We start from the raw sequence: 70,619 nt of genomic DNA, 5'->3' as shown, positions 1-70,619 counted from the left end.
GCACTGGCAATGAAGGGAGCCGACGGTGACTAGTTCATCCAAAGCCAGACATCTCAACTCTACATGCCAAAATAAGAGCAAAGGAATCCCACTCTGGGTATTGTCATTTCCCCCTAATTGAAGGGCTTAAAACTTTCAAAGCAGAAGGACAATGACAGCTGAATTTGTGGTGGGCCTTTTCATGCCAACATTCAGAGACCGCTTCTTCCCTGCCAGCTCACTCAGTTTAATTCATGGGAATGTCCAGAAACAGGAACCCCTGGAGCACAGCAAAAAAATGAGCCAGGCTCTGACATTTGTGTGAGAAACCAGTTCTTAATTATTTGACTAATACAAGCATTGTGCAGCAACCATATGCATTGAGGGGTTTGTGGAGGTTTCTTTGTCCCCCATGTACAAACCTCCACAAGGGTCTAGGGTTTCTGCAGAGTTTTGGGTACAAGAGCACAATACCAAACTGCAACTCTTCTAAGGGTGTTTGAGGAATTTATAATGAAACTGGCCTTGAATGTAATTGCAGTCAGGAAGGACCAGAGAGCCAGGAAAGGTGGGCTAATGCTGATCAAGTTGGAGATGTATCGTGGGCATGAGGCAAACCCTCCCATGTTCTGGAAAGGGCAGCAGCATGCTGGAAGCAGGACTGATGGGAAGACCACAGGAATGGGGGTTTCTGCACAGAAAGGACAAAATTACCCTGGGAGGAGACTGCAAAGAAGCTCTCTGAGCCATGAAAATGGAGACAAAATTACTCACAAGCGCCTGGATGTTGGATACCTGGGGAGATGTGGGCTCTCCCTTCACTAGGAGATAGGTCAAATATGGCTAGAAATTAGGGTTTTATCGTTTCAGTTCCCCACCCCCAGAAGTATTGCTAGTTGAGGGCTCTGAGGTAGAGCAGAGCCAGGAGGGAAGGAAATGTCTTGGACTGTACCCAGGAGCTGCACTAAGACCCCACGGGGCTACAGCAGGGCCAGGAGGAGAGCGCTGGGGAAGGAAGTCTTACGGCAAGGTCGGACAGCAGCTGTCTCCAGGAATGAATCCAGGAGCAGCATCCTCCTGGGATGGGCCAGGAGGATCTTGTGTTGACTGACTGCCCTTCCTGAGTTTGGGAGGAAATTAATCTCCCACCGTGGGCTCCAGTTTATTTTTACATTGCAAGTTAGCCCGAAGGGAAAAAAAGAAAATCATTAAAAAAATTCTATTCCCTAAAAGGAATCGCAAATTTCACAGCGACCTAAGGAGATTAGTCAAATCCCTGTGACCGTCAGCAGTTTCACTTAGGTCAAAGCCTGGCATAACTCAATCTCTGTGAGAAGGGAGGAGTGGTGTGGACTGCCCAGCTCTGCAGGCTGGCCAGCCTCTCCAAGAGGGCCCTTTTGCAATATCTGGAGGGAAATATCCCTTTTGCAGTCCCACAGCAAACAGTCAGATTGACCCGGAGTGCAGACTGCAAAAGGGAGCGTTATCTCTTGCAGATACCGCAGTGAGACCTTCCAAGCTGGGAAGCAGGAGGAGGACCAATTTCCCAGGCTGGGAGACATCAAAGGCTGTGTGAAACCTTCCGAAAATGCTCACCCTGAATTTCTCATGCATGGGTGGGCATATGGGATAACTCTCCATAGGGTCAGGGAAATGCAGAAAGTGGAGCAGCCGGGTTCTGATTCGCCTCTTGCTCTGGGGGAGAAAATGAAGAGAATTTAGCTCAAAACCTAAAAATAAATACGCCACCCATAGGTTTGGCTTTGTGCAAAAATTGGCCTGAGTTAGGTAACCTAAGGCATTTTTTGGATGAAGTCATTTCCATCCCCTGGCAAACATGTCTGTGTTAATGGGCTCACAGAAGCATCAGCCTTTCAAGCTGTGCCTCAGACCTCATCATGGGGATCAGTAATGTGGTGGTGCTGCTGTGGTGCTGCTGCTGCAATGCACTCAGTGAGCAGAGAGGTGTTGGGGAAAGAAATTGAATCTAGAAGTGTTCAAGGCCAGGTTGGATGGGGCTTTAAGTAACCTGGTCTAGTGGAAGGTGTCCCTACCCCTGGCAGAGGGGTTAGAATGAGAGGATCTTTAAGGACCCTTCCAGCTCAAATTATTCTATGATTCTATGATTACTCTAAGAAGAAATAGGGCTTTCAGCTCATACTCCACAGCTTTAAAAAAAATCTGCTTCCTTTTCAGGGAGAGGAAGGGGCCTTTTGATAGAAAGCCAACAGAAAGTCTCCTGCTCTGTTGTGCAAATACACAATTTGTTTTACATGGTATCATGAAGCCAAAAAGGATAGGAAGTTCCAGTGTCCTCCCTCCACTGCAGAGAGGCAGGAGGCTTTTGCAACTGTTTCTCTCTCCCTGATGAAGTTGTCGATGCAGTTCGTAGAAGAAATAACATCTTTTGCAATTCTTAGCTCTCTTCACAGTGACACTTGCTCTCTCTTTGTGGCTTCTCTGTCATTTGAACCCTTCCAATAGTACCAGATCTGAAGTTTTCAATATTACAAGTCAGGAACTGGGAAATCCTTACATTGATTTAGAAACTAAAAGATTAAAAACAAAACAGCAAGATACACCCCAGCTGCAGGGACTTTTGAGTTGCTTCTGGTCTTTTTAAAGACTTTTAAAAGAGCTTTTAAAATCAAGAGTGGGACAGTCCCGTTGCGATTTTTCCGAGTACCATCACACCTGCTCTTCTATCTGCTCTTTCTTTTCTGGTGTTGAGTTCTCCTCAGGGCAGAAAGCATCTTTCTGTTCTGTGAATGTGCAGCATTTTGCACAAGGTGGTTTTCAGGCAGGATGCATCTTCTGGGCATGGGAAAAATGAAGATGAATTGTTACAATCAGCTGTTTTACCTACAAAATACATAATCCCAGAGTAAACATTTGAGAAGTGAAGACAGCAGCTGGGATAAGGAAGACAGACAGCATCATTGTCCATCACAACTGCCAGCATTCTCACTCTTCAGTATTTGCTCCTGACCCAGTGAGAGCTTTCCTGTGGGGGCAAAGGAATAATAAAGACCAGAAAATAATAGACTCATAGAAGGGTTTGCGTCAGAAGGGACCTTCAAGATCATCTTGTTCCAACTCCCTGCCATGGGCAGGGACACCTTCCAGCAGACCAGATTGTTCAGGGTCCCATCCAACCTGGCCTTGAACACTTCCAGGGATGGGGCAACCACATCACCATCATCATCATCATCATCATCATCATTAAAAATATTGTTCATCGTCGACACATCAGAATATCCTCTGCTATTCCTCTGACATCAGGGTGACCAAAAGCATGAGTTTGCATTAAGTGGGTTCAGATTAGTCAGAGGTTATGTGGCCCTTTGCTCCTGATGATTTCACCAATGTGACATTTGTTCTCATGCCTTTCTCGAGCCTCCACTTCCCTCAAAAAACCTGGAAATGCAGTTTCCCTAACTGGAAACACACATTTCATAGTAACATTTTCCAGACCACTTTGCAGAGGTAAAGTGAGACGAATTTTTTCAGCACAGCTTTAGTAGAAGCTCACTACTCTTACCTGGCCCTTCCTGTCTGTATCCTGACATATTCCTTTGGTAATCCCCAAGTCCTCTTGGCTTCGTCTTTTTGTGGTGTTTGTTTCTTTGCCCTTCTTAAATAAACTATTGGCAGTTCCTATGGTAACACGCCTCATTCTTTCTCTCTCCTTCCTAAAAGTCTCTTCCCATTTAACAGGCTTTTAAAAAGGCTCTATTTATACTTTCTTTTGTTATCCTGCCCCTGCTCCCTTGCAGTCAGACAAGGGCAGGCACGGAGCAGTGCATGCACTACCCTGTGTTACTAATAATGGCCATCCATAAACACGAGAGCAAGCCGTGGGGATCAAAGCTGTGACCTTCATCGGGAGATGCTCTGCTTCCTCGAGCAAAAAGAAAGGAAACGTGAGACACGGCTGGCTCGGGAAGGAAGCACTGTTTGCAGGCGCCATCCCCACCCTCCCACTCTCCAGCAATGCGCTGAAGGGCTGCAAGCCCCCCGAACCAGCCAGCATGTGAAAAACAGCCTCGCTGCCTCTGCAGGCAGTTTCCACCTCCCCTCTTGCCTCAGTGTCAGACATTCATCTACATTACCGGTAATTGGATAAAGAGAAAAATATGAGCTGTGCTTCTTTTTGCTTCCTATTCCGTGAAAAGAAAAGCTCCCCTCCTCTCTGTGCTTTTTCGTTTTAAATCTCGGGGCCATTACCAAGCGTCAAGGTTTATTTCCTTATGGTTCATTATATCATTTAAATGCAGATTACAATCTATCTTAAACCTTAGCTGAAGCAGTAGGTGGATTTTTACGATGACAATTCATTGTTTCTCAGGCATTTCTCCTAATGAAAAACAAAGGGTCTGAAGCAGTACAAGTACAATTTGGTTCCTTTCTCCATTGAGAGGTTTCACTTGCACAGAAAGGCTGGTGCCAGAAACCACACGTTTTTTGGTCATCTTTAGGGTGTTCCAAGAAACATATTGTCAATAGATCTCAATTTTTCAGTAGGAAAAGCCAGTAGAAGTTTTTTCCTCCACATAAAGACAGCTTTCAGGGCTTCTTTATTGATGAAGAATGACCCCCAACAGTTGTAAATCCTTTTTTTTTTCTTGCTGGCCAGCACAAGAAACTGTGATGTCCTCAAAGTGCCACTGCAGAAAGGGTTAAGGTATCTCAAACTACAGCCTCAATAAGCAGCTCGAAAAAGTGTCCTGTCCCCAGGGTAGGATCAGTGTATGAGAATTTGCTCAGATCATTTAATGTTTGTAACTTGGTTTCCTGCCGGAAAGCTTCAGTGGGCGGAGTTTCTGCTGAACCAGACAGAACTAGAGCTATTTCCTTCTCCAGATCGCTTGTGCATGTCCAGTCAAGCTCAACTGAATTAATATCCACCAGCTTGTTTCCCCCACACACCCCTTCCCATTCACCTTTTGCAGTGAAAATATGGGAAGTGAGTGATAATCTTGCTGCCACGGCCTCAGGAGATGGGATGATCCCACAACCTTGGGCAAGTCCCGTTCTTTCTCTGCACGTCTGGTCCACTTCTTGTTAAATTCTGAAGAAAGGATGCTCTAATGACCTGGCTCCTGCCCCACTGATTTCCTACATGACCTTGGGAAAGTCACTTAACATTTGCCGGCCTCCACCTTCCACGAAATTGAGAGGAAATCATCAGAAGGCTCTGCTCACTCTGCTGCCACCACCAGTATTAAGCCACGGCCCATGAGGATTGAAAGTAGAATTCTTTCCAGTTTAAGCTTAAAGACAAGTTGCTATTGTCTCCTGAAAAGTGCAGATCTGTGCTGGATCACCTGAAGCACTTCTGCAAGGAAAAAACAGCCCTGTTACCCCCCACCACGCTCCCAACTGCAAATTGATTCCGCTGCCTCGGCCATCCCAGGAACCATGAGTTTCTTTCACATTCATCACTGAATGCAACCAAATCTCCTGGGAAAGGCCAGATCCTGCTCCAGGTGCTTGGTTTTTTACCAAAGTTTTAGGTTTCATCAAAGTAGTGTGAGCTAAACCCCATCAATACTTTCATCAATACTGAGAACATCTACACAGTGGTGAATGCAGGACCAGACAAGTGGGATCCTACAGATCTCATAGGAGAACAAATGGCTGGGGCCAGAGATCTACCCCATGTACAGCCTCGGGACTCTACTGGTTTGAATGGTGTCAGGTCAATTTATTTGAGGTTCAGCTGGTAATCCAGACACTTCGTTATTGAGATGTAGGTAGGCAAGCCCCCTTCCCTCAGTCAGTTTTCAGCAGCACCATTCAAAAATACTCCTCAGGGTAAACAGCAAAGTCACCCCAAACAAAAGACATGCACTGTGGGGTTTTTTTCTCTCACAGGACCAAAGAGGAAATTCCTCTGAGGCACAAAGAAATTTCTGAGTGCTGTGTTTCTCACCCTTTTCCAACTGCTGTCTCCACACCAGCCTGTGAGTCCCACTGCTGGATGCCTGGGGCAACACCCTCTCCCCTGACCCAGATAGTATCATGTCCTTAGGATGTGTCTACACTCCCAGGTGGAGCTGGTTACAGAATAGTCCTTTCCTTAGGCCTGGCTAAGTCTGGAGGCCTGGGCGTGAGATAAAAGCAGGCACTGTTCCTTATCATACAAGCAAGATTATGCAAGAATGTCCTGTAATGAGGAAAACGAAGGTGCTTTGAATAGGTATGTGGGGTTGGCTGCAGGTAACTTCTGGCAGGAGCAGGGCTCTTGCAGCATGGACCAGCCCTGGTTTCCAGTGCCACATGAAGTGGGGCAACCAGCTGCCCCACACCCACCTCCCTAAATCAAATGATCAATTCACCTTCTTTCACAAAAAAAACCACAAAATTTGAGGACAACATCAATGAAGGAACCATCACCAGGACCTCAAACTCAAAATCTTTATCTGCTACTGTTACTTCATGCATTGTGTAGGGTTTCATTTTCTTAATTGCAATCATCCTGCAGGCCACCTTCAGGCACACTGGGGACCACCAGTAGTGCAGGGACAGTATGTGAAGAAGCCCTGCCCTGGGAGACCCATCCTGCCTTCCCTGATGTGGTTAAAATGCCATTCCAGATTGTGGTGCCTGCAAGGATTTAATGACGTTCTCAGCCCAGAGGAGAGCCCTGGACTATGCCCTGTGCCTGAGAAAGCAGGACTGAACTTCAGCTGTGTAGAAGGGCAGCTGTAAAAAACCAGGATATCTGCAGTGGTGGTAGAGTTTCCTTCACAGCCTCCCCCATCTCTTTTACATGCAAGTACAACCTCAGAGTCTCTGGACCGAGCTCTTTCTGTTCTGAAGCCTTTGCTGGCTATTAATACCTGGGGAATCTGTGAAGTAGGCAAACAAGGTTTTGATGAGTGTGGGAAAAAGAAAGGCGTTACCACATATGAGTGAACTTCAGTTTCGCTCATGTGCTGAATTAGTCAGTGCCTTCAAGTGAATTCCAAATGCTGGTCCAGCTATTAAATTACTCTTCTTGAAGAGCTAAGTGCTCCATTTTTAGCCTCCACTGGAGGAAAAGCTAAATTTAAAAAAATAATATTTGAATCAGAACTATTGCAAAGGCTTCGGATTTGGGTGTTTTTGCGGTGTTGTTTTGGGGTGTTTCTTTCATGTTTTTAAACTTTTTTATCTCTCCCAGAAAGAAAAGGTATCCACTAGTCAACACACAGCAGTTTCTGGAACTTCTGCAAGGTGGAGAAATCCGGGTCACTTGTCATGCCCATGAATGTGATGTCTGAGTCAGGAAACCTCATTGAGATGTTGCAGCCCCAGAGGAATGTGAGGCAACAATTGCTTCACCAAAAGGAGCAGAAGTACCTGGTGTAGAGGGTCAAGACATAAGCTCCAGTGGCTAAGAAATTCAGTGGAGGATTTGCTCAATTTAAACAAGGATGGGAATGAGACAATCAGCGCTGGAACATCAACAGTGACATCTCAAGAATTCATGTTTCACTTCCTACCCTGGAGGAGTGGTTCCTCCTGCAACCTTTCCAACCCAGAATTATCACTTTTCTCCTGCTTCCTCCTCTGACACGTCTCACTGGCTGTGAGAAGTGCCGTCTGGAGGTGGCAAAAAGCAGAGCCATTTTTTCCATCAGTTCTCTCTTAATGCTGTCCTGGCTTGAAGGAAGTTGAGTTTGGCTGAAATGGAAATGACAGAAGGGGCAGGAAAAAAAAGATTATAGAAATTTAGACAAAGCAGGTGTATGGATTGCATTTCCATCCTTTCTGCAAACACAGAGGCTGCGTGGGCTAGATCCAGGAAAGTGTCCCAGCTGTAATACAAGCACTTTGACAAGCACACATTAAAATATAGCCAGGCTTTCCACTAACACTAAGGCAAACACAGCCCGCTGGGATTAGCATCTGTGCAGAGGTTACAATCCTTCCACATTGCTTTTCAGTGTATTAGGCTGAAAAACATGCTCAAGGATGCTCACGTGCACAGGAGATTGTTGATACTTGTGCTGAAAATCCATTCAAATTCAGAAATTACAGCTAACATGAAGCCTACTTGATCCTCTTAAGGCTGTGACCTGATTGTGGAAACATTTCTCTTTACTTCTTTTTCTGAAATACAGAGAAGCAAGGCAGGGGCTTGACTGAAGATGGATTCAGGCTTGCCAGGAGACCTGAAGGTGCTCCTCAGTTGCATTGCCCATCAATTTTTAATGACTCCATTTCCCCTCCAGCTCACAATGGACAAAAGCTCCCCTACTCAGGATATTCTCTGATTCTGTGGTGCCCAAGAGCAGCAGCCAAACTGGTATGAATTTACACCCCCGGCCAAGAAGCGACGCTCCCAGGCACAGCAACCCTTGAGCCTCACCCATGCAAGAGGGATCAAGCTGGGTTTGACAGCACTTCTGAGGGAATGTGCTGGAGCCTCATGCTGTTGGCCCTCTTTCTTCTGCCAGAGCTGTCAAGCTGAGGTTGTGCTCGAGCGCTACGATTTGCCATGTGACATTTCAGATGGGAAGCAAAAGAACGGCTTTGCCAACCACCGCTCTCAGGTTCTCCGCTAAATAAAAACCAGATTACTGACATTTGCTGTGTCTGAGAGAAAGGCGGGTCTGTCTTTTTTACAAACCATAAAGGATGCAGAAAAACAAACATATTCCCTCAGAGACAAGCGCAGTTCCCCACCATGCCTGGGAATCCCCATGGAAGGGAAAGGGGTCATGCTCTTCTAACAACAAAAGATTTGACCAAAAATACCCAACCAAATGCAGCAACTGCGACATTTTTCTTTGGATTTGTTTGTTTGTTTGTTTCAGTTCTCAGGTTTTTTGGCTTTTAAAGAAAGCAGTCACAGGCAGACTTCTCCCTGGGTCCCACCATCACCAGTGTTAGCAGGAGGACTTTTGCCTTCCAAAGCTTTCCCTGGGCTTTGCCAGACTGATTTTAGCACCACCGAAAGTCACACTCTGAGTTTTCATTAAAAAAACGTTGATGTGAAAAACAGATAATTTTCTCACTTCAAAAAAGTAGCAGGGAGTCAGACAGCAGAACCTAAATGTCAATAGCAAGGGAAGTCACAGGTTTTTTTCTGTTCTCAGCAGACTTCCTTGCAAGGTGTGAATTTGCTAATGCCTAACCAAGGTTAAGCTTATGCTCTGTGTTGAGAGGGGAAGGGGAAGGAGAGAATGAAAATCCCTTTCATCCAGCTGTGGGTTTCAAACCTGGAGACACCAAATGTCTTGAATATCCTTTGAAATCAATCAACAGATTCCAAAGTTTTATCCAAGGATCCATTTCATAAATTTACGCATATGCTACTGTAGTTGTATAAGATTCATTGCATTAAGAAACTTTGGTAAATTTAACTTATTTCCTTTACTCTTTTCAAACAGTCATATGCCAAATCAGCCCTTCCCAAGCCCTGCTGGAGGACTTGCCATAGGTCCTGCCAGGCTGGGATGTGTTGTGTAACAGCCTGAAGCTGTGTGAGGGAAGGTTTAGGTTGGATATTAGGTTCATCACCCAGAGGGTGGTTGGGCACTGGAACAGGCTTCCCAGGGCAGTGGTCACAGCACTAGGCGTGACAGAGTTCAAGAAGTATTTGGACAACACTCTCAGGTGTGATTTTCTGAGTTGTCCTCTGCAGGACCAGGAGCTGGACTCAATGATCCTTGTGGGTCACTTCCAACTCAGGATATTCTATGATCTATGCTTCCAGGTCATCCCTTAACCAGAGAGGAGGACTGCATACTTTGAACAATGTTCTCAGAAACATAAAGCACTGTCAGACCATTCTGGTTTAGAGGACACCAGTTTAGTGCCTTTCAGGGAAAAGATTAAAAATATCCTTAAAAGGCAACAACATCTTAGGATCTCCTGATATTCATAGAAATGACACGTATTTGTGTCTCCTGAGGAATCACCTCATCCCTCTGCACCTGTGACCCCAAGCCCCCTATTATTCTTTTCATTTTTTGAAGCTCTTGTCTGCCTCTGCGGTGACTTCTGCTAAGAGAGTCCTCGACAAGTTAGAAATAAATGAAAACTTGCAATGGCGTCAGGTGCTCTACTCCTGTTCCTTTCAATTTATGGTGGTTCTTTACACCACAGGTCTAGACATGGGTTGTAGACACAAAGGTTGACAACCTGAGGCGAGGCCCTTGGCTATGAAGTGACAGCAGCTCCTGAATTGTGCCAGCTTGAGTCCGCAACACACTGGGTGACCCCGTGCCTCACGCGTACCCAGAACCACTAATGGCAGATGTTAAATATATCCTGTATAGCCTCAGGAATGGGCAGCCTCCTTCCTTCATCCAGCCTGACTGTCAGGGGACCACGGGCATCTCCCCCCCAGAGGACAGGAGACACTGCTGCACTGAGCCCAAGCCTGTGCTGTCTTCCCTTGACTCTGCCCCCAGGCTCCTCTTTGTCTTCCTCAGCTTCCTCTTTGTCATCTTTGTTTTCTCCTTCTTCTTCCCCTTCTTCTTCTTTCTCCCTCTTCCTTCTTCCTCTTCTTTCTCCTCTTCCTCTTCACCTTTGTCATCTTTATCTTTTTTCTTCCTCCTCTTCTTCTTCCTCCTCTTCCTTATTTCTTCTCTTCCTCCTCCTCTTTGTCCTTGTCATCACCATTTTCTTTCTTCCTCCTCTTCTTGCTCCTCCTCTTCCTCCTCATCATCTTAATTTCCTTTTTCTAAGAATGATAGAATCACAGAATATTTTGGGTTGGAAGCGACCTTAAAGGTCATCCAGTTTCAGCCCCCTGCCATGTGGGACACCTTCCACTATCCCAGGATGCTCCAGCCCCATCCAACCTGGCCTTGGACACTTCCCAGGGATGGAGCAACCACAGCTTCTCTGGGCAACCTGTGCCAGTGCCTCACCACCCTCACAGGGAAGAGATTTTTCCTAATATCCCATCTAAACCTGCCCTCTACAGTTTGAAGCCATTACCCCTTCCCCTGTCACTCCAGCCCTTTGTCCAAAATCCCCCTCCAGCTCTCTTGGAGACCCTTTAAGCAGCGTCTAAGGACCCTTTAAGGAAGGGGCTCTAAGTTCTCTGCGGAGATTTCTCTTCTGCAGGCTGAACAACCCCAGGTCTCCCAACCTGTCTCCACAGCAGATGTGCTCCACCCCTTCTTGCTCCATTTCTTTATCTTTTTCCTTTTCCCCCCGACCCTCACACTTCCCTTACCCCCTTGGCCCCGCCCACTCGCTCCGGGTCCCGCCCCTTGGCCGGCCCCGCCCACACAGCCCCGAGACCCCGCCCCCCGCCGATTGCGCCCTTCCCATTGGCTCCTGCTGGCGCCACGTGACGCGGCGGCGGCGCGCGCGGGGGCGGGGCCGGGTGCGCGGGCGCGCTCGGGGCGGCGGCGGCGGCTGCATGTGCGGGCGGGGGGCGGCGAGCGGGGCCGGGCGGGCGGCGAGCGGAGCCGGGCGCGGGGCGAGCGCAGCCCAGAGGAGCCGAGCGGAGCCGGCGGGCAGGTTAGTGCGCGGGCGCGGAGGCGGGCGGGTAAGGGGAAGCGGCGGCGGCGGCTGCACGTGTGTCCGCCCGCGCAACAATGCGGGCGGGAGGGGTCCGTGCGCCGCCGGCTGCGGGGCTACCGCGGCATGCGGAGGAGGCTGCGCGGTGCGATGTCCCCCCGGAGTGGGGTGATGGCTCCGCTGCAGCCATCCTGGGGTTGGGGGGGGGGGGGGCACCAGCGTGCGTGCCCCCCCCCAGCCCCCAGCGGGGCTACAGCACCGTCAGATTGAACCCAGAATTAAGGGAGGGGAGCTGCAGCCCCGTTGCGAGGGGTTCACGCACGCTGCTTCCTCCCCGCCACAGCCCCGCTGGGAGCCCACGCGCGATGCCGCAGTCCCCCACACCATGGTGCGGACGCGGAGCATCCCGGCAGACCCCATCCCGCCGCGCTCCGTGGGTGGGATGCAGCGTGGGCACTGTCAGGGCTCTGCGGGGCCTCTCCACCCCCGTCCGGGGCCGGACGCAGCGATCGGTGTCACAAGGGGCCCAAGGGGGGAAGCGCCGTGTTCCAGGCTGTCCGGTCTCGCCATCCCCATGGATGTTTCCCTCTTCGTGAGGAAACGGCGTCAAACGAATCGGGCTGCCCTGCATCGGTAGCTGCGGCAGGGATGGCCGCTCCTAGGTCGTGTTTGGAATAGGCTGCCCAGGGAGGTGGTGGAATCACCGTCCCTGAAAGCGTTCAGAAAACGTGTGGATATGGCACTTGGTGACATGGTTTAGTGGTGAACATGGTGGTGGTGGTGCACTGATGGTTGCACTTTGTGATCTTGGAGGTCTTTTCCAACCCGAATGATTCAGTGATTCTGTATTTGAGCACGTCTCGTTAGCCTAACAAGCCTTTCCTGGCCTGGCCATGGCGTGGGGGCTTGGGAATGCCAGTAGTTCCCATTCCCTGGGCAGGCAGGTCACAGAGCAGGAGGACACCCCATGCCATGCCTTTCTCTGCTGTAGGTATGGTGGATTGTTGCATGCAACTGGAATTACTAATCCAAGCAATTAGCTGGAATCTGTCAAGTTTGTGCTGCTGCCAGTTTCTCCAGTTCATTTGGTTACAGCTTCATCTTTCTGCTTGAAGGAGCTGAAACGTAAACGGGGCAACCGAGTGTCTGGGGCTGCTGGGTTGGGTTTATGTGCATCCTTATGGCCAAAGGAGGATCAGCAAGAAAACTGAGCCTTAATGAAGTGGTGTGTTTATTGGCAGCAGTGGAAAAAGCATAATGTGGATAAATGGGGCTGGTGGCTTTTCCGTATACGAAATGTCATGAATCTCCGTACCAGGTTGTGAGCTGGATTTAAATTCCACTGTTATAATGATCACTGATTTTTTTATCACATCGTTGCTAATAGCTAGTGTATGTTGAAAATGCTGCAGGTGGATTTAAAGCTGTGGGTTTGTGGACCTATACATGCAGGGACTTAACAGGTGCTGGCTGGCAGGGGCTGATGTAGCACAGTCTCTGACACAGCCACTTTTTGGGAATGTCAGATGCCACCAAATTTGACAGCTGGGCAAGTGAAGAGACTTTTAACCTTTGGTAAGTGCTCCAACCTGAAATTTCTTCCTCTTGAGAATATTAAAACATTAACTTTGGTTAACTTGTGTCAGTGTCTGCCATGAGCCATCGCCCTGTTGGCTCTGCCTAGAGAGAGGGCTGCTTGCAGAAGCAAAAAGCTTTTGTTACAACTATTTTATTTTCATATGTGCCTTGATAGCTCAAAAATCACTCGTCGGCTTCCAGTCAAGGCGATCCTGGATGAGAAGCATCCACTGGGATTGGCCTGTTAAGTTCATTTCTTTGATTTGACAGCAGAAGTGCCCAGAGAAACATCAAAAACCCCAAGATTTAGGCATGTTTCCAGCTCCATCATCCCCTGCAAGTCATGGAAATCAGTGGCTTGAAATCCATCAGCACTTGATGTTAAAACAGCAAACAGTAAACATCGTCTCCTATCAATAACTTTAATTATGGTTTGGGTTTTGTCTTAAATAGACACACGTTGTCATAGGGAATCAAAGTTTAGCATCCAGACATGCTCAGCGGGGTGGTAGCGTCTTTAGACAGGGTGTAACATGCTTTTATAGCGTAAATTAAAATAAAAAAGGGGTTTAGCAGCGTAGCATGCTGTTGTGTAAGAAAACTGCCAACTTTTGGGCTGAGACCGCATGGTTTCTGGGCATCGTGTGCTGCAGCGTGTTGGCGGGTGGTGTTCCCGGGCAGCTTTGGACGGGGAGAGCAAGTTCTACCGCTCTGCAGCTGAACCCTGATGGGGTTTTTCAACCATAAAATTAAGTGCAGAGGAGGCTTTGTGTGTGCCATGGATAGCCAAACCGAAAGCAAAAATAAACACCCGCGAAAGCTGGATTTTTTTTGGTCATCGACAGAAAAGGAAAGTGCCGGTCTAGGGCGGGTGTGAAGTCCCGTGTTCATTACGCTCCTAATCTGGAAAATACAGACTGTGGCACATGGCAGCAGCGTGTGTGGCTAATTTTACATCTTGTCCTTTTCCCTTCTGATTTAACCCAAAATTAAGTAAGGGAAGTAGCACCCATTGGCCTATTAAATGTTCATTTTTGCCAAGTTACGCCACTTTGCGAACACGAGACACGACCGGATTCCTGTGGCGAGGAGCCCTTAAAATTTCAACAGCTCTACCTATAAATATAGTCACCGTGAAAGGCAATCCGGCTTTAAAAGAAAAAAAAAGCAACCATGCTCTTTTTTTAGTCCCACTGTATCTGCCTGACTTCAGTGCCATGCGATGCATCTCCAGCCGGGTGGTGAAGCTGAGGCGATGTGGAACATTCAGTCTCCTAATTCCTCTTGCTAATATATATGAAGAATGGGTGCAAGCAGAGAAAAAAATTCGGTTTAGTTGCCCTGAAGATTTTTGGGGATGGGATGGTGGGGCTGGGTCTCTGCAGCCACATCATGGCCTTTTGCAGAGGGTGATTGCTTGGTCCTGGTGAGTTCCCAGGAGCTGCTGCACTGTGGGGCAGTGCAGGATGGAGCCTGAGGCATCCCTTGGACACAAAGCAATGTCCCAAATGAAAATTAAAGGGAAAAAAAAGGAAAGAAAGAAAGAAAGAAAGAAAGAAGCTGGCTGCCACCTCACCCCCGAGGTGTCTGGGCTCACCCACTGCTCTCTGATGCAATCACATCAGCCCAGGGAGCTCAGGGGCTGTTCTTGGACATGCCCAGGGTTGCCCAGGGACAGGCTGGCCTCGGGATTGGGTACAGCATATTCTGGGCATTCCTCCAGGCCAGTGGGACCCCCCACCAGCCCCAGATGATGCAGTGGGGTGATGGCCGCTGGCACATCCTGATGGAGAAGACAGCGCTGCCTGCAGGGCTGGGATTTAGGTGGAGAAGCTCCAGGGGAGGGTGGTTTTGCAGCTTAGTGATGCTTTTCAGCGTGCCCTGCACTCGCATGGCAAAAATCCACCTTTGTAGCCAGAGCAGCTGGGTCACCTTGCCTCACCAAAACCTGCTGGGTATGGTTGGGATGGGGCACGGGCTGGGAAGTGTGTGGGAGTGGGGCGGGAGAGCTCTGCGCGGGGAATTGCTGCGTGTGCACTTGGGCGAAGTGCTGAGCCTGGGCTGCGCGGGAGCTGCAGACAGAGCCCACACGTGACCGTCTGAATTTCAGATGATTGCTGGACCACTTTGCCAACAGCCTCTCACAGCTCATCAGCTGCAATATAACTTCTTTTCCCCCCACCCCGTTTTTTTTTTTTTATTTCCTTTCCCCTTCCCCACCCTGCCTTATTTCCAAGCTGAAGCAGAAGGGATGAGTATGGACACCGAGGGTGGCTGCAGCTGCACAGGGTTTGTATCCAAATGGTTTCCTGGAAGGCAAGTTTTTTTGTTGTTTTTCAATCTTAAAAATATTTTTACAGCAAGTGTCTCGTATCGGGGCTGTTTGGATGTCAGGTTTGGTTTCCCATGACATGGAGTGATTAGAAGAGGGAGGGAAAGGAGGGGCTGGGTTCTGCTTTACGTGCAGATCTCTCTGCAGCAGTATCATCGCCTATTGATGGTAAATGTGTTCCCTCTCATCTCTGCGATAGTTCTCGGAGATTTCCTCTTTTACGTCACTGCAGTTAATAAGATGTTTAACTTGGGAGCTGGGGGCGATGTGCTGTGTTATCGTGTTGCAAGGAGCAGGGGGGATGACGAGTTCCCGCACAGACTTGTGCTGGGAAGATCGTATCAATGCTGGGGAGAACAGCTGGGTTTGGAGTCAAACCACTGCCTTTCACCCTTAATGAACCTGACCTAGCTGCATCTCATTTTTTTTATCGTGACAATAATTATTTTCCTTCTAATACTGAGAGAGGCAACTCAGTCCTTTCTATCTGCTGCATTGCTGGAGTCAAGTGTGCACCTTGATTTTATTAAGCAAATTGTGTCTGCCTGGCTGGACTTTGGCTTTTTTTCCTCTTTTTTGGGGACCCCTGAAGCATTTAATGAGAGCACCTGATGGCTTTTTGTGGTGACACTGCAGGTGCAGTAACTGCAGAGCCTGAGCCCTCTCCAGGAAAGTCTTTGACTGTGTGTTTTGTGTGTCACTGGTTGATTATTGAGTTAAGAAAGTGTTGCTGTTGTACATGCCTTGACCAGGAATAAGCCTCCCTCCTGCCACAGTTTGCGAGGCCAGCTCGTTGAGAGCAGGCGAGTTGGTCAATAAATGCTCTGAGCAGCACCCTAGGGAGTTCTGAACCAAAATGGGAACACTTGTGTCCTTCAGCTCCTCCTTCCTTGCCAAGTTGTTTTCTTCCCCCAGCTCCTTCTCCAACTTGCCACTCAAACACTCTTCATTCTGCAGTGTTTTTCCACAAATGTTTTTCAAGCATGACAGCAGGGAGAAGAAAGCCACGAGTGCTGCAGGGGGCTGATGCCTATCAGGCCAGCCCTTACCTGTGGCTTTGGGGGCCCCTTCGCTTTGGTGACTTGGTGGCTGCAGGTGGGTTCGCATTTGGCGACTCTTGGGCTTGGAGCTCCTCTGTCTGCCACCAGACCCATCCCAGCCACCTGCACCTATTCCAGGTCTCCCAGCTCATCCCCAGGGCTTGAGTCAGGTGGGGTGGCCAGGGTGTCCCTATGTAGGTGTGGAGGGGGAAGGGCTCCATAACCCTCTCAGGGAAATGGGGACATGGAGGGCTTGCAGGAGAAACAACCACAGCTCTGTGGTGGCATTTTCCAACCTTCCATCAGGACCTGTCACTCGCTGTCCTGATGACATTTAGCTGATGACTTGCTGTCACTGGTTTTGCTCAATAACTCTTCTTTTAAAGACCAAAATGCTCCTTAAAAAACAACGTGCCACCAGCACGTGGGGATGTTGGTTTTTGGGAGGCTCACAGCTTCCCAGTTGTGCTTTTGCTCTGGGGAGGAAGCAACATGGTTGGGTGCAATTTTCAGCCCTCATGGGAACAGGGTCTTAAAAAATAACCCTACCACATCTCAGCTCACGCCCTCACTGCTGGATGTGGGAGTTAATTTTTCTCACTCCTGCCATGTACAGCAGCCCTTCTCTGTGCTTTTGCTGCGAGGTGGGACAAGGGGAGTTTTGGGTGCAACTCCAGGCAGTGCTGGCTCGGCACGTGTCCCCAAGCGTCCCAGCTGGGCAGCTGCCCGGGGCCCCCTTCATGCAAACGGGGTCAGCAGCTGGGAAATAGCAGAGCAAAGTGCCTCCCTGGTAATTCCCAGCTGCCGTTAAAGCGGCTTTAAAATAAATTCCCTCAAAGAGCAATTCCAAGTATTTGAGGGTTTGAACTTTTCCGGGGAAGGGTTTGGGAGCTGCCGGCTACCGCGCTGCACCCTGGCACGCCAAGGAAAGGCGCCAGGGCAATTGCTCTGATTATCCCAACGTCTAAGAAACACTTTTTTATTGTCTGTGTGATGTTTATTTATTAGCTGCTTGTGCAACACAACAGTTGGAGATGGGGCACTGCTGGAAGCAAAGTTGTGTTAAACTGGGAGGATGGCTGGCTGGGCAGTGACCTGGGCTGGAGGCAATGCCCAGGCTCAGTGACCCTCACCGTGCCGTCCTACCTGGCCACCAATGCTTACCCAGAGGTGCAGCCCAGCCGGGTGCCTCTCGCCGCACATTCCACGGCCAGCTCTGCTTGGTAACGTGGGCACAACAGGAAACAAACTTTGCAGCAAACTTTACTCCCCCAGAGCCCGTGAAGCTTGCTTAAAAAAAAACAACTTTGGAGCAATGTGGTCTTTCTTTTTCTCATGCTCATGAAAATTCTCATACCAAACCAGTAACCTCCACTGCCCCCGGTTCATTATTTTTTAAGGTGGCGTTAGGGGCATTTAAGGGAAGGCTTGTCCCAGCCTCTGTGTCCCCTCCTCTCCTACATCCCGTCATGGCAAATTACAGCTTCATCCATGCTTGTGTGACAGGCACTAAAAGGGGGAGGTTTGGTCAATAAACAGCAAAGTTGGTCTCATCCCTGAAAGGCTCTGAATGTCCCTGTGCTGGTGCTCCCCAGGGTGATGCATTGCTGCATTCCGGCTGGTGCAACTTTTTGGTCACGGGAATGTCCCCATGAGGCTGAGTACCCTGAGCTGGGGACAGCCAAACTTTTGCCTGCAGAGACAGTGCTGGGCTCTTGCCCAAGTCCCCTCTCCAGGGCCCTGGCACAAGTGCAAATGCAGCCAGGCTGAAGGCTGGTGGTTAAACCCATGATCCAGGTCACTCCTTACCCCTTTCAGTGCCCCAGACAATAAGGATGCTGATAGCGAGACTACATCCAGTTGGGGATATTGCACCTCTCTGAACAGTTCAGTGGGTTTGGGGATGAACTGAGCAATGTGGGCTAAAACCACCCTAAAAAAACCGTTGCAGCAGGTGGTTCTTCCCCACACACCCTTCATTGCCGTGGCTAAGCTGCTCCCAGCTCAAACTGATTTTGTTCATGGGCTGACCTTTACTCTGGCAGCTTCTTACTGAACTTTCTATCATATATGTAATTTTTAAATCTTTTTTTTTCTGTGTGGACATGACAGAGCTGTCTCCTGAGATGGCAGAAAACACATCTTTCCTCTTAAAGATGGGTAGGGAAACCTGCACGTGGCACAGGGAGTTGTGCTGTGGATGGGACAACACTGGGTGCAGTCCCAGCCCAAAGTTGCATCCACTGGACCACACACTTAGCTCCCTTTTTTTTTTTTCCCTCCCAAACTAATCCCTCCAGCCCCTTAGGCTTTTTTGTTGTTGTTGTTGTTGTTGTTGCTCCTCTCTGAATTCCTTCTAATTTGCAGGCTTGCTGCCAGCATCCAACGCGCTATAAAAAGGGGACTTGTTCTTCAAGCTTCCCTCTGGTACAGAGTGTTTGCACAAATAGCAACACGCTTGACAAGTAGGTCTGATTCCCCCTGCTATTACCGAAATGCTCATAGGGTGCTCGGGGAGTAGAGCCGCTGTCTCAAGACAAGCCAAGCTGAATTTCACACAGGGCCCTGAGCCCAATTCCCAGCCGGTGTTTAAGCTCCTGTCAGCTGGAAAAATGGAGCTGTGCGTTTTTATTTTCCTCCCTGTGCATCTTCCCTGTCTCTCCGAGAGCAAGTGGATGTGTTTGCATCCTGCCATATCCCACCAGCACAGGTGAGATGTGGGCTGTGGCTGCAGACCCATGTCCTGCTGAAGGCAGCCCCAGGGCCACCACCAGTTTTTGGCTGGTCCCCCCCCTCCCCGTCATTACAAGCAGCCGTGACACAAACCCCCCTTTGAGCTTCCTTCTCAAAACTAATGAGCTGTTTGACCCTGGCAAGTCCTCTGGGAAAGCTGTTGCTAGAGCCTTGCTGCTCGCACGGATACAAACTGCTCTCGTTTCCAGCTTAAATTTATTTGTGGATGACTCGTACCCATTTGGCCTTGTTCTTCTTGTACCCGCACTGGCTTTTAGCTTGGATGGCTCCTTTCCCTGCTCTGTATTTATCCTCTGGCAGGCTCTACCAAGTGCTGTAGGTCTGCCAACCTAAATGACCCCAGAGCTCCTGGTGAAACATGGCTGGAGGGGGTGTAAGGGCATCTAGGCTTCCTCATTCCTGCAGTGGAGACAGCCCCAGTGACTTGATTTGCAGCTCACCCATTGAAAAGGAAAATCCACCATGCTGCCTCTCGACATCCTCTCTGGGTATGGTCCCAGCCTGCAGAAGGACAACCCCAACCATCCTCACCACTGACAAAGGCTCTCTGATTTGAAACCATTATCTAATTTCATTTAGCACGCTTGTCTTTTGCAATGCAAAAGCCATTTTGGCAGAAGATGAGCATGTTTTTTTCCTGGTGCAGCCTTCAGTAGCACCCTTCTCTCTCCTTTCTGGTAGTGCCAGGGCTCGTGTTCCCAGCCATGCTAATCTCATGCTAATCTCAGCCCTGGTGTTGTGGAGCAGACATTTCCCATGCACAGCTGTGCCAGGCACTTTGCTCAAAGGCTGAAGTGGATTTACAATGTGGAAGTTCATCAGTGCAAAACACACACGTGGCTCCTTACCAGTGGTCGGCTTTTGGAAGTGTTGGACCATCCAGGATGGTATGGGAAGAGCTGTGAGGTGTTTGCTTTCCCCCCAGGATGCTAATTTCTCACCTTGGAGCTCATTTTCCCCATACTTTCTGCTGCCACATCTTTGCTGTGGGTTTTCTTTGCATGTTGATGCCTTTTATGTGCTTTCTTTGGGAGCTCTGTGCTTATTCCTGGTGATGCTGAGATGCTGGCTTATCCATCCTGATTTAGACCCCTGCCTTTTCCTTGGCAGGCAGAACTTGGCTGGTACCTTTGATGGAGGAAAGGATGCTCCAGGTGCCATCACTCACCAGCTCCTTATTTCCTCCAAGTTTCCCTTTAGTTAAGAACCTTTTTTTCTTTTTTTATTCTGCCTAATCTAAGCTGCACCAGCATGTGTCCATTGGAGGCAGGATTTTATATTCCCCTGCAGTGTCCTTCCATCATTCCGTGCCCTCGTTAAACCACGCGTAAATTGGCATCATCAAGGAGGAGCTGGGCTCTGCGGTTATTAGCAGGATTATTCTCATCTCCTGGTTTCCAGTGAAGCTGCTGAGCTGGTGTAACAGAATTCCAACTAATGCTCATCTCCACTGTCAGGGAGAGCGATGCTGATGGGGCACTGAGCATCAGCAGCAGATACCAGGAGGAAACCAGCAGACCCCATCGCATCTTTCCACATCAAGTGATTTTTGACCCCCAGCTCCTCTCCTCCAGGCCATGGTTGTTTAGCACATCACATTGGGCATTAACTTCCACTCCTGAAACTCTTCTGAGCATCCCGTGGGCTCCTTCACAGCTGCAGCTCCAGTGCGGGAGTGCATCCTGCACTCATTGCTGGGTTTGCTTTGTGCATCACGTCTTCTCACTGCCTAAATCAGCATCCAGAGCCTCCAGCACTCAGAGTGGGTACAGCTGGGCATTTTCTGGCTTCAGTTGATCTTCCTTGTTCCTCTCTCCCCATTTATTTGATTTCTCACTGTATTTAAAGACAGGAGAGGCTAGTGTGTGTTTTACAACCTTCTCCTGTTACTAATTTCTTAGAAACGAAGGGGAAGGAACCACAAGCAATAAAAGAGCCTGAGGTTTGAGGACTGGCTGTTTACTCGTCAAAGCTAGAAATGCAGAGACTGAAGAGGACAAGAGAAAATCCTTGGTGCAGATGTACCTCATTTAAGTTTAGGCTTGTGTAGATCAAATTTGGGATGTGTGGATTTTTACATGGAGCTGTTACTACTGCCATTACTGCAAATACCATCTTAGTTTTGCCTTCTGCACCTCATTTTTGAACCCCCAGCCTGACTTTCCTGCACCATGCCCCTCTGATGCTGGGGGAACAGTGGTGCCCATCTCAGTGGCATTGTGTCACCCCATGCAGTGGGATTGCACATGGCTGATGACACGTGGGTGGCAATAAACCAGTCCTAAGTGTGCAAACGCTGGCAAGGAGGCTGGGACTGGCCATCAGCTGCTGGGAAGAGGGGATGAGGAGCAGCAGGGTGGCTCAGATGCCGAAGCCAAAGATGCACAGAAGCCCAAAAGGGACAAAAATAGGTGTCTGGGTCATTCAAGAGGGTTTGAGGACCACTTAAGATCTTTTCCCTTGGAAGCAGCAATTACCAGATGAAAGGGAATGTCTTCAAGCAGGCGTTTTGGAGCATCTGGTTTGTATTTGGCACGTTCACTGGGGGAAGGCGGGGAAGGCTGGAAGGCTGCTGGTTGGGTTGGTGGCTGGGCGAGTCAGAGGGTGTCCTTCAGGGCATGAGTCTGGTTACTAACGAAATGCATTTTGACACCAGGATCATTCCCACATCTCTCCTCCTTTTTGGACCGCGTTGTCAATAACTCTCCAAAGCATTAACACTGGGCATGAGCTGGGTTTCTGCTCGTGGGAGGGCAAGGGGTGTCCGCACATGAAGTGGCGAGTAGGGGGAAAACACATGGTTTTCTTTTTAGGTTTTGCCCTTCCTTGCTACAGAGGAGGCATTGGCATGTAATTACCGCCAGCTTTAATCCAGCCAGACCAACTGCCTTTCTGGCAAACCCAAATACAATAGGAGCCAAAGGTTATTGCATGCCCTAAATAAAACCATTACAGCCCTGGGGCCTCACCCAAGCCCAGACCGCAAAGCATCCAGGACCAGCTCCATTCAGTTTTTCTGAGCCTGGAAGACTTGGTTTGATGGCAATGACCCATAACTCCTTTTTTTCCTTTTTTTTTTTTTTTTTTTTGTCTTACTTTCCCCCTGCAAAGCCACCTGCACACTTGCAGCCACCGTGGCACCTGCAGCACATCTGGCCAACGTTAGCAAGCCTGCCACGTCATTCGGTCTTCTCTTGCTAAAATCACTAGTGGCTTTAATTGAAAGCAGAGGTGGGTAAAGGCACGTCACACAGACACACCACAGCATGCACGGCTCAGCTCAGCACGTGGCTGTGACCAGTATCCTTTCACACTGCTGCCAGATACAGCCCAATGTCCTTCCCATCCATGGGATGGACTGAAACTTCAGGCACCACACAAGGACCCTGGGGTGGCCACGCAGGAGCCAGTGCATCCCACTCTGCTTTTCTCCCAGTTACTGGTCCAAACTGGGATTTACTCTGAAACCTGAAGGATTTAACTCTCTGTCCCTGAGCAGATATGGTCAAAAGTGATGCAAATGCATGACCTCACCCAGATCTCGAGAGGTAAATATTGCATCATGATGACCGTGCCCCATATCCTTTGCCCCAGTCTGAGACACTCTGAGTCCATCCTGATGCAGGGACAAGCCAGGCCAGGGAGGAGGTATATGGTTGGAAAGGCTTTCTCCTCGCCTCCCAGTTTAATTATCGGTGTGTCATGTTTGCAGCATGATGGACACTGGTCCTGCCTCCACACAAGGCTGCTCTACCTCCTGGCATCCCCACAGACCTGCCAGCAGGGAGAAACTGCATTTCACAACCTGTCTTTCCAGGCTCCCATAAGGTTACTGGAGGGAGAGGAATGTGCTGGAAAAGATATCCCAACTGCTGTTAAAAGGCACAGCTTTCCCTGCTCCTTTCTGGGATAGCCATTCCTTCACCGAACCAGACGTCCCTCTCCAGCTAGCAGCACCCACTGAAGCCAGTACTGTGTCCCCTCCCCATATCACCCTGGGGTGTCTTTGCCCTCGTGGCCTCCCCTTCATGTGCAAATAATTGAAATTGTGATAAAGCAGGCTCTTTTCTGAAGAAATTCTGCTTTTCCCGGTGCTCCCAGGACAGATCTCAGTCACTTTATATCTGGGCCATAAATCTCCAGGGCACACCCACCACACAAGGCAGTAATGGGCCTGCCAGATGCTGTTCTGTCTGGGTGAAGAGCTTGCCAGCCAGTGCAGCATCTGTTAATCATTTGCTAGGAGAGCCCAGGCAGTGAGGGAGTCTCAAGCTGAATCCCTTTTGGCCAATCCTTTCAAATCACTAGGCTACCTAGAGCTGAAACAACCTGTGAGCTGCAGCAGCCTGTGATCCTGGGCTGAGAGATGCATCCCACATGTCTCAGGAGGAAGGTGAGAAATCTTTCTCCTTGGTCCTTCTTCTTCTAAGAGGTGAAAAATCCTCCCCAGGCCAAGGCTAAGGCAGCCCTTTTCCTTGATCCCACTCATCTGCTTTTGCTTCAAGATGCTGTGAGCATCAGATGATGAGATGTGGTCCTGGGCAGTGAACAGCACTGGGGAAGCTTGAACTGGTTTGGTGTTGAGTCATCTCCTCCTGGGTGATGGCACATGGACAAGGCTGAAAGCAGGGATGGCTTTCTCTGATGTTTCTTCTCTGTTGAGTCTTCTTTAAATATTCCACACTCCCAGTCCACGCATTTTGCCTCCAGCAGGTAGAACACCTCCAGGTTCTCCACAGAAGATCTTGTTGCATCTGGGGGCGATGGTCGGGCTGTTGCACTCACTCTCATTTCTCTCCCAGGCTAATTACAAGCCTCTGGGACTCTCTCGGGTGGCTTTGGCAAGTGCTTTGCTTTTCTAGTGCCAGTGCCGGGGAGCCCTGGCCACAACCATCAAGTCTTTCCCCAACTATTAGAAAGCAGCTACGCTCCTTGTGTGTCTTTTCATTGCCGGAAGCTGGTAAGTGGATGGATCCTACACAAATAAACTTCTCAAGGGCAGGGAGTCAAAATATCCCTGGGCTTGTTTGGTGGGAAAAGGTTAACCAGCATGAAGTCTATGAATTGCCGCTGACCCAACTTTGTTGACAAAATACAGTGTTATTAATTGGACTTGCAGGCAAACTGCCTGGGGATGTTTAGAAGGAACTTGTCCATTGCGAGGGCCAAGATCTCCCTGGGAGAAGATCCATCTGGGCTCTTTGGAAATGCACCTAGGCCTTGGCCATGGCTCTGGTTTGGGGTTTTGTTGTTGAGGATAAGATATGTCAGGGTCTCAGTGTCCCACACTGGCCATGGGGCCACACAGATTCACCCACAGCAGAGCTGTAGCAGAGAAGGACAGGAGGAGCCTGTCAAGAAGCCTGGGACCAGGTGACTGAAACAGTCTCTTGATCTACTGGAAGGTGTCCCTGCTCATTGCAGGATTAAACATTGTCAGACTAGACAACATTTAAAGTTCCTTTCCAACCCAAACCATTCTGTGATTCTTGTGATGACTGTAATGAGACTCCTGGTTCCCTAAATTCAGGTTTCTGCTCTCAAGCTGAATCCTACACAAGGCATCATTACCTGGACAGGAGCAGCAGCTTCATGATGAAGGTGAAGTTCCGGAGTGTGACCTGTGCTGTTCCCAGTGTGCTCCTAAATCCCAGCAGCTGTTCACTGCTGCATTGACACTGATGACATTCACTGTCACCCTACCCCCAGCTCGGTGGCTTATTTTGGCTGTGGCAGGGCAGTGGTCGGTGCATGTCCCTGGGTGCCATCACAGCCTTTCAGCCGCCGTCGTGGCAGCTCCAGAGCTGGCTGCTCCTGTTGTGGCTGGTGAGTTCCTTCACAGCATCTCACGGCCATGCGTGACGAACAGCTTGCTTCCCTCGGCCTGGGAGCGAGCAGAACACTCACGCTGGCACAGGCCCAAGACAGAAGCTTTGGGAATCCTCCTCGACAGCGTGACAGCAAATGCTCCTCTCGAGCAGGGCCGGTGCTGGGAGGCTCCCAGCAGCAAAGCCTGTCCCGGTGCAGGAAGAGCTCGCCTTGGGCTGCGAGCTTTCCTGCACCTGCATGACTGAACGTGCCAGAAGGCACCTTCCAAGCGTGCCAGAGTGGTGGAAATCCAGCAGATAAACGTGCCAGTGCCTGTCCTGCCATGCTTTGAGGAGGGGAATGGCACCTAGTGGAGGTGGGCAAAGGGGCTATGCCCTTTCCTCAGTTTCCCTATAAAGCTGACAATTGCCTCCTAGGTGAGGTCGGCCACATTCAGGTGGAGCATTATACAGGTTAACTGTGCTCCTCAAGGGCTGCCTGTAGCCCACAGGAGAAGCTCCCTCTCCTGGGATGCTTAGCCTTGCCTAATTCAAGTTGGGCCATGTGAACATGACCTGGAAGAGCCAACAGGAGCATGATCCATTTGCCTGTTCCTCTTGCACAGCCTCTGGACATGGTCTTGCCCAGGCTGAAGTGGCCCCAGGGGTGAAATGGTCCATCCAGGCTGGAGTTCGGAGCAGCTTGACCGTTCCCTGAGAGCAGCCATGGCAAGCAGCCCGTGTTTCACAAGTGGGGTTTTCCCATCAGGCTCTCCAGCTGCTATAAATAACAGGAAACGTTTTCTCGTTTTCTGCTCTGGAGAAGGTCAGGAGCTGGATTCTGTGGTCTTTGGAGCTTTAATAAGGTTGGAGATTTATGCAGTGTACCCAGAACTCCCCCGAGACAGCCTGCCTGAGGCTGTTTGGCTCCTTGGATGGAGAAGTCCTGAATGCCAGCCTTTGACAAAGTTACCTTAGCCACCCTTTATGAGCTGTCAGGTCCTGCTAAATCCTTAATGTGCTCTTCATCTCCAGGCCAGATGCTAACTCTTGGATTGCTGCTGAACCAGCTCATGAGAGGTTTGAACCATCCTCTGTCAGTGGTAGGAAAAGCTTCCGCCAGGGATCCCAGGACGGATGGACATAGGGGCACCAGCCACTGGTCTCATGAGCTTTCTGGGAGCTCATCTGCATAGAATCATAGAATCTGCCCATATGAGACCCCACCTGGAGAACTGTGCCCAGGTCTGGGGTCCTCAGTACAAGAAAGACGTGGACCTGTTAGGGCAGGTCCAGAGAAGGCCACAAAAATGATCAGAGGGCTGGAGCACCTCTCCTCATTTTTGTGTTTGCAGCAGGATGGAAACCCAGCAAATCAAGTGGGAAGATCCATCCTTGGGGGTTTGCTCAGCCACCCCGATAGTCTTTCTGGGTCCTGGAGAGCCCCAAGCCCAGGTCTGTGCCGCCTGTCACCCCAGCAGCCGCGCTGGGAGGAGGCAGAGCCCTGTCTGCTGCCTCTCCCATTTCCCCAGCAGATGCAGGAATGCTTTGATGTCCACTTCCCCAGCCCCAGTGCCCAGCACCAGGATTAACCACCAGTCAGACGCCTCCATTGACTCCATATAAATCTTCTAAACTCAGACAAGCACCACTCAGAGGGGTCCCAGCATTCCCCTCTTGCAGAATGAGGGTTAAAAATAGTTTTTCCCCTTGCACCTGTCCCTCTGAAGCCAAGGCTGTGTTTTATTTTTAAAGCCCAGCTTCCTTGGTGGTTGGCTCCTCTCCTGGGGCATACAGGCCAGGGACAAATAGAAAAATTGCCCATCTCAGTGGTACAAAGAAGGTGGGCAGTGTGGAACATGCTCACATGGGTTGGAAGAAACTCTTCCTCCCTGCAATGTCTTTTTCTTATAGCCAAGACAGAAATGCAGCTGTAGGGATGATCCTTGAGAAAAATACTGAATTTTGCTCCTTTTTGCATGTTTGTGAGAATGTTTTATCTGTCTCTAAGGGGGTTTTGGGTCAAAGTTAGCATGCCCTGTGCAGATCTCTGAAGCCTGGCTCAGTCCCACTTAAATGGTTTCAGTGAGGCTGAATTATTTTTTGTTAAAGGCCATGTGTTTACATTTCATAAGCTTATTTTAAAACACATGTGTATACAAGAGCAGGCTTATTTATAAGGCAGATTGGCCTGCTGTGTCCTTACCTGACTTAAGTGTCAAGGAAGCAGCTTTTTTTAACTTTTTACAAGCACAGTTTAAAATAAAATACTGGTTTGCTGTGCGCCAGTGAATCTGCCCAGGAGAGGAGGTCAGGACAAGGTCTTGTTTTCCAACTGTAAAATGCTATTTTGCTTATTTACAGAGCTTCCTCTCACCAGCCATCATTTTAGGTTAATATGTTAATGACAGCTGTAGGTAAAAAAAAAACGACATTTATATTCCCCAGAGTCTTGGCAAGCCAAAATCCCAAAGTAGCCAGGCTTCCCAGTGAAACAGCTTTTGGGAACTTTCCTTCAGTAAAGCAGGATTTGCTGGGTGACCCATTCTACCCAGGTTCTTGGCAAGATTTCTGATTTCAAGTACCCCAGGGAAATACTTGAGAAAAGCCTTTGTGGAGGGATCTTGGCATTTTCTGCTTGCCTTGGAGGAAGGATTTTTTTCTTTATTTGTGATTTTAATCCTATGAGCTGGTAACACACCAGTCCAGCTGCAGGAAGGTGAGGAGCACTTATGGTGGTGCAGTTCAGTGTTGGAGTGTGAGGAGATGTGTGTGGATAGGGCTCTCCTCACCCTCCCCATCCTTAAAGCAGGATGAGGAGAGTGAGGAGAGCCCCAGGGAACTACCAATTTACACAAAAGCAAAGGGAAGCTTGGACTGTAGGACATAAAATTCATCTTTCACAAGGGACGAGAAGCCCCCATGTGTTCTTATGCCTGTGCTTGGAGAACTTTTCCTGCTTCTGTCAAGCTTCCACATGGGGCTGGTGGGTATGGACATGAAGACCTGGGAGGTGATGAGACGACTGTTGACATTTACACCCAGGAGAGGGCTGGAGCAAACACGGAGTGAGGGATGGTTTTCCATCCAGTGAAGCTGTAAACCAAAGCCCTGACCACTGGTGGTTATTTAAAGACTCCAGCAGTGCTTCCTGCCATGGGAAGGTGCTTGGCCCACGTTCAGCCTGGGCGACTGCTCTCTGCAAAGCCAAATAAACAGCAGCCACTTGAACTTTCCACCTTGTGTGCTCGGCCAGATGCCTCATCCTGGGCCATGACCCAGCACCATGCCTCGGATGGGCTTTGTGGATGAGCCTCCTTGGAAGATCCAGAGTGATGGCCACAGTTTGGGGTTGAGGGTGCTTTTCCTGTCTCTGAAAGACCCCAGTGAAAGAGTTTGGTGCTGTTTGGAGCTGAGAGAGGGCATCTGGGAAGGGAGATCTGTGTCTCAGGAATGAGCTGGGATGCCCTCCATGCAAGTCCATGTCTTTCAGTGACCTTGGGCAGAGCAAAGGGAGGAAATTATATCCTTTAACCCTACTACACACATGCTTTGGATGCTAAATTTCTTCAGAGGAGCACAATTCAAGTAGCCAGGACCAGGAATCTCATCTATTAATCAAGGCATGGTGTTGATGCATGACTGTGGTGACCATCTGATCTGTAGGATGTCCATGAAGGTGCCAAGGCATCAATGGTGAGATGCCCATAGTGATGCTTCACCCATTGGGGAGGTTGGAGGTGGTCCCTTCCAACCTCAGCCCTCCTGTGACTGTCCATGTGAGATGTCAGACAGTCCCCATAGGTATTTTGTTGCTTTTATTGAGCTGCAGTCAACATGATGCACGTCCTTCCCCACTTCTGACCCTTCCCCAGTGAGCTGAGATGTTTCAGCAACTCACATGAACTCTGCAGTGGATGTTCCTCACATCCAGCTCCTCAGCCTGGGAACTTTTGCAAGACTTGGCAGCAGGACCATTGCAGGAGTATTTCACACAGGACCCAAAAATATTGCTGTTGGTGCAGCATCGGCCGGCCTGGATGCAGGGTCAGGTCCCTCAGAAATCAGACTGTTGACGAACAAGCTTGAGAGCCTTCAAATGTTTCGTCTGATTTTCTTGGACTGCAGAGTTTCCTAGGGAGCCAAAAAGCTGGCTGCTCCTCTTGTTGACTCTGCAGGCCAAAAATACAGCCAGGTTCAGTGGAATAAGGCAGCTCCCAATTCTTGTACTGGTGTAGCAGGGAGAGGAAAAGCTCCGTTTGGAAAAGCTCAAATGTGTCTTTGGAGATAAAAATAAAAGTCCAAGGTGGTGCTCTCTGCCTGTGCTCAGCATCAGTGATGATTGCTCGGGCAGCCCCAGGACCAAAATCCTTGCTTGACATCCCTCTGAATTTCTAGCAAAGAAGCAAATCCAGGAGCATTTCACTTGATCAAGGTCAAAAAGTGTGTCTGCACAGGCTTTGGGGAGTGCACAGAGAAGCTGTGCCAGCACTGGGCTGGGATGAGAGCACAGAACACAGGCAGGAGGAGAGCATCACTTTAAACTGCAAATGAACCCTGAAATGACAAAAAACTTGAAGCAAGCCCACGTTTTGGGTCAGGCTGGCCGTGAATCAGCTCTAGAATATGAAAGACTAAACTTTCTGACTTCAGTTCAAGTTATGAACTTATAAACTCTCATTTATCTGGTTCAATGGACGTGAGCCAGAGACATTTTTTGAGGTTAGTGGATGGGACAGCTTCCTGAAAATGAACTCATTGAAAAAGGCGTGATTTGGAGACAAAGTTTGTCTCAAAATCTCATATTGTACAAGGCTGGGTTAATGTGATGGAGATATGTTCTGTGTATCCCAGAGCTGCTCTTGAGCATCCTCCATCCATTTAGTGCTCTCTGCTAAAATGTAGAGGCACGATAAATCACTTCCAAAAATGAAAGTTGAAAAAAACGAATCAGATTTTAAGCCCATCTGAATGATGACAAATGTGCAAAAAGTTTTTGCACAGGACAGCCATGTAACCTTACTCCATTGCCCCCAAGATACCAAGCACAGACTGGAAGTGAACTGTGGACACGTGGGGCAACCCATGGTCCAGCTTTGTGATTTCATGGCCCAACTTTGAGATGGGGGTCGGAATAGGAGTGTCTCACATGTAGGTGCATTTTTTGTCAGCGAATCTTAGTACTTTTTTTTCCAGAACAAGGCTATTTTTCCCCCTCTGCTTCCCTTTAAAATACTGATTTATTTAAAAATGGCTGTGTATTCCCTAAAACTGTCTTCGGGCATTACAAAAATCAGAATATCTGCCTGAAGCTAGGGATAAAAACGCAGCAGAGGTGTGATGCAGGCAGCTGGGCTAAAATTGGCATCTGCTAAAGTTAGGGGAGATTTCGTGGATCTGTTGGTTGTTTTATTGAAGTGGACAGGTTGAGGACCAGGGTTTTATCAATTCCCTGGCATCAGAGAGATGCACTACTGGTCCTGGATGCCGAGAATCTTCCTCATCCTTGGTGCTGTGGCTGCTGGAAGGGTGGCTGGGCTGTGCTTCTGGTGAGGAGCTGGTGATGTTGTCACCAGCTCTGGAGGCAGCAATGCCACAATGATGCTCCTGCCTGCGCTTGTGCTGGAGAAGTGGGTGAGCTCAGAGTTGATCCTTAGTGTTAACTAAAATCTCCTATTCCTACACTGTGCCAGTCTCCTGGGAGCAGATCTGGGGAGGTGTTCCTCTGTGCCTGAGTTGGGTGATGGCTCCATGGGTGCATCCATCCAGATGCAGATCACCACAGCCCTGCCAGCTTGTGAGGCTCAGACAGGAAGGCTGTGGGTCCAGCTACATGGGAGAGGTTGGCTGGCATTTCCAAACCCTGCAGAGAAGTCTCTTCTTGAGGTCCCCAGAGTCTTTCAGGTGCCACTATCTGGCGGAGCTTGAGGGAAGTCCCTCTGCTGCATTTCTAGTAAATGCCAGTTCAGGACGTGCTAATGACAGCAGAGAGGATGTGCTCCATCTGTGTGACGAATGACACTTATGGGAGATCTGGAAACAGGATGGGGATGTTTTATCGACCAGCTGATAAAAGAAAATGCCACTGAAATTCCCATGTGGGAACACACAGCAGAGTTTCACCCCATGGCTCGGCATTGAATTACAGTGCTCATTTAGCAACCCTTGGCTGCCTGTCCCAGTGCTGCCCACAGTGCCTGGCCAGTACAGCTGCCTGTTTGTAGAGAGATGAGCTGGGAACACATCAAGCTGAAAATAAACTTTTTTATTTATTTTTTAATTTTCCCAAGGCAAGATCAACTCCATGGTGCCTTTGCCGGGATGGCCATCAATGTCTCAGTGGCCTCATGCTGGTAGAACTGAGCCAAACCAGTACCTGCTGACTTTGCGCCAGAGCAGATGAACCCTGTGTCCTGTGGCTGGAGGGGACATCTTCAGTACCCCTTGTCTCTGCTCCCTCTGTTCCACTGTGGTCCAGCCCACGCCAGGCTGGTTTTGCTGTTGGTTGTCACGTGCAGTGCCAAATTTAAATTATTTGTGAAATAGCAAAGTATCCTTGGTGCTGGCTGCTGGAGTACTCTGTACACATCTATGCCTGTAGGGTTTTTTTTTAGTTGAAATAGTGTGGATTTCAGCATGGAGCCAGGTATATTAACAGGAATGCCCTCATTTTGCTTTTTGTTTGTACCGAAGGAGCTTGCAATGGGGGAATTGAGCCTTAAGCAGCACTGAGTGTTCTTCAAGGTCTCCATAGATCTTCAGTGTTGTGTTTTCTGTTTGCTGCAGCCTCTTTCGGAAGCAGCATGAAAAAGAGATGGAGAAAAACCCTCTCAGGGTACAGCCATAACCAGCAGGATAGAGAATGCCTGTCTGCCTCCCTCCCCAGGCATAAACCCTTTTATCTCCCCTGGGAGCAGAGGGGCAGGGACCATTCTGGATGGATCTCAAAGCCAGTATTTAACCCGGACAACTTGTTACTTGGTGTTGCTTTTTCATTCTCCTTCTTTGCCTTTTTCCCTGCTGAGAGGCAGAGCATGTGCATGTGCATCCCCAGAAACATTTACTATCATCAGGCAGCTTCATCATAAATGATGAATTTGTGCTCGCAGCTTCATTTACCCAGGGAAGCTCATTTGCTCGCAGCTTAATTAGAGCCTGCTCCAGCGCAGCAAGGGTGGCTGGGAAATGCCACCCACGCCGGCGTGTCAAAGTGCCTCTGAAACCATCCAGGAGCCGGGGAGCCAAGCGGAGCCGGGAAACCAAGCAGAGCTGGAGCAGCTTGCGTGTCTCCAGGTCATTAAAGCTCACCCCTGGGGCTGGGGAGGATGTGCAGAGCACGGATGAAACGCCGCATCCTGCCTGTCCCATCCCTGCTGGATCCAGCCGTAGGAGCTGAGGAAGTTTTCCTGCTTAGCAGGGTGGGGAGGCTTCACATCTCAGCCTTTATTTAATTTTCAGGTGATAAAAGCGTCGCTTCCCTGCCCAGCGCGTCAGAGCAGCCAGCACCTTCAAACGCTGCCCTTTCTCCAGGGAATTTGCATTTCCCCAAAGGCAGTGCTGGATTTATGCAAAAATCTAGATGAAAGAAAGTCAAAGGCAAAGCATGCTCATGAGTAAGCTTTCCTGGGCACTTCCTGAACAGTCAGACACTCTCCTTCCAACCTTTTGGCATTCTGGGGAGAAGTGATGCTGACTGCAGGCTCCTTCAGCCCCAAAAATACTGTTTGATTACCACTTCACCTCCATGTTGTCCCAAGGGTGGTATCAATCTGGAAAGGTGCTTTGAGAGGTTGCAGCATCCCACTGTTGGATTTGCTTTTTCCTGGGTGCACCATTCCATGGGATGTGGCATCCCCTCTTGTGGTGTTCAGGTAATGTTTCCACTCTAGACAGGATGGATTTCCTCCTCATCCTGCCATTCCCCTGAGGATGTGGTCCTTCTCCTTCAGTGATATCCAAAATCACCTGGGCACGGTCCTTTGCAGCCAGCTGGCTGTGCTGCATGACCTTCTCCTTACTTTCCCTGACAGGATGGGAAGAGCACAAAGTGTCATCATCCCACAGTGGCTCTGACATGAGCTTTTTGCTCATGCAAATCATTGCAATTTCCCTTCCTGAGATACCAGGGCGTTTGCTGGCTTTTACAAAGCCACTGCTGGAAATCCTTCCTGTGAATGACAGGAACAGGGTTGTTCATCTTCTGTATCAAAAGACAGTTCATTTAAGTTCAAGAAGCGCCAGGATCTGTATAGTTTGCCATCCTTTTTTAGCTAGTTTCGCCTCAAACAGTGGCTGGGAGCAGCCTTGGCATGCCAGAGCATCTCTGTGTGACAAGTGAGGATGTGATTTAAAATGTGCTTGTCTGGGGCTGCAGCAGCTGCTCTCTGCTTCTGGTGTGCAGCCCAGAAAGGGACAGGCTTGATGGTAATTGGGGAGCCCATTTTTGCAGTCCAAGACCACGTCCCAAGCTGCAGCATTGTAGGGCTCCAGTCCTAAGGATTTTTCAGCCCATTTTCCTAATTCTCAGAGTGTCCTGTTCCAGCAAGATTTTTTTAGTACCTTGGTTAAACTTGAATTCAGTTTGAACCCCACTTGGTGAACAGGCAAGTGGGGAGCTGGGTGGGAGCTGATGTGGAGAACCCAGGCAAAGGGTCGTGGTGACACCCGGCCACTCTGGCCTTCAGGTACTCAGGGAATCATGGAATGGTTTGGGATGGAAAGGACCTTTAAAGATTATCTAGTTTCAACCATGCTGCCATGGACAGGGACACCTTCCATTTTGCCAGGTTGCTCAAGGCCTCATCCAGCCTGGCCTTGAACACTTCCAGGGATGGGGCAGCCACAGCTTCTGGGAGCAACCTGTTCCAGTGTGTCACCACTCCCATCATAACAAATTTCCTTCTGACATTCAATATGAACCTACCCTCTTTCAATTTAAAGCTGTTGCTTTTTGTGCTACCACTACAGGCCCATGCAAAAGTTCTTTCCACCTTTTTTTTTTTTCAACCTCCCTTTAATACATTGAAAGGCTGCAATGAGGTCTCCCTGGCCACCAATTCCTGAGATGGATAAAGAGCCACAGCAACATCCTCACCTTTTTATGCCCATCTGAGCCCAGCTGCAAGGTGCATTTCCTAGGGGCTTTGAGTTTCAGAAGTTCTGTAGTTGGGAAAAGGCCTCAAGTTGCACCGGGGGAGGTTCAGGTTGGATATCAGGAAGAGTTTCTGCACTGAAGGAGCAATTCAGCATTGGAATGGGCTACTCAGGGAAGTGGTGGAACCCATCCCTAAGTGTTCAAAAATGGGTGGACATGGTACTCAGGAATGTGGTCTGGTGGGCAGGATGGTACTTGGTTGGAAGTTGGACTTGATGAGCTTGGGGATCTTTTCCAACCTGAGTGATTCTGCAATTCTATGATTCTAGTTTGCAGACCCTGAGCAATCTGAGCTCTGCACTGCCTTAATCTCCTTCCTCCAAAGTGATGCTTGATCCTCCCTTCTCCTTCCAGTTTAGTCCCCCATCTCCCATGTGGACAGGGTGCAAATCGGGCTGAGGACATGGGGCAGTGGTTTACACACCAGGCAGGCTCTGCAGAGCAAGTGGACACATTGACGTCCCTCCAGCGAGAACAGCTGTGACTTTCAGCATTTTGTGCCCTTTGATCTTTTAATTGAAAGAAAGCCACCTTTATTTGCTCTGCAAGCTCCCACGGGTGGGGGACAACTCTTGGCACAGCGCTGGGGTTTTGCGCAAGGGCAGCAGGACCAAAGGATTTTGTCCCTGTTGCTGGGGATGGCTGGGTCCAGGAGGGTAGGAGAGGGTGCAGGGAAGCAGGAGAGGATGCAGGATGAGGCCATGCTGTAGCCATGCATCCAAAACTGGCAGCTTGGAGGTACCAGCCTTTGTCCCTAGAGCTTTGTCAACATGTTGCTTTTGCAGAGCGCTTGTCCTGTGGCAGCCAGGGAGCTCTGCTGTGGCTTTTTGCTGGAGCCAAGGAGTTTTCTGGGAGAGAGTCTTAGTGAAAACCATTGCTGCAGGACCTGGGCTCAATGGAAGGAGCCAGGAGGGTGGTGTGCTGGGGGGTCATGATAACACTGCCAGACCTTGCCACATCCCACCCAGGAGCAGCCTGTTTTCCCCCCTCCCTTCACTTGCTCCATGGCTTTTAATTATCCTGGCTTGCACTCACCATGTTTCCCTGAGGATCTCTCTGTATTGTGGGTAGCCCTGAGGAGACACTTCTCACCTAAGTGCAACATCTCTGTCCCATCCTGCTGGAAAAGGGACATCTCTGGAGGGGCTATTTCAAGGGGTGGTTTCTGCTGTTAGAGTGACAGTGGCCATGGCTGGTGAGGATGAGGAGGAGACAATCCAGGGTTTTCCGTGCAGCACTGTTCCCATGGGTTGGTGGCTGCCTTCAGAAGTGCTTTGGTGTCCACCACAAAGGAGAGGGCTGGTGGTGCTGCCACCCCCCAGCAGCCTGTCATGATCTGTGTGACCCTGTCTCCATGGGGTGAAATTTGTAAACCAAACAGTGCAGAGCAAAAGCGAGATGGTTTGAGAGGACAACCCCTGACAGCACAGGGTCTAGATGGTGGAGGAAGCTCAGTGACCCACAAACACCATCTAAACCTGGGGCCATTGACTTGGAAGAGCTGTCCTTTTCCAGAATTTAGCTTCTCTGGACAATGCTGACCATAACTTGATGTCACCAGTGATCTTTCCATGGGGTACATAACAGGCAGAGCATGTTCTGTCCCCAGTTGCATCCCCAGCATGTCACAGAGCACTATTTCAACATTGTCTGCAGGTCAAAATCCACCCTTTGGGTAGATTTGAATCCCCTGGAGCCTCCTTCATCATCAGCAAACTTCCATCAAAGCCACCGCAGCCCGTCTGGGTTGGGGGTTGTGCAAGAGGCACCAGTGACGCAGACAGGGCTCTGGTGGCCTTGGGTCAGGGCTGCTGGTGGCCTGATGGAAAGGTAAGACCAGGTAATGTAGGGACAGCTTCCCATCAGAATCCCACCACTGAGCAGGGACATGGCAAATAGCAAAGTTCAGGTCCGGTGGGACACAGGCTCAGGCTCAAACTGTACCTCAAAGGGGAGGTCATGACAGCTCCTCCCTATTACAGCTGGTGGTGGGGTCCGTGGCTCTGACCCAGGAAGAGGTGACAGGTCCGGAGAGATGGTCCCGAAAGGGATCGCCTTCCCAAGGCCCAGTGTCTTCCCTCAGCTGCTGGCAGAGGAGCCCCTGCAGAGGCTGTCAGCTCTTTAGTGATTATCAGCTCGTGATTCCAGCTCAGCTCTGCAGGGCAGCCTCCAGGCCAAGCCAGACCAGAGAGAGAGGAGCAGGCCCGTGTGGCTGGTTCCGCACAGAGGTAGCTTTATTGTTGGTTCCCTCCGGCGAAGGGGAAAGCCAGGGACGAGCTCTCTCTCCCACAGAGCCAGGGCGCTTCCTTTTATAGGGATACAGGGGATCAGTAGGGGACCAATGGGTTACAGAGGGTCTGGGACAGACCAATGGGTTACAGAAAGATCTGCATAGTGTCTCTCAAAGGATTGTGGGTCCACTTTTCCTCGCCATGACCCAAGAAGTGGCTGCCTTTTCAGGGAGTCCTGCTGGGCAATTGCAAAATCTCTTGTCTCAGCAGAGATCCCTCCAGGGCAAGGGCTGGGCATATCCCACACCTCCCTGCCCTTCCCAGGAGTGTGCTGCTGTTTCTCGTGTTTCCCCAAAAAAAGCATCAATCTGCACTCCCACCCCCAAATTTTGCCACCTGCCACGAGTACTAAATTCACTCAAAATACTGTGAGAAACCACAAAAAAGCTGGGCAGATATTCAGCTGCACCAGAGTTTCAGGATGAGAGAGACACGTGGCAGTGTGTTGGGGGGACCACTGGGGTCAGTTTTCCCCCCGTGTGTGTTTTGGGGCGAGGATGCTGCTTTGGGATTCTTTTCTTTCCAAAGATACTCTTGGACAAGGCTTGAAGCCTGGGAATGCCCAGTCACACACAGAATTGCTTTTCTTTCCTGATTCTTCTGGCCAAAAGAAATCCCTGAAGTATGGGGGGAGCTGGCCCCCAGTATTTGGGATGCCTGACTTCCCTGTGCATCAGGCGCCGGAGCGTGGGGACCATCCGTCCCCAAACGACCGTGCCTTTCACCCCTCCCCAAAAAAACCCTCTAGGGCACACCCTCTGCAGATTTGGGAAGCAGCCAGCCCCAAGCCTGTTATTACTTTTCCCCGTGGAGTTGGCCTCTCTTCCTCCCTGCTCTTTTTCTTTTTTTTTCCTTCTTTCCCTTCAAATCCAAGCCAGGAAAAGCCTCTGACATCGGCACCACAGCTCCTCGTGGCTGCTGGGGGAAGGCAGTGGACGGGATATCCCAGATCATAAAACCAGGATCTTGTTGAAAGCAGGGCTACTACCACTGGCTGCCTGTGAGTTGTCCACTGGTGGGGGACAGACTGGGAGGCAGGGATGGATGGGGGACTCATCCATCCCTGTTCAGCTGGGGGGAGGTCCTTTTCCCCACAGTGCCCTTTTGTGGTTTTTATGATCTTCTGGTGGCTGACTCTCTTAAGGTACAAGAAGGAATTAGATTAAATAAAAAGCTGTCCATGGAGACCTCAAATTCGAGCTGCCTGGGGACTGCATGCAAAGGGAAAAGCAGAAATTCCAGCGAAAGGGCTGTTGAAGGGGTGCTGGAAGCATCATGTTTCCTCCAGGGCATTGCCCCACAAGCTCTGGACAGGAGACAGCCCTGACTCTGGTGGCATCACAGGAATCCCAGTGTCAGCACAGGCTCCATGTCCAGTCAGGGTTGTGAATCTGGGTGAGAGGGAAAAACAACTCCCAGAGGACCTTTATAGACACTTTGCACACTGTGCCTCAACCTCTCTTCAAAGACAAAAGGTGTAAATACAAGATAAGAAAGGGTCGATCATGTTACCAGTGCCTCCGGTGCATTCCCAGCTTGCACAGTGCTGGGAAGACTGTGCTCTTCTTTTTATCTGGCTGGCTGGCTCACTGCCTCAGCTTCCCCATTCCTCTCTCTTTCCTGGTGTCCTGAGTGCCTCCTGCTTGCAAATCTCCACGCCACCATCATGCTGGCACCTTTCCCTGCTCTCTAAATGTTACCAAACTCCTTAAGTCCGACTGGAGCTGTAAGATCAGGGGCTGTACAGCTCTCTTTGGCAAAATTTTGTGTTAGCCAGTATTTACTGCACACCAAAAACATTGTGGGGAAAGATGCATGACCTGGTTTATCTTGCAGGTGTGTTTCTGTGGGCTGCCAAGAGCCCCCCAACGTTCTCCCTCTGCACCTGTGCGTTTTTAATCCTCCTTGTCATGCTTTGCTCAGAAAACATCACGTGCAGCAGGAGAAACAACCTAAAAAATAACCCCTTCGAGGAAAAACCCATGATGCTTCCCTGGCAGATGGTGCCAGGCACTGCTCCGCTCCTGGCAGCAAATACCCCACAGCCACCACGGTACCCAGCATGGCTTTTCCAGGACATCCCATCTGCTCTGTGTATCTCTGCACCTGGAGCAGGACGTGCCCATGGCTGCTTACACCTCTCCCCACAGATGCTGGCTCCTGCTGGGTGTTTTGTTTCTGTCGCTCTCTTCCCAGACCTTTGCTGTTTCCTTCCGTGCGGATGCAACTGGAGGAAATCTCAGCATGCTGGCTGTGTCCCAGCTGCAGTCACAGGCTGGGGACAGCACTGTGGCTCTCTGTGTCCTGGGACCTGTCCTCCTTGGCAGTGATGGTGATGGTGGCAGTGGTGGTGCTGCTCGTGCTGGTGGCAGTGGTGGCAGTCATGGTGCTGCTCATGCTGGTGGAACCCAGTGGTGGCAGTGGTACTATTGCTCATAGTGGTGGCAGTGGTGACACTGGTGGCAGTGGTTGGAATGGTGGTAGTGGTGGTGGTGCTGCTGATGTTCGTGGCCGTGGTGGTGCTGGTGGCAGTGGTGACATGGTGGTGCTGACAGTGGTGCTGCTGATGCTGGTGGCGGTGGTGGTGATTGATGGCAGTGGTGCTCCTCATACTGATAGCAGTGGTGACACTGGTGGCAGTGGTGGTGCTCATGGTAATGGTCATTGTGGTGGTGGTGGTGGCAATGGTGACAGTGGTGGTGCTGCTGGTTCTGGTTGCAGTGATGGTGGTGGCAGTGGTGACACTGGTGGTACTGCTGGTACAGATCTCGTGTGCAGCTGAGCCTCACAGACCTCCCCATGGTCACTCGTGTCAGTGGCAATGGATGTATGCAAAAAATTCTGCATGGTGATGGCTGGGACTGCTCAGAAACTTGGGTTCAGTTTTCAGGGTGATGGAGGTGCTTGTTGGGAGCAGGGAGAGCAGGACTTCGTCTGCCTTAAGGGGAAAGGGCTGGTCGGTGTCTTGCTACGTGAGCTGAAAGCAGGAGAGAGGTCGAGGAAGTGTGACACAGCTGGGTGTTTTGTTGGGTTTCTCTGAAGGTGAACTTTGAACAGGAGGTGTGCTCACTCCGAGATCACTATATTTATGTATGGGTGAGATACACATTGTTTGGGTGAGTAAAAGCCTTTGTTCCGAGTCCCGCTGCTAAAGCCCTCATGGAGTGACACTTTGGCTCTGCAAAGCTTCCTTTTCCTTTGCTTGGGGAGGTGCTGTGTTTAGGAAAACCTGACTCCACCGTCTGTGTCCCGCTGGTCAGGTACCAGCAGCACAGCCGTCGGATCAGGCATCTGATCAGCAATCCAACCAGGCTCTTCCATTCACTGGTTGAAGATCTGACCTTTATTTTCCATCAAGTTGCCATGAGGAAGATCAGCCTCATCCCTCTGTTGCAGGCTCTGTCCCTGGACAGCTGGGATGAGACCAAGGCATTTGTAATGGCCTTGCCACACTGCAAAGGAATATTTCGGAGAGCTCTGTGATCCCCTCAGCTTTGGGGTATAAGACAAAGAGATGATGGCTCAGTGGTCCCCATCCCCCAGAGCAGCATCCTTCACTGCTCTCTTGCCACACTGCTGTGTGTTCATCCTGGATCCTCAGTGGGCTCTTGGCTGCAAAATTCTTGTGGAAGAAGCAGAAATTTCCACAGTCGTGGTGAAAAAATACAGCATAGAATCACTGTGGTTGGAAAAGATCTCTGAGATCATGGAGTCCAGCTGTTAACCCAGCACTGCCAGGTCCATCACTAAACCATGTGCCACATCCATGCCTCTTTTGAACACTTCCAGGGATAATGATTCCACCACTACCCTGGACAGCCTTTTCCAATGCCTGACCACCCTTTCGGTGAAGAAATTTTTCCTAATATCCAATCTAAACCTCCCCTGGCACAACATGAGGCAATTTCATCTTGTCCTGTTGCTTTGATATGTGGAAGAAGAGGCCAACCCCCACCTGGCTACTACCTCCTTTCATCAGGCTTCTCCAAGATGGGTTTGAGCCTGACAGGCCAGTGCTGCATTGCTGAGCATCCTCATCCAGGGCTTGCTCTCTGTGTCCTCACATGCTTCCTCTAGATCCCCTGGAGCGCTCAAATCAGAAGGATTTATATTCCACTTGGCAGGTTATTAATATTAGCTGAAATTCCCTTTTCCACATTGTTCTGCCATGCTTAATATGGAGATCAGCATCGCCGCCTGAAATGCAGGGGGTGATTTGTGATTGAATATCCATTAGGGATTTATGGGCTTCGGGGCTGAATTGCTGGGATGTGCAATTGCCAAAATACTTGAAACGCTTCCACTGGAGAGGAGACCTTGTGGGAAAGGAGCACTCGCTGTTCTCGTAGGCAGGCGGTTCCCACTGAGCCTCCATTACTGGCAGCGAGCACACCCAAGCCAATAAAATTTGTATGGGATCCGGAGCGCCAATGGAGCATGAGCTGTGTGTCAGATGATGACAGGGGGCAGCGCAGGCATTGGTGCTGGCAGCAGCTGCCGGTCCCACGGGGTTGCTCAGCGGGTGGGATTTAATCCAGGACACGGGTAAACATGGGCACAGTTCATATTAATGTCCCTGGCAGCCGGTTAAAATGAGGTATGAGGTTGTTTGGAGGGAGAAAAGTAATTTTTTGCTGCTGTCCCTTGTGCACCTCTGGTGCTGGTGCGTCAAATCAGATCGATCACTGGGATCAGATCAAATCATTGGGACAGATGGCATTAAACACACTGGAAGCCTGAAGAGTAAAGGCATAAAAAGTAAAAGCAAAAGATCCTCAAGTCCTTTGTTTCAGAGAGACTGGGTTTGCGAGGGGACAGTTTGGGGCAATTCCTACTTTGCATCAGCTCTTTCCTTTGAGCAGGCAGCTGTGGCTGCCCATCCCTTTGGAGGGTTTTAAGCTCTCTTTCCCTTAAAATGAAAAAGATGAAGCTTGCTGAGGGGATTGCCAGTATGTTTTCCTTGGGAATCGTTCACTCACTGGTTGCTGGTTCTTTTTGTGGTTGTGCTGGCCAGCAAGTCAGCAGCTGGACATGTAGGAGCCACACAGCCAAAATCAGCCCAAAACTACCCTCCAGAAATAGCACACTGGTTCTTACCTAGCCATGGGGAAATCATCTTGGAGAGAAGCAGATCCCACAAACAAAGTGGTGAGTGGGATCGTCACTGAAAAAGCATGGTGAACACTGTGGGGAGAGCAGGTTTCCCAGCCCATCTTGCAGGATCATTGCAAGCTTTGAGCAAAAATTCCAGCTGCTGTGGTCCAGGTGGGGAGGGTCAGCTACCCTGGGGGGTTCAGCATCATCTGTGGACCGAGCTGCTCTGAATCACATCTAAAATGCTGCAGGAGGGCAGCTCCCACCTCACTCCCATCCCTCAGCCAAGCTTCCAGACTCCATCAGCTGCTAAAATCTGATTTTCTCAATTGGGACTGGAAAGTCTTCCCCCCTGAATGTCCCACTCATCCCCTACAGCCCAGGCAGGGTTTGAACTTTGCAGGGCTCTGGGGTAGCATTACCTTGGTTTTTATAGGGGAAAAAAAGAAGTCATGAGTGATGGGACATGGTTGATGGGAAAAGTCCATGATTTTAGCAGGCAAACTGGGCACTTTCAGCAGAGCATATCCACGTCCCCTGACACCTCACCTGCCTTTTTTCCCATTGCTGTTTAACTTTTCCATTCCTGGGTACGAGTGGAGAAGCAGGAGCTGTTGAACAGGTTGTAAATTATGCTCGGGCTTGGAAGAGCCATTGTCAGCACCCAGGTGCTGTGACGAGCTGGTCAGTGCTTGGCTCATGTCCCTGCTCCCACCCTGTCTCATTGCATAAGGGTGAAACAATCCAGAGGGGAAAGTTTCTGGCTGCTGTGAGGAGAGGCAAGGGGGTGCCTGCTGGCCTGGCTCGGGTTACTTATGTGCTTATCGTCTATTTTGAGGCTCTGGCCACGAGGCACTAAGCAGCCGCTGACCTGGGGGAAGGACCAGTTTCAAAACAAGAGTCCAGTGGGGAACAACATGGGGAGGCTCTGCCTGGGTTTCCCTCAGCTCCGAGTGGGGCTGGCAGAGCTCTCACCTTCCCGCTGGGCCTATCATCAAGTGGATTCAGGCATTTCCACAGTGGGAATTGATTTTCTTTTTTAATTCTTCGCATTACCATCCTTGAAAGCAAAGATGCTGCAGGTTGAGGGGCAGGGGTCCATTACAGGGAGCGATGTGCCAGCGGCGTGGGAATGTGGATGAGCAGGCAGGGAGACACATCCATCACTAACACTGCCAAAACCACACACAGACGACCCCCTCCACGGCCCCCCCTCCCCAAGAAAGCTCATTTGCAGGCAGCTTAGTTCTCCTAAGAGCATTAGAGGTGCATTTGGTGGACATGAGCCCAGCGCCAGGAGCATGTGGCCGATTAGCAGCAGTGGCAGCTGGTTTCGGGCACAGCGTGCGCTTGGGGTGGAGATATTCAGCGTGCTTTTTGGGGACACAAAGGTGAGGTCTGGGGGATCTGGATGGGTGTCAGGGGGGTCAGCTGGTGTTGATTGGATGCTTAAATCCACCAGCAGGTGCAGATGTTGGGTGGCATATGGGAGCAAGGCCTTCCCTGCCATGTGCTTTTCCCTTCTGTGGGTGAAATGTGAGTTACTCCCTCTGGCTTTCCAGTGCCATTTCAGCTCTCCAGATGATATTTCAGTTTTAACTTTAAATACCACTTCGCTTTCTAATCTACGGTCTCCTGTGAAGATGAGGATGGTCAGGGATACTCGTAGGGGATGTAGAAAGTGATGGTGCCTTCAGGGGCACCCACACCGGGCAGGGGCTTCCTTGGGGAGGAGGGCACTCTCACCACCGCGTTTCCCTTTCCCTCCCCTGCAGTCTTGCTCTCCGCTGGGATTTATGGAGGTGCTGAGGAGCAGCTGTGAGCCCCGCAGCCCCTGGCAGCCCGCCCTGTGAAGCAGCCTCCGGCCGCCTCTCCTCGTCTCGCCCAGCACCCCGACCCTCCGACTCAACCATTCAAGGCTCCCGTGCATGGATCGCCCCAGCGAGGCACCGCTGCCGGACGCCGCCGACGCCGCCCCATAGGCTCCCGGCCCCCCGTGCCGCCCCCAAGTACTCCACATACCCCGATGGGGTAACGTGACGGGGGTCACCCTCCCGCCACCACCACCCCCCATATGCAGAGGCCTTTCTAGAGCGCCCGGGAGCGCGCGGCACCGGAGGCAGCAGCCGCTCGCCGTCGCACACACGCGGAGGACGCCAACACTACAGCAAAGGGATTTTTTTTTTTTTAATTATTATTATTATTACCATTAATATTATTTTTTTTTCCCCATCTGGCTTTTTTTTTCCCCCCGGGAAGCTTGTGGTGTGTCAAGGAAGCCGGCGCACTCCCAGGAGTTGGGATTATTTGCACAACGTCTGTATATTGAGTTCTCGATCCTGTTTTATTTTTATTTTTGAAGCACAGAGGGGTTGTTGGGTTTTTGTTTGGGTTTTTTTTTTTTTGCCCCTTCACACCACACTTTTCTTGGGTTTTTCCCCCGCCACTGTCAGCACCACCTCACCCTCCCACTGTCCCACCATGGCCCGGATGAACCGCCCTGCGCCCGTGGAGGTCTGCTACAAAAACATGAGGTTCCTCATCACCCACAACCCCACCAATGCCACGCTCAGCACCTTCTTGGAGGTAAGGAGGGAAGGCTGGAAGTGGGGAACCAGAGTCCACTTGCATCTTTTGGAGCTAAAAGCTGATGTAGATGAGAGGGCAGCACATCCCCTTTGGTACCACAGCCCCTTGTGGCATCCCGGGGCAGTGGGTCTAATCATTGCCAGCTTTTTGGGATGGAATGTTTTTCAGGACCTCAACTATGATGTTTGGGCACAGTAGAGATGGAGCAGAATGTCCCCATTCCCGTTGCATCCCCTGCCAGCTCCACTAGCACATCATGTCACGAGGCTTTGGAGCGATGCACATGGGTGCACACAACCTGCCCTGCACCTCCCAGCACCTCAATAACGACTTCTCATCCCAAATATCCCAGCATATTTCCAATGCCCAGAGCGTGTTGGGTAGTGCTGGAGAGTTTGGTGTTGCAAGAGCCAGCATTGGCAGCACCTGTGTGAGTGCCACTGCCTCAAGGTGACAGGAAGGTGCCTGTGATTTGGGGACAGTCCCCCCATACCCTGCACGCTGCACACAAGGCAGTGGGGTTACCTGTGGTTACACCAGTGGGAAGGGAGAAAAATTCCCCTTTCCTCCAGTCTCTTAGACTTTTGGCCAGGCTGCTGAGCATGTGGGGGGCTCACCACGGTCTGGTGAGCGCACATGGAGAACAAAGGAGGTGGATCATTGGCGGGGATGATCTCATGGTGCCCGGCGAGGCCGGTGCACCGGGCACGTAATCCGGGGGCAATCCTTGCACTGGGCAATGAGCCATGCTGGAAACATCCCAAGTCCCACGCCTGAGCCTGCAGCATGTTGGAGTGATGATGGGATACAGCAGCGAGGTGGAGAACGAGCCCCTGAGCCATCAGTGAGATCCTGAGCTCGGTTGGTGGGGCATGCTACGACTCCCCCCCAGCTGCTTCCCTGCATTTCTGTATCAGGAGTGTGACCCCACCAGGCACAAATAATTTCTCCTTCAGAGGACTTGCACCCATTTCAGGGATGTTTCTTTGACTGGGGTGTAAAATCCCTGCTGTAGTGGCTGTCAGGACTTAAAAATAAATGGCCCCATTGGTACTCGTGACTCTGAGGAGTCATGAAGATGCTGGTTAAAAATCCTACAAGGCCACGTGGCTTTGGTGGGATTTCATATTTCCTTGTACCTGTCAGGCTGGATGGACCATGGGTCAAGGTTTCAGAGATGGGGCACAGCACTGTTTTAGGGTCCATACTGCACCACATGGTCATAGCAGGGCTTGGATGTGTTGGGGTTAACGGGTGCATCTGTCAGGGTCTCTTCAGACCCCTCCTTCTCCTTCCCTCCCCAGGACCTGAAGAAATACGGTGCCACCACGGTCGTGCGAGTGTGTGAAGTGACCTATGACAAGACCCCCTTGGAGAAGGACGGCATCACTGTCATGGTAGGTGGGCAGCAGGATGGGCATCGGGGGGGACAGGGGGCTGCCCCAACACCACCCTTAAATATCTCATCCCTTGGGGCTGTGAAACACCCTGGTAGCCCAACACAGCATCACACTTGCCGAGGAGCAAAGTTGAAAGCCCAGCTGAGCTGAGCTGAGGCTGGTGCTTTAAAAAGAAGTGCTGCCCACGCAGCCGAAACTGTGACTCACCCGGCTGAGTCGGCAGCTGCCTTCCCTGCCTGTTGCTCAGGCTTTGAAACATCCAGGGATGAGAGCGCCTGATCCCACGTGGAGGATGCGCGTGGTTCCCATTACCCTCGGCTGTTATCTTATCCTGGGGGGTGGTGTGAGGGTTTTCTGCTCTTCCAGCAGCCAGCTGGTGCAGGTGGGGGGATGAAAGGGAGGAGGCAGCAAGCTGGGAAAGGCAGAGCAGGCAGCTGCCTGGGCTGTATCTTGGCTGATAAGTAATTGGAGATGATGTCAGGCGTGATAGCCCTGCCAGGGAGTTCAGCTCCAGCTGGGAACTGAGGCTCTGCTTATTATTTAGGGAAGGGTTTAGAAGTGCCTCATGTCTCCTGGGGTGGTCCTCTGTGTGCAGGACCTCTTTATATAGCTCTGTCTGCATAATGTGTGTCCTAGAGAGAGAGAAGGCTGTATCTTAGATCCTCAGGGATATAGGTAGATAATCCTGTGGCTCTCTAGATACTGATCCTCCAGATGCAGATGTGTCTAGATATAGATGCAATCTGTGTCTCTACAGGATATATCTTGGAAAGATAAGTCTATCCTACATATAGAATCTGTATGTTGGAGATCACACCTGCTCACTTACACACCAAATTCTGCCTTCTACCCCATTTCTAACTGGAGCCTCCAGTCTGAGTTTCTATATCTAGGATATATGTACCTCTTTACATCTCTTACATCTCTCTTATGTGGAGAGATACATATCTAGGAGAGGTTTTATATAGAGAGTTAGAGAAACTATATAAGACACTGTATAGAAACTAAATAGCTTCTATATCAAAGTTTCTATAACCTATATATAAGGTAAATCATAGATATATCTATAACCTAGTTTCCTATACATAGATGTATCTATGCCAATACAGAAATATCTTTATATAATTGTATCAAATACATCTCTATATATGAGATGTGTGTATATATATATGTATACACATATATCATGGTATATCTTTATATTTGATATATACATTTTTGGTATATTTTTTAATATGTATCTTGGTATATATATTTCACGTATAAATATATCTTGGTGCACAAGTCTTTTGAGGAGCAGCTGAGGGTGTTTAGCCTGGAGAAAAGGAGGCTTGGGGAAGATCTTATCCTCTCTACAACTCCCTGAAAGGAGGTTGTAGCCAGGTGGGGGTTGATCTCTTCTCACAGGTAACAAGCAAAAGGACAGGAGGGAACGACCTCCAGTTGCTCCAGGAGAGGTTTAGTTTGGATATTAGGAAAAAATTTCTTCCCTGAAAGGGTTGTCAAGCATTTGCAAGGGCTGCCCAGAGAAGTGGGAGGTATTTAAAAGAGGTATAGATGTGGCACTTGGGAACATGGTTTAGTGGTGGCCTTGGCAGTGCTGGGTTAACAGTTGGACATGTTGGTCTTAGAGCGCTTTTCTAACCTCAACAATTCTATGCTTCTATAGATAGACCTGTGGGATCTATTAGAGGAGGTCTGTGGGGACCTTAGAGCCTTCCAACCCCTAAAGGACTGCAGGAGAGCTGGACTATTTACAGAGGCATGTAGTGGTAGAACAAGGGAGAGAACTGACAGAGGGCAGGTTTAGATGAGATATAAGGAAGAAGGTTTTTATTGTGGGAGTGGTAAGACACAGGTTTCCCAGAGAAGCTGTGGATGCCCCATCCCTGGAAGTGTTCAAGACCAGCTTGGATGGGGCTTGGAGCAACCTGGTCTTGTGGAAGGTGTCCCTGCCATGACAGGGGTTTGGACTAGGTGATATTTGAAGGTCCCTTCCATCCCAAACCGTTCCATCATGGGATGATTCTGCGGTGTGCTGTGTGATACCTGGTGTGAGCCCCTGACCTGCACTCGTGGCTGCCAGGAGGAGATGGCCTTGCAGGAGGAGATGGCCTTGCAGGACAGGCACAGGCACAGGCTGGGCAGGGTGGGGCTGGCTCAAGCACTGCAAATACCCTGAAGCCCAGTGTGCTCCTTTCCTATCAAATCCCCACAGAAATCACACCACCTGTTCAAGCACTGAAGTGAAGCAGCTTATTTTGCCATGTCACACCAAGGATGACTCCAGCACAGCAGCGTAGTGACTCACTCCTCAAAATCTAAGATTAGGGCCCAGTGCCTCCCACCCTTCAGGGCTCACCATGCTACATCCTCTCCCAAGTGGTGCTGCCCTGCCTGCCCCTCTCTTCCCTGCTGCATAGCCAGTGCCCATGCTCCTCCTGACAAATCTGTTTTGGGAGAGAAATACCCTCTTTAGGACACTTATCCTCATAACTGAGCCCAGGGCTGAGGGGTATCAAATGCAGAACCCATTTGACCAACTTCCTCACTATGTTCCATTTTTGAACCTCTGCAACTTGAGGATGAAGCTCAGAAGAAGATGGGATTTTTTTTTTCTTTGTCCCTTAATAGCCTTTCCTGAAGGATGGTATTTAAATGGCCCCATTTGGAGTGATCTCCCCTCTTTGACTCTCTCTAGGGCTGTGTTAGTGGGTCCCCAGACCATTCTTTTGGGATTTGTGTTTTCCCCTTCCCCTCCATGTGTTGCAGGAAGCTGAATTTCAGCACCACATCAAGCCCTGAGATTTCAACCATCTTCAGGCCACCTTTGCTCAAATCCCCTACAATGTGCTCCCAAGTGCTGGAATTAGACAGGAGCTGGCAGGGGGGAGGATGGGACCTGCATCACCCCAGAGCTCAGTGAGGGCATTTGGATGGGGATGGGACAGGGGGTGGCCATCCTGGTCTGCAAAAGCAGGAGGTCATGGGGACCATGTTGCAGATCCTGCAGGTGCTCCTGAAGGCTGAACCTGTCCAGAGGAGAGGGAAAGACCCCAGACCTAGACTTGTATGGCTTCAAACCCTGAGCCAAAGCAGCCAGGGAATTCCTGTAATCTGGATGATGCTGCAAAGCCCTCCTACATGCCCAGTTCCTGGCACTCTTCTACCTCCCCACTGCTGAGGCCCCAAACACCAACACCCTGAGTAAAAAACAACTCCTGAGAGTTTTTCCCGAGTCTTGACAGCATTTCTCTCTTCCCAACCTTGCAGGATTGGCCATTTGATGATGGAGCACCTCCTCCCAGCAAGATTGTGGAAGACTGGCTCAACTTGTTGAAGACCAAGTTCTGCGAGGACCCCGGCTGCTGCGTGGCCGTGCACTGTGTGGCCGGCCTGGGGCGGTGAGTCCGAGCCCAGCACCCCAGCTGCCACCCCCCATGAATACAGGAGAGGGAAAACCATGTCAGCTCTCCTCCTTCCCTTCCCCAGCCCTACTTCGAACAGGGTTTTATCCCAGATGCCCTCTGTGAAGGAAGAAGAGGGAGGACCATGCCTACGCTCCTCCTTCCTTTCCCCAGTCCCTCTTTAAAGAGGGTTTTGTGAAACCTTAGAGGGAGTAGGTGTTGATGGGGGGGATCTGCTACCTGAGTTTCTCCTTGAACTTTAAATGATGGATATCAGCCTCTGGGCTGTGTGACTGGGGAGTGACAGCCACTGCTTTTGCCTTTCAGCGCTCCCGTCCTCGTCGCGCTGGCCTTGATCGAGAGTGGGATGAAGTATGAAGACGCCATCCAGTTCATCCGACAGTAAGTGCAGCAGTGTTGTGGTGTCAGGGCAGAAAGTCCCTCTCTGAGGGAATGGAGAGACGTGGCATGTCCCAGGGGGTTTTTTTGTGACGCTGGGGTTCTCCTTTGGGTTCTCTCCTTTGGGAGTGGGAAAACGAGGCAGTGGTATGGAACACCCTGTGCCTTTGCAGCAGGGCTGCAGGAGGCTGGGGCAGCATCCCTGAGGAGTTTTTGGCAGTCACCCCACCTCCCTCCCTACTTCCCTCTGCACTCTCCATGTCCTGGGACTCCCAGGGTGGATGAGTGAGGAAAGCTGCTGGGGTCAATGCCTGTCTCCATCCCTGGAGGGTGCACCTGGCTTCAGCCTCCAAAATCCTTTCCTGCTCCAGACAGGGGGGCTCAGCACCCCGACAGGGGTGGTTTGGGTTGGGGGGGATCTCGTGCCACATCTCTGACTGTTCTGGCCTTTCTCTGTCCCCACAGGAAGCGCAGAGGAGCCATCAACAGCAAGCAGCTGACGTACTTGGAAAAATACCGACCAAAGCAGAGACTCCGATTTAAGGACCCTCATAACCACAAGAACAAATGCTGCATCATGTAACCTCAATGACCTCTTGCCAAAATCCGTGCACAGACCCCCGGGCACTCGCACACATCCCACCCCCTCACCTCCTCGCCCAGCCCTGCGCTCCCCATGCGCTGCCCCTCTGCCAGGGCTGGGCTGGGGACATGGAGCATCTCCAGTGTGTTCCAGCACTCACAGCACACTCATCTTGCTGGATCCCCAAAAAAGGCTGCTGTCTCCAGCTGCAGCACCGAGGAGGGAAGGCAGCACTGCCCTCTGACGCTTGATGTTAGCAGGCAATGAGCTCGTGTGACCATTCTTCATCACTGCCTCCTCCCCCCTTCCCCTCCCGCTGCACTGAGAGGGGTGGGCAAAGGGTGCTTGGTTTGGGGTCATGCAGACAGGGCTGTGCCAGCTGAGAAGGGATGGGGGTGCAGGAGGGCCAGAGCACCCCCAGAAAAACCTTTCCCCACCTCTTCCCCATAAATAAGGGCTGCAGCAGCGGGGATGGAGGTGGGGATGGCACAGTGGCCTCAGGGGGGAAGGTGGTGATACCAGGGAGAGGTGACAGGGGCTCTTAGCTCAGTGCTGGCCTTGTGACCAGGGGAAGGGCTGAGCTAAGACCCCCAGCATCACTCCCTTTCTCCTGGCCCCTCTGTCACCTCACCACCTCCCTGTTGCCTCGATGCCAGCTGGGATGCTGCAGATGGGGCTTGTTGGGGGCTTGCTGCAGTGAAGGCAGAGCCCCTGGGAACCTTGGGGACCTCGGCAGGGCTTTTGAGGCACTCAGCTTTGCTGGGATGCTGGATCAGCACTGGCTCCCCCAAAGTGTGAGGTGCTCTTACTTACAGTTTCCAGATTCAGTGCCCAGGGTGGTGGTTTCTCTGCTGTCAAGTCCCCATCCCTGAGCTGTGGCACAAACCCCAGTTCTGGCTGCAGTGGCCTGGGGACACAATATGCCTCTCACGGCACAATCATGTCCTCCACCATTGTGTTTGCTGGCCGAGGGGCTGGGCTGCAGCTTTCCTAGGGGATTTTGGGTGTTCTGGCAAGAGCACATCACCTAATTTTGCACCTGCCTTTTCCATATCTGTACCGAGGCGCCTGGCACCCCCGGCACATGCCCTTATGGGGTGGGCTCAGAGCTGCCCCTGAGCTGGGACATTAAACATCTCTCAACTTTCTGCCTTTGAACGCTTGCAGCAGCTGGAGCAGTGGGCACGTAGGGGGTGTGGGAATGTTTTTTTTTTCTTTTAACGAGGATAAAAAGAAATTTGCTAATTAAAGGAAAAAAAGAACTTAAAAAAACCATCCTGTTTGTCTTCCGCACATCCTCTGGCCTTTCTTTCTCCCATCACTGCCCAGCAGAGCCTGGGAGGTGACCCATGGTCCCCCAGACTGATCCCTAGCACTGTGTCACAGCTGGCTGCCATCCACTGTCACCAGGACATACATGTGGGCCCAGGAGATGCTCCAGGTGTCCTTTGAGCTGACTGCTGCTCACCCCTCAGCTGCAGAGGATCACAGCTGCTGGGACAAGGAGGGCTGGTCATCCACCTCCTGGGGTTTTAGGCTGCCCAGCTTGAGATGTCTTCAGTGCCATGTGTTGGGTGTTTCCAAAGGTTTGTGTGCCTTCCAAAACGTAGATACCCAGAGAAATTTGGTTCAGGGGGTTCCTCCCTTGGGACAGGTGGTGAGGAAGGCTGGTTAGACACCTTCAGTACCTGCAGAAGGTTGGGGGCTGCTTTGTACTGCCACATGGGTGGGCAGAGGAGATGTTTGGAGCTGTTTCCAGCACCACTTCTCCTGTCCCGATGGGGGCCAACCCCACTGCAGGGCAGGGAAAGCCATCCTTTGGGATAAGCTGTGGTGCTGAGTGAGGTGGGGACCCTCCACACATGGCCCTGGAGTTGTCACACCACACACCCCGGGCTTCTCCAAGCATCCACATTGTGAGGCAGCCCTCAGTCCCTGGAGTTTCTCCTGCCCTATCCCAGGCTGTTGGTTCCTATGACTCATGGAGAAGGCAGCAATGGTCAGAGGGTCTGTGTTGGTTGGGAATGGTGTAGAATTGGGCTGATAAAAAGGCCTGACCCTGTATTAGAGCACCCTGATGGGTGGGTCGCCATCCCCTTCCTGCTTGGGTCTGTCCTCCTGCTGCTAAAATAGGTGCTGCTTCATCCCCAGGGACATAGGAGGTGGCTCAGCATTGTGGTGGTGACAGCCTCAATCCCTACTAGCCAGGAAACCTCCCAATCCCATACCCTTCCTTGTGGGAACTGTTGCTTTATAGGCTTGGAGATGTTTCTGACCTGGCAAGATGAGTTTTCCTCACCCATGCTCATGGCAGCATCACCTGGAACATGGCCCAGGACAAGAGGTCCTGGGATTCAGCCACAATGGCTTTGAGTTGGAGTCAGGCTGGGGACAGGGGGTTGAATTCAGCCTCCTTTGGCCACTCTGAGCGAGAGTTCAGTCAGGCCTCAGCTTGGGGGGCTGGTTTAGAGGGAAGACCATGGGGCAGGCTTCACTTTATGTAGCATCAACCCAATCACCTTAAAATTAGGGAGCTTCTGGTATAAAAGCAGTCCTTGACCTGGCCATGTGGCCAAATCCTGAGGGCCTCTGGCTGGCAGAGTGGCATCTTGATCCTCTTCAGTTTACGAATCACTGAAAAAAAAAACCACCAAACTAAATCATGCTGCTTTAATTGTCCTAGATCTTCTTCCTTTTTTTTTCCCATGGAGATCTCCCTGTTAACCCTAAAATGTGCTGCTTCCATAGAAAGGACACCTTAGCAGCCCAGGAGCTGCTGTCTTGCATGGAGGGCTGAATTCAAAAGTCTCTCTGGGTTGGACTGCCAAATACTTGGGATTTTTTTAATATGGACTTGGGCTCCTTCCTCTGAGGTACCAGCTTCTCAATGTTTCATCCTCTAGAGAGGGTTACAGAAGCAGCAGGCTGGGGAAATTGAGGGGTCTTCCAAGGGGGATTTGGGTTAGAAATCTGAAAGAACAGCTCAGAAGTCTTGAGACAGTTGGGAAGAGGGAAAGTTGAAGCTCAGTAGACAGCATCAGAGCAAGCAGCCAAGGGCTCATGGTTTGGGCTGGTCTTGGGGTCTCTCCTTGTACACTAATCCTCATTTCACCTCAAATGCCAAGATGCTGAAAAGAGAACCTTAAAAATCTGATGTATTTGCCAGTGCTGTTACTACTCCGGTTATTTCCATTGAGTCCTGGCAGATGTCACAGGGAACAGACAACCCCCATGGCTTTGGCTACAAACCAGCCACCTCATCCTGCCCTTTTCTCCAGAAGCAAAGGCTCAAACTGGGTTTTATAATTTCTCACCCCTATCCACCCCCTCACCCTCCATGGAAAGGCACTGTCCTCCCATAATTTGCAGGGACAAGGTTCCACACTGGTGCAAGAACTGTGGAGACCCAAGGGATGGCAAAGCAGAGATGCTTCAACCATCAAACCAAGAGCCTGTAGCCTTTACCCAGGCATCAGTCATGGTTGAGCCTCATGTGAGGGAATAAATCTGACCAGGAATTTGTAGCTGTGTCCTCTCACCAGTGGCACACAGCACACATATATGCCCTCAAATATCCCTTCTGTTGTTTGTTTTCCAGTCAGATGGAAACACGTGGAGGGGGTGGGATGGTGGGAAGGCAGAAATGTGGCCATCACAAATGTCCAGCTCTTCATTTAAGAAGGTTCTAGTGACACACATTTAAAGACTTTGCATTTGTAAATTCATATTATGAGTCTTGCAGTAAGGCTGACACTGTGGTGCTTGGGCTGGGAGCTTCAGAGGTTTATGAGGAACAGATTTCCCGAGAAAGCAGAGTCTGGCTCTATCCACAATAGAACGAGTAGTTTCCTTTTTTATTTTTTTCATTGGGTTTGTTTGGTTTTTATTAGTCCCAGTGGGAAAGCGCACAGGGAGATTCGTGACTTCCATGCAGTTTCCAAGGTCTTGTATCTTATTTGCTGCCAGCACGCTGGGTAGGTGCAGCTTGGCGGGTGGGTTTGGATGGGATTCTGTCTGGTGGGAGACAAATGTGGCTGGTTTCTTGGTGCAGAGGGGGGTCCCAGGCCAGGCTCTTGCAGACATTCCCGGGGAGGGGGCGTTCCGCTGCTTCCCTTCAGACGATGATCTCCCAATGAACTCTCCACTTCCCTGCTGTTCCTTTCTGTGCAACAAAGAACTGCATATTTTCCTTTTTAACCCCCTGGGCGACCATAGTAGTGTGTAGATTAAGCCCAGATGACTTTTTTTTGTTGGGTTTTTTTGGTTGGTTTTTTTTTTTGGTCTGAGCCATAGCTAAATTATTGTACCCAATGCTTTTTGTATCAGACGGCATCACTTTGAATATGCAGATGAGGTATAGGATCTTGACACTTTATAACCTTTTTAAAAAGAAACTTGTCTGTTTACTTAACATCTTGTGTAAAAAGGAAAAAAAAAAATGTACGCCTTCGGTAATCTTTTTTTGTTTTTTTGAGTTTTATGAAATTACGATGGTTACACTCCAGCAGCGAAATAAAAAGCGTTCACTGTTTTGTACATCACTGTGTGCCTGGTGCTGCTAATGGGAGTTATCAGGATGTGGGAGGCAAAGGCAGAGCTGAACTCTGGCCAAGGGTGGAAGTGTCTGGGGGAGTTTGTTCCGACTGGAAAAGAGAGGGCTTCAGGAAGACCTTAGAGCACCTCCCAGTGCTACAGGAGAACTGGAGAGAGACTTTTGCAAGGGCCTGGAGTGACAGAACAAGAGGGAATGGCTTCAAACTGACAGAGGGTGGTTTTAGATTAGGTATTAGGAAGAAGTTCTTCCCTGTGAGGGTGGGGAGGCCCTGGCACAGGTTGCCCAGAGAAGCTGTGGCTGCCCCATCCCTGGAAGTGTTCAAGACCAGCTTGTATGGGGCTTGGAACAGCCTGATCTAGGGGAAGGTGTCCCTGGCCATGGTGGGGCAGTTGGAACTGAATGATCTTGAAGGTCCCTTCCAACCCAAACCATTCTGTGATTTTATATCCAGTAGAGCATGGCCTAAACCTGGTTGGACACCCAGAGGAGACACTACACACACCCCACCTGACCTGCTCATGAAATCAGCTGGGTTTTTAACTCTGTTCCCCATGACCAAGGAAGGCAAAGATGAGAGTCTCCATGGAGGCTGAGGAGTTGGAGCTTGCATAAACAGGCTGGTAGGAAAGGAAAGCTGACACAAAATTGTGTGAATTCCCAAGTAGTTACATGGGGTTGTGTGGAAGAGGGGAGGAAACTCCCTTTATGCTGCTCTAGGCTCAGGAAAGCTTTTAAGCCAGATGCCAGCTTGGAAGAAGGTAGAGGTGAAGCAGGGTGGCGTGGCCAGAGCTGTCCTTGGATTCCCCCAGCACTTCCCAAGCACTTGGCACAGCAGATCTTTATCTCCTGCAGGCTTTGAACCGCAGCTGCAAGGGGCACTGCCTCCTCCTTGTGCAAGAAGCAACTGGGCCTTCAATCAGCCTAATTGCTGCCTCTCCTCTCAAGCAGGAGGGCCAGGGGGACTGCTGAACACGGCATGTGTGCTGGAGAAACACCCACCCGTGCTCCTGCCTGTACATGCTGTCTCCTACCTGCTGCATTCCTCCTTGCTCTCCGTCACCCAAAAACATGCACCCCTCTGCAGGCCAGATCCCATCTCTCTGTGCTAGGCTGCTGCCACTCCATGCATGAGTTCCTGCCCTCCCTAAGAGGACTATGAAAAGGACTATGAAAGTTCATTAAATTGAGGGGTTCTGGAAAAGTCTAAGGTGGCCACTCACAGGGATCTGCCCCATCCCTGGAAGTGTTCAAGGCCAGCTTGGATGGGGCTTGGAGCAGCCTGGTCAGGTGGAAGGTGTCCCTGCCCTTGGTGGGGGCAGGGGTAGAACTGGATGATCTTTAAGGTCCCTTCCAACTCAAGCCATTCTATTATGATTCTATTCTACGATTCCCTGATCTCTTCCCAACTGGTGCCATGGTCCACAGTGCCTTAAACCGTTCTCAGCAGAGGATGTTGGTACCTGCAAGCCCCATCAGCCCCACACTGCAATGCATTCAGCCCTGCCAACAACACAATCAGTGAGATCCTCCCCAGCTCAAGGTGAACGTCCACAGCTTAGTCTCATCCCTGACTCCCTTTCCAGTCATCAGAGATCAAGGGACAACACCATAGATTCAGGAGGGACTGACCTCAGATTGTCATGGACACTCCTTTCAGAGCTCCACCACCACAGAGGAACCCCCAGAACTCTCAGCTCACCCAGACACATCCATGCTGGAGACACCCAAAGCCTTGGGAAATGACCCGTGGCTCACAGCTCTCCGTGTCCATGTTCCTAACCCACCTTAGCAAGACAGATCTCTGCAGAGCAAGGAGGCAAAGGTTGCAGGGTCTTCAGTAAAGTCTAGACCAGCCACAGTCCAGCCTCACAAGACTAGATTAAAAAATGTTTTCTGAGGGCTGCCTTGGTACATTCTGAACCATGATGAAACCTTCCTTTGATTACTTTGGACTGCTGCTGGCTGCCATGGCCAACACTGGCTCTTCCCAGGCACAGCACAGCTCTGGTCATTGATCCCATCTACCTGCTTGCGATCAGCCCGTTTGCAACACCTCCACATGAGGATCACATTCATCCTGATGCCTGAAAGGGTCTCCCGGCTTCCCTCTGTGCCCAGGGAGTCTTGAACCATCAGCTGTGCAGGGCAAAGGTCTCACCTTCCCCCAGGACCTGGCGGACACCGTGGGTCTGGGCACATGGTCCTGGAGGGTGGGAGGTGCTGCCCTGCTTGTGCTGCAGTATCTGGAAACTCCCATGCTCGTAGGGATGAAAATGTAGGGCATCTCTTGGGTTGGGAAGAAAATTAAAATGTTTGCAACAAATATAGCTGAAAAGTCAAGTGGAGAATTAGGCACTGCTTGGCAGAGGTACAGGAACGCGGATCACCAGGGGTGGGTTTTGCCCGGGGAGCTTTTCCTGGGAACAGAACAAGGAGGGGTAGGAAAAAGTCTTTGCCCAGGCTTACACGACAGCCCGCACGGTTCAGAAAGGGGATCCTGCAAATCCCCGCTCTGTGCTGTGACCACAGGAAGGAGCCGTGCTGCCCTGCCTGAGCCGCTCGCCGGGCAGGACCTCGGGGCAGAATTTGTTTTAACCATCGGAGAGAAAGAACATTTGAGTGGCAGGAGGAGAAGAGGCTTGCGGGGAGCCTGGAAAGGGCTGAGTCACTCGCTGTCGGCGTCAGCAACCAGCAACCGAGGAGAAAAGCGTGACTGCCAAACAGCCACCTGGAGCTTTGTCAGCGCATCCTTAAAAAAAAAAAAAAAAAAAAAAAAAAAAAAAAAGTCGACTGACAGCCTCTCCCGCATCCCACTGGAGAGCTGAATGTGCCGCACGCAGCCGGAGAGCTCCGTGCAGACCAGTGGCTGTGAAAATGCCCTTCCCCGGCTGCAGGTGCTGGTTTCTGTTGCAACATCTCCCTTGGGGCTCGCAGAGCAGAGGAGGCAGCGCTGCTCTCCCACAGCACCCGGGCAGCCTCCAGGGACGTGTCACGGCCAAGTCGGGGCTCGGTCCAAGGACCGGGGGCGGAGGTGATTAGAGAGACCTGGCGGGTCGGCGCTGGCAGAAGGACGACGCAAGAGCTGCCTCCGCCTCGCAGAGATAACTGCGGCTGACTTCAGCCAGGGACTGACTCACCTAAGCCAGGGCATCTTGTCTGGATATCAGGTGGAGACAGGGAGAAGCAATGCATTTAAATGAGCTTTGATCTTTAAAGCAAACAACGCCGCCTTGTTTTGCAGCGCTCACGCAGCCGTGGGTGACGGGCAAGGACGGCCAGGCTGGTTTTGGGGGGCCCAGTTCAAGGCACTCTGTTTTCATGGATGGGTGCTCAGCACTCAAAACAAGGGCTGTGATAAAGGGCTTATCATGAAAACTCACCTGGAGCTGCCAAATACCTTCTTGGGGCTCTGTCTGCGCTGCGAATCTGCCAGGTTGAGTGAGACAACATAGCTGGGTAAGGCAGAGACACCACTGTAACCACCCCAGCTGCAGCCAAATGACACGTCTGGGAACAGAAGTCTAGTCTTTCTGTTTGCAGTTTCTCAATTCGTTCTATCCAGTCTCCATTCTGGGAATATTTCAGGGTGGGCTGACCCCATAACTGCCCTGCTTTGAGCAGGAGACCTCCTTCCAGCCTGAATCATCCTGTAGTCCTATGAAGATCCTAGAGAAGAAAAGGATATCTTATAGCTCATGGGGGGCAGAACTGGGTCACTGAAGAAGATTCCAGAGAGAGATACTCCCCTTGGGGCATGTACTTTCTCCAGACACTGCACCTGTCTCCTCCAGCTCTGTCTGCTATGGTTAAAATGTCCATGGCTGCAGAGGGAATTATGTCCAGACTGCCTGCTCCCCCCACAGACAGTTCAGTATGCTCTCTAAAGTGTGATTGTACTCAGTTTCACAGAATCCTGGGATCACAGAACGATTTGAGTTGGAAGGGGTCTCAAAGATCATCCAGTTCCAACCCCCAGCCATGGGCAGGGACACCTCCCACTATCCCAGGTTGCTCCAAGCCCCATCCAGCCTGGCCTTGAACACTTCCAGGGATGGGGCAGCCACAGCTTGTCAGATTTCAACATCCACAACTTATCAGATGAGGATTTCAGACTCATCTAAAGCCTTTAAACCACTTCCATACATGCACCCATAACTCAACCTGTCTTCTGTTTTCTCTTGAGAGTGTTTCTACCATGAGATGCAGATTTACCACACTCAAAGCCCTGCAAAGAGATGTCTTTGTCTCCATCAGCTTTTGCCATGTGATCCATCATGTCCTGAAGAGGCTGAGCTGCGGCCCCTCACATTTTGATCCTCAATCCACCACTGGGGTGCTTTCCAGCTGGATGGACTGAGGTCTGCATGGAAATGCAGGCACTGGAGCATGTCCAGAGAAGGGTGGCAGAGCTGAGGGAGGGTCTGGAGAACAACTCTGATGAGGAGTGGCTGAGGGAGCTGGAGGAAAGGAGGAGGTTGGAGCCAGGTGGGGGTCGGTCTCGTCGCCCAAGTTACAAATGACAGTACAAGAGGAAATGGCCTCAAGTTGCACCTGGGGAGGTTTTGATTGGATATCGGGGAAAATTTCTTTTCAGAAAGGATGATCAGGCACTGGAACAGGCCACCTAGGGAAGCTGAGGAGTCACCATCCCTGGAGGTATTTAAAAGGCATATAGATGTGGCGCTTGGGGACACAGTTTAGTGATGAACATGGTGGTGCTGGGTTAATGGTTGGACTTGATGCAGAGAATCAACCTTAATGATTCTATGGTTCTGTGAAATGGCTTCATACTAAGAGGGACTGACCAGTCCCTGTGGGTGTTTGTCCTTTTACACCCCATTTTTCTCCCCTCACAGCTTCTTTAGGAGCAATTTCACATTTATTTCCAGCTCACTGGAGGGAAAGGCTGCACAGCTTTGGGCCAAGGATTTTCCACTGAAGAAACAGATCCAGGCCCTGGTGATTGGCCATTGATACCACTTCTTGAGATCTGTCTGACAGCCAACTCTTAGCTCATTTAACAGGTGCTCTACTGATGTGTGATGCTTTTTTCCCCCACTGGAACACCACACTGTACAAATCGAATATTTTACAAGCATGTTGCATATGCAGTTATGTCTATTGCCAGCCTCATGATCTAAAAGAATGACATCAAGCTAGTGCAACAAGACCCCTGTTCCAGAAAATCACATTGACTGGCATTTTTTATATTTCTGTTATTTATGCTTTTGTGAATCAGATTCTAGATCAGACTTTTTATTAACAATCAGTCTGTTTTTATTACTAGCCTGACATCACCCCTAGACATGTCTGGCCCACGAAGGCAGTTTTGCTGCTCAGCAGGCTCCTGAGGCTTAGCACCACATTAGCACTGGTACCAGAGACCAGGAGATGTTGGCCCATGCATCAAGGCCTTTGCATCTTCCCAGGACCTGAGATCCAGGCTTGCTTGGGTTGAACCTGAAGCTGCTGTTCTACATCCAAGAACCAGTTTCCTTACTTTGTCCTGAAGTTTGTATGAAACTCAGACAGCAGACAGATGTTATGACAGCCTCTAAACTCATGAGGGTTCATTGTGTCTCTTTTGCACAGTGGCCAAGGAGAGGAGATAGTTCTGGGGAGCCTGGCAGGATACACAGGTGAGACCTGAACTCACCTCCCTGAACTGGAGGAGAGGCACAGCCACAGTGACCCTGCAAACCTCTTTGTGTGTGACAGCAGAGTGCTGTGCTCTTTGACCCTCGGGCTATGGGACAGCAGGGATAAGGCTGGGTGTGATTATAGAATCATAAAGGTTAGAAAAACCTCTAAGATCACTGAGTCCAACCATTAACCCAGCACCACCATGTTCACCACTAAACCATGTCTCCAAGGGCCACATTGAAGTGTCTTTTGAACATTTCCAGGGATGATGAGTCAGTGGAGGGTGCACAGCTTTAGCATGCACAGCTTTAGGAAACTGTCCCTGCCCTGAGAAGATTAGGAAGCAGCAGCACCATTTCTAAAATGTCAAATCCTACCCAAAATCAAATGTGAAGCAGCTGATCTGCTGAGACCACTGAACCACACTGTCAAACCCTGCGTGACCATTTCCATACAGACCCTCCTGTTGCCTCATCCCAGGCTCTGCTTGGGGCTGTTTGCCCTCATTTTATTCCACATGTGCAGTTTCCTCCATAGCATGTGCTTCAATTCCTGAACTTCTGGGTCCCCTGGAAACCTCTAAAACTTCAGTGTGAAAAAGAAGATACTTCAGATACTGAACCAAACCAAATCCTGGTGCACAGTTTCACCTCCTTGCCCTGAGTTTACACCCAGCCCATCCTCCTCCTGTCGCAGCCTGTGCTCCAGCGAAATCATTTGCACACTAAAAACCCCGCCAGACAAAGACCCAGCCGCCCACCCGTGCTCTCAGCCTGCCACCGGCGTAGAGAATCCCCGTCCTTAAGGACACAGCCTTGAACAAAAGCCAGGGAAATTAAAAAAAAAAAAAAAAAAAAAACCAACCAACAAAATAAGCTTCTCTGCAGCCTGACCTTTTATTGTCTGAACGGGGCTGCCAAACCAAACCCGCGCTGCGGGTCCTTCCCACTCCTAGCATCCTGTCCGAGATTCCTCCCCTCCCTGCTGCGGCTCAGTCGCAGCCCTGGCTTTGTCATTGGGGCTTCCCAGGAGTGAGGAAGACAATGGGGGGGATTCTCGGGGTGGTGTGGGCGGCATCCTTTTCCTCCATCCAAGGAGGGCCTGGGGGTTGGATCAGGGCAGGGTGGGATCCGCAGTTCCTGGCAGATGGAACAGTGAGCGAAGGTGGAAAAGCATCCGCAGCCTTGCGGGGTTGGCAACATCAGCAGGACCACAGGGGACACATCAGGTTTAAACAATCTTCTCCCCTCCAGGGTCCATACAAGACACTTCAGGAAGGAAAAAAAAAGAAAGAAGAAAGAAGAGATAATCCCCCTGTGAATGCCTGGTGCCGGCTGCCAGAAGAAAAGCTTGGCTCAGGGCTGTGCTTGCCCCAGCAGAGCCTGTCTCGCTTTTGCTGCCCTTCACATTTCCCCACCACCCCCTGGCTCAGCCCGAGAACTCCTGAGGACACGAGCTGAGCTGGAGCATCCGAGAACCCTTCGCCAGGACGTGGCAAACCCTGCCCCCCCCCGCCTGCGAGCGCGGAGCCGGAGCTTGTCCACATCACACAGAGCCGGCTGCCTCTCATTAGCGCTGGGTGATAAATCCAGGGGGGAGATGACAACGCAGCGGGATGAATCCAAGCGTCCTACCCTTTCAATTCTCCTCTTCCCATCACACATGGCCAGGCTTGCCTGGTCCCATCATCTACTGATGGCTGTAAGCCATCGCCCCCGGATGGGGAATGAACCCTAACGAATGGAGCATTTCATTTGTGTCCTCCTGTTGGGAGGCAGAGGTTGTCGCGGCCTCCCTGTCCTGCTGAAGGTGGAAGGAGATGCCATGAGCTCTCCCGTGTTAGACCATGGAGAGGTTTAGCCATATTGTCCAGCACGGACTTGCAGTGCCAGCTGGCCTGGGACACCACTTTGATTTGGGAGACAGCTTGGGTGAAAAACCACCTGGTCTCGTGGTTTACATCAGTGTCCCCTCCTGAAAAACAGGCTGTTGCAGTTGTAAACAGGATTTATGGAAGTCAGTGTTCTGCTGTGAACAACCAAGAGAGGTGGTGCTCAGCATCCACCCCTCCATAAGCCTTGATCCGGTCTGGCACAGGAGACTGGGAGGGGCTTTAAAAGCCAGTGTGCCATGGATGAGGATGCCTGCATGGAGGCTGGGTAGAGGCAGATGGTAGAGGGACGTCCATGGATCATTGAATCATAAAATGGTTTGGGTTGGAAGGGACCTTAAAAGGTCATCTAGTCCAGACCCTACTAAACCAGGTTGCTCAGAGCCCCATTCAACCTGGCCTTGAATGTTTCCAAGAATGGGGCATCCACCAACTCTCTGGGCAACCTTTGCTGGTGTTTTACCACCCTCACTGTAAAAAACTTCTTTCTAATATCAAATCTAAATTGACCATCTTTCAGTTTAAAGCCATTGCCCCTTGAACCATCACTACAGACCCTGCTAAAAAGTCTGTTCTCATCTTTCTTATATGCCCTCTTTAGGCACTGAAAAGGTCTTCCTGGAGCCTTCTCATCTCCAGGCTGAGCAGCCCCAACTGTCCTAGGCTGTCTCCAAAGCAGAAGTGCTCCAGCCCTCTGATGTTTTTCATGGCCCTCCTCTAGACCCACTTCAGCAGGTCCACATCTGTCTTGTACCTGGGTTGTTAACAGGCATTGCCCCGATCCAGGTGCACTGGCTTTGTTGAACCTCATGAGATTCCCGTGGGCCCACTTCCTGAGCTTGTCCAGGTCCCTCTGGATGGCACCGTGTCCCTCAGACACATCCTCCACGATGCAGAGGCACAGCTCAGACCATTTTTTCACCAGTGATTCTCTGTCCTCCATCCTGCCAAGCACAGGGAGGGGCCCCTCAGTGCCACAGTCCCAAGGGCAGGGGCTGCTTTTCCCCTGCAAATCTGGAGGGAACAAAATCTGCTTGAGGGCTCTTCTATTCAGCATAATTTGGGTTGAAACTGCCTGGATTACTCACATAAATCTTGCTTCTTTAGGAAAACAAGGGAAAAAAGCTGGCCTGTGGTGTCAAAGCACTTTGCTGTGCCAAGAGCATCCCTGCTGGGTTTGCAAAGCCTTCCCTGGGTCTTGCAGCCCTTCTCTGTCACTGGCACTTTGGGGAGACCATAAACCAGCACTGGACTGTCATGTATTTGGGGAATGCCAGCCCCGGGGGTGATGGAAAACAATGTCCTGCAGACCTACACAAACTGCTCTGAGCCCAGCCCTGCTGCTGTCCAGGGTGGACAAGCTGTGGATTCATCCCTTCTGAGGAAAAAAAAAAGCTCATGACCATTTCTCAGCTCTGACCCCTGAAAAGAAAGGGTGCACCTCACTGTGGGGTTTCTGCACAGCCTTGTACGGTTGTGCTTTGGTTTATGGCGCATTTTCCATTGCACCAGACTTGTCTATAATAAAAAGTGAGAGAGGATGTAGGAAGATGGACGCCTCGGGTTTGGGGTTAGGTCAGGGTGGGATAGATGCTGGATTGGGAAGGAGGAGCTGCAGGATGTGACTTCACGGTGATGCTCAGTTACATTTGGGAACACCTCATTCCTTGTGGAGGCATCACAGATCCTGCCACCAGACTGGGGAGGAAAACACTACTGTGGGTTGGGGGACGAGGCAGCAGATGAGGCCATGGATGCAGAGACAGTGAAGGCTGGAGGCCTGGAGTGCAGCCTCAAAGAGCCACTGATCTACTGGTAAATCAATTCTCCTCTTTTGGAGCAGTCTGACTCCTTTTTGGAGCACAGTTTCACTTGGCTGTGATGGGCAGTGGCACAGTGGTGTAATAAATGGTTAAAAGTTGGTTTTTTTTTTTTTGGTTGAGAAGAAGTTAAAAGTTGCTTGTTAAAAGATTGGGGCTATACAGTTAATGAGTTAATTGTTATGTGACTGTACGGGTGTAATGCTGCTATGTGATCGCTAGATGGTAACACCAATGAGGGAAAGTAGTGGGTCTATAGAAAAGAGGAGAATGTTCTAGAATGTTCTTAAGATGCCTTAATAATTATGATGTAAACATTTTGAGGAATTATTGGTTAGGGGGCAAACCAATCACTCGACGCCCCAAAGACTGCCGGAGCTGAACACCAATGAGGACCCCAGCAACGAGCCATCAGAGGGAGGCTCTGAGCTGCACCAATCACAACATCAACAGAGACTCTAAAAACTGCCCCGGGGCTCAGCCCCCGGCGTCTTTCTGAGGAACCTGAGTCCGAGGGAGTGCCCTGCGTGTCGCACTGTTTGTTTTTTTCTGAGTTGTCGAGTGGGACTTGGGCTTACCTCAAGTCTCCACTCCTGGTTTTTTTTTTAATAAATGAGCAGACTTTTACCCCACCCAAAAAGTCCAAGCCTCGTTTATAACAGTGGGGTTGGGTGGCACACGTGGCTAGGCTGGGAGAGCTGGAGGCCCAGCTGTTCTCAGCCCAGCGCTGACCCAGCCCCATGTGGGGGATCAATGACCTCTTCAGGAACCCTGCAGCACCATCACACTGTGGGCTTCCCCACATGGGACTACAAGGGCAGGATTCTAAGGCAAACTCCATGGTCTGAGAGAAAAGAAGGAGGCAGAAGGGGTGTAATTCATGAAAAGGCAAACTCACGTCTTCTTTTCTCCTCACTAACCTCCCTGGAGAAAACAGCAGGGAAAAATAAAAGGCTAAATAGAATAAAACAGACTAAATGGAGCAAAAGAGGGGACCTGGGAACAGGTCTTTGTAGCTCCAGCTGAAGTGGACTGCTCCTGAGCCAAGCCTAAAACACTAAACAAGGCCAACCTGGCCATCCCCCAGGCAGGCCACGTGAATGACAAGTGCATCATCTGTGCTGGCAGCTCTCTTTCATTAGTGTCTTTATAAAGAAATACTATATAATTAACTGCAGGCCAATTAAATGCATCAAACAATCATTGTTGATAACCTCCACCACCCTGTGCTGTCAGGAAATGTGAGAGTGGAAAAACAGGTCTGGCCCCCAGAGTGGAAGTAACAACTCTCATGGCTTGAGGATGTCAGGGATGGGCCATGGCTGGTCACCTGGACTCTGGAATGTCACAAGGCTCCTCCACATCTCCTGGCTTCTTGGCTCAGGTGGATGCCCCCAATGTGGTTACCCAAACCTCCCGGCACCATGGCTCTGGGACACAACGGAAGGAAGACACACATAAAAATGAAGCCAAGAGCCCTCCACAGGCTCCCATCTGGATGGCCAAGGCCTTTTCCAGCCCCTGACACTCCAGGGCTCTCAGCTTTCTGCTATAGGCAGTCCAGCACCATGGCAGGTTTGCAATTAATATTTCTTAGTGTTTCTCCCCTGCTGCTCCAGGCACTGGGAGAATTGCAACCACTCACAGCAAACTGGTGCTGGAAAACCTACTGGTGTCAGAAAAACAGCCCCAGGATGTCATTGTTCCAGATCGTGCCATGCACGAGGGTAGGAAGCTGCTGTGGGCATAGGTCTACTGCTCCCTGTGCTCTGCTCTGCAGAAGGGTCTTTTGCAGCCTGCAGGGGAGCAGATTCCCTGGGGCAGGTGGGCAGACCCTGTTCACAGCAAGGAATGTTGGTGTCACAATAGCTACAGGAGACTGTTCATGAAATAGCTGCCCTGCTTGGAGTAGCTGGACCCAACTTTTCTTGAATGAACTCTGTCAGGGCCAGCCCAAGAAATTACTCCTGGATCCTGGCTTTTAAGAAGCCCAGCAGTCTCCTGATCAGTGGTCCTAGGACGGTGCACCAGGGAGAGTGCTCTTCCAGAGGTTTTCCAGGAGGAGATCCACAGCATCTTGAGAACACCTTACTTTTACTAAAGCCACACACCTCACCTTGGACATTCAGTGTGTCCCAGTTAAAATATTCCTCAGGGAATGCAGAGGCTGGGGAGTTAGGAGCTGTCTCCTGGTGGGCATTTCTCAGTAGAAATGTACAGAAAGAGGCTTCCCCCACCCGGGATCAGACACAGCATAGGCTGGGTGGACCACCAGATTCAGCAAAATATCTAAGCACCTTTTCAGCTGGCAGGTCGGGCTGGATGTTCATGGGTGCCTACATCAAACTGGGTAAGGGGAGCTGAAACACCTGAGATACCTTGTGAGTGTTGGCTCAGGTTTTTTTTCCTTTATGTCATTTGTACTCATTGCTATTGTGCCATTATTTGGGGAGCTGACACTGAAAAATGGTCCCACCACATGATGAGGTAGATAGATCTGAGAAAAGGCCTTTGATTTTTTGGCCTTTATCTTAATTACACAGTTTAAATGCTTTGGGGAGATTTTCTCTGCTTTTTTTCCAATGGAAATGGAATGGGCAATAATGTCTTATATTTATAGGTAGGTGTATGATATGCTTGCTTATTGGGCTAGTAATTACTGAGAAAAGATTAATGAAGGACAGATATTTGAATAGTTAAGTACTTCTTTTTTTCTGTTTGTGTTACATGAGAGAAAGGGTCGAGTGCCTTGACTGCTACACCAGCCACTCATTGGATCCGTAAGGTTTGTGTTCCCTGTGTTCTTGGGCTAAGTTAACAAATATTTACAGGCTGGGGCTGTGGTTCAGCAGAGCACTCTCAGCTGTGTGCTCAAATCTCCTTGGCCTCAGTGGTGCTTAAATGCGCAACCTTGTGCAACGTGCTAAATGTGAGGACCTTGGATTTTTTGGATAACAAAGACAACATTTGTCATTGCCAAACCAAGGGTCACTGAGTCACGTTGCTGGCTGGTACAAAGCCCTTCATCCCCTTTGTTCTCTCTGAAATGGTGAAATAGTACCTGACTAGATGATTTCCACAAGTTTCTACTTTTTTTCCATGTGTGTTTGTGCGTGAATGTTGTTGATTTCTGTATGAAAATCTTTTAACCTGGATCCTAAGTTCACACTTACTTGATTTGTTTTTTTTATGCTGCTGCTGTAATATAATCAGGAGATTTTCTCATACCCACAGGAGAAGAAAGATTACTGAGAACGTCTGATGTCCTTTTTTTGTGTGAAAATGCAGAAGGACTCACTCAGCAGATGGCCAGTAGGGTCTCTTCTCCAGAGGGCTCATTCATCCCAGAGCCAGGCTCATGGAGCACCTCAGATCAAACCCCCTTACATTCAGTGTGTGCAATTCTCTTTTTCCTTGCTCTTGCACTCCCTCTGCTGCTCCCGGGGATCTGTTAGAAGAGAAATGCTGGTGCTAGAGATAAGCAAAGTACAGGGGGAAAACAGCTGTATGGCAAAAAAATGAACCAACTCATCCCAGATGGAGAATACCTGATGTTCAGAGGGCAGAAGAGAAAAAAACAGTGATAAATGAAAATGTAGCAAATATAGTTCCTCCTATCAGCTGATTTCTTCTTTCTGGTGACCAGTGACAGGACCTGAGGGAATGGCTGGAGCTGTATCAGGGGAGGTTTATGTTGGATATTAGAAAAAGGTTCTTCCCCCAGAGGGTGGAACAGCTCCCCAGGACAGTGGTCACAGCACCAAGCCTGACAGAACTCAAGATGCATTTGGACAATGCTCTCAGGAACATGGTGGGATTGGTGGGGTGTCCTGTGCAGGGCCAGGAGCTGGGCTCAGTGGTCCTTGTGGGTCCCTTCCTACTCAGGATATCCTGTGATTCTGTGATTATACTACCCTTCTCTTGGCACAATGCCTGTGAGATGTGGCAACCATGGTTGGAAGGGCAAGGCAGGAGGCAGCTCTCTACTCCTCTCTTCACAGAACAAAGCTGTCCACTGCCCCCTTTTCCTCCCCCAGCCTTGTGGTGACAGCTCAGGCCATGGTGATTCTACAACCCAAAATACCTGGGGGAAGATGAAGTAACAAGGGGACATATGGGATTTACCCTCCTACTCCCTCTCCAAACCATGACCAAGGACACCTGTCTGCCTCTCACCCACCCTCCTCTGGGGATGCCTCTTGATCCTTTGGGGTGAACTTGAGCTCTACTTGCATGTTGAGTGCCTACCCCTCAGAAGAACCAAACCCAATATTAGAAGACTTCTTGCTCTGAGAAGCTGAGGATGGCCCATCCCTGGAAGAGTTCAAGGCCAGGTTGGACAGGGCTTGGAGCAGCCTAGGATAGTGGAAGGTGTCTGCCCATGGCAGGGAACTAGATGGTCTTTAAGGTCCCTTCCAACCGAAACCTTTCTGTGATTCTATGATTTTTATGATTCACCTTTGAGGGCCTAAAGAAGCACAACCCACAGGGGCTCAGTTAACCTTTCCCTAGGCTTCGCCTTTCATAAGCCGAAGAGATAAAAACTAATGGGACTGCTGGGAAGCAGGGAAGAAGCACAGAATTGCTCTATGTGTCCTTTGGAAGGTCCCAAAAGGAAAAGGTCCTTGAAAAGGAGTTTATTTTCATTAAAAATTACAGGCCCAGCTCAACCAGTCAAATAAACAAAGTAAGTCTGTAAAACAGCAAGTGCAAAAGGTCCTGGGTTATTTATAAAGGGCTTTCAAATATATTAGGCCTAACACCAAGATAAATCAACCCTGCTAGGATTCCAGAGGCATATCACATGTGGCCCTAGCTGTTGTCAGCTTTGTGCTGGAATATATTTAGTGGCCTGTTACACTACGAACCTTCACAGCTTTTTCCCTAGTGACTCCCCCTTGAAAATTAATATGTTGGGACCAGACACAGGTTTCTGTCCTCAGTCACATATTGACTTGATCAAATTCTTCATGGAATCACAGAATATTTTGGGTTGGGAAACATGTGAAAGATCATCTTGTTGCAACCCTCTGCCATGGGCAGGGACACCTCCCACTATCCCAGGTTGCTCCAAGCCCTGTCCAACCTGGCCTTGAACATTCCAGGGATGGGGCAGCCACAGCTTCTCTGAACAACCAATTCCAGTGCCTCACCACCCTCACATGGAAGAATTTCTCCCTCATACCTAGTCTAAATCTACCCTCTTTCAGCCTAAAGCCGCTCCCCTTGTACCTGTATGTTCTTGTCAAAAATCCCTCTTCATAACCATTCAAATCCTTGCCCCTGCATTCAGCAGACCTTTTGCTACCCAGGGTGTTATGGAATGGTGAAGGGCCCTGTTCAAGACCAGATTATTGGATCCAGCAGGGTTGGGGTTTTTTTTCCTGAAACAGGATATTCAGTATCCTGGTCACCAACATTTACCACTATGAACTTCACTTCAAATAAATCTCAGCCATTACTTCTCAGCTGATCAGAAGGAAGATGAGGATGTTTGAGATCTTACAGGATTTGTTCACACGGTCATTTGAAGACCCTGAGCAAAGTCAATGCTGGGAAACAGCCATGTGCTTGTCTGCTGCTCCAGCTCAACCTCTCTACATTTCACATCACTCCTTATAGTGGCACAAACACAGAGTTTCATTTTGGGTGCTTTCTTCACTTGTCCCACCAAAACAACTCTGCACCTTCCCAAGGTCCAGACCAAGTCCAGCACAACATGGGGTGTCCAGGAGTGCACAGAGCAGAAGAGGGTTTGACTGGGAGTTTGTGGTGTGATTGCTGGGACTGTCCTGTGAAGGACAGGAGTTGGACTCAAGGATCATTGTGGATCTCTTCCAACTCAGGATGTTCTAGGATTGGCTATAGAATTGTCTACATGTGCTCTACTTCATGCTAAGGGTGCAATTTAGTGTCCTAACACAGGTTTCTCAGACCAGATGGGGTCTGAAACATCAACCTCCAGCCGCCACAACAACAGGATATGGGTGTCCTAAGGGCTTAGTGGGGTATCCTGGGGTATCTTGAACAGCACCAGATGTTTAGGCAACTTCATAATTCTTTTCAAACCCCCAGAAACTTGGAAAAAACTTGTTCCATTTAATGCCTTGCACTGTAAAGATAGGGATAGCCCCATTTCCAAGTCTCGTTTCTGGTTTTGATTGCTCCTGCTCCTGTTTGGAAAGAATGCCACATCAGGGGAGGGAAGTTTTTTAGAGGGAAAATATTCCTAGAGCAATGTTCAGATGGGTGCCCATCATTAGGATTCCAGTCTACTCCCCAAATAATCTGGCTGGTTTTGCATCTCTGCTGGAGCAACCTGGACAACTGATCCACCCCTTCAGAGAGGATTCAGGACAGGCTTTTTTCCTTCATTTTGTGATGAATTCAGACACCTCTATGGTTCCCTGCTTGGAAAGGTGATGATGTTCTTTCATTATCACAAGGCCAAGGCCAACATCACAGGTAAGTTTTCTGAAAGGGAATGCAGAGAAGAAAGTACATGGTTTGGGAAACCCTTTGGATTTGCTTTTCTGATGCCAAATTCCTCAGCTGTTTCCAATTTATTGAAATTAACTCCAGTTTAGTAACACCCAATAATTGCCTAATTTGTTTGAACTAACTGACTACATACAGCCCAGGAGATGCCAGCTGGTGCTCCCCTGCCTTTCTGAAAGGGTTGCAGGAATTGTCTGCAGGAACAATTGCTCAGCAGGATAGGCATGTTTTGTAAAATCAAGTTTCGCTGTGAGAAGAAGCTGTGGTTTTGCTCAAATAATTCCAATTTTTTTGTTTGTTTGTTTTTCTTCCCGGAAAACTCAAATAAAATAT

The 70,619-nt window shown here is 50.2% G+C and overlaps 1 protein-coding gene across 2 annotated transcripts; it reads left to right on the top strand.

Annotated features, from left to right (window-relative positions):
* Positions 1–11,343: 11,343 nt before the first annotated feature.
* Positions 11,344–54,420, top strand: PTP4A3 (protein tyrosine phosphatase 4A3). Of its 2 annotated transcripts, none has more exons than XM_069005563.1 (6): positions 11,344–11,451; positions 43,277–44,087; positions 45,395–45,487; positions 48,764–48,894; positions 49,225–49,299; positions 49,762–54,420. In XM_069005563.1, the coding sequence occupies exons 2-6, from the start codon at positions 43,983–43,985 to the stop codon at positions 49,877–49,879; spliced, it is 522 nt and encodes a 173-aa protein (XP_068861664.1). In that variant the 5' UTR covers positions 11,344–11,451; positions 43,277–43,982; the 3' UTR covers positions 49,880–54,420. The 2 variants fall into 2 exon arrangements, with proteins under 2 accessions (XP_068861664.1, XP_068861665.1); XM_069005564.1 differs by lacking the exon at positions 11,344–11,451 and adding an exon at positions 23,411–23,548.
* The last annotated feature ends 16,199 nt before the right edge of the window (positions 54,421–70,619 follow it).

Source organism: Aphelocoma coerulescens, chromosome 2 (assembly GCF_041296385.1).
Source record: "Aphelocoma coerulescens isolate FSJ_1873_10779 chromosome 2, UR_Acoe_1.0, whole genome shotgun sequence".
Lineage (NCBI taxonomy): Eukaryota > Metazoa > Chordata > Aves > Passeriformes > Corvidae > Aphelocoma > Aphelocoma coerulescens.
The sequence above is the reverse complement of the archived record's forward strand: the minus strand, read 5'-3'. Positions and strand labels throughout refer to the sequence as shown.

Coding starts and splice junctions, on each gene's coding strand:
- PTP4A3 (XM_069005563.1), top strand. CDS start 43,983: ATGGCCCGGATGAACCGCCCTGCGCCCGTGGAGGTCTGCTACAAAAAC. Junction 44,088..45,394: donor CGCTCAGCACCTTCTTGGAG/GTAAGGAGGGAA, acceptor TTCCCTCCCCAG/GACCTGAAGAAATACGGTGC. Junction 49,300..49,761: donor GCCATCCAGTTCATCCGACA/GTAAGTGCAGCA, acceptor CTGTCCCCACAG/GAAGCGCAGAGGAGCCATCA.